The 72,089-nt window shown below is 36.5% G+C and overlaps 3 protein-coding genes across 3 annotated transcripts; 2 read left to right on the plus strand and 1 right to left on the minus strand.

Annotated features, from left to right (window-relative positions):
- Positions 1-9,955: 9,955 nt before the first annotated feature.
- Positions 9,956-12,061, plus strand: LOC110605237 (acyl-CoA-binding protein). The gene is made up of 4 exons (XM_021743655.2): positions 9,956-10,112; positions 11,433-11,550; positions 11,635-11,697; positions 11,806-12,061. The coding sequence occupies exons 1-4, from the start codon at positions 10,101-10,103 to the stop codon at positions 11,886-11,888; spliced, it is 276 nt and encodes a 91-aa protein (XP_021599347.1). The 5' UTR covers positions 9,956-10,100; the 3' UTR covers positions 11,889-12,061.
- Positions 12,062-14,686: 2,625 nt separating this feature from the next.
- On the plus strand, positions 14,687-34,014 carry LOC110605236 (formin-like protein 14). The gene is made up of 17 exons (XM_021743654.2): positions 14,687-15,020; positions 15,101-15,807; positions 15,899-16,120; positions 16,226-17,664; positions 17,831-17,960; positions 26,169-26,240; positions 27,458-27,556; positions 28,299-28,340; positions 28,417-28,497; positions 28,578-28,628; positions 28,708-28,789; positions 28,900-28,994; positions 31,202-31,273; positions 31,374-31,490; positions 32,328-32,396; positions 32,519-32,585; positions 33,504-34,014. Exons 1-17 carry the CDS (start codon positions 14,948-14,950, stop codon positions 33,701-33,703), a joined length of 3,618 nt encoding a protein of 1,205 aa, XP_021599346.1. The 5' UTR covers positions 14,687-14,947; the 3' UTR covers positions 33,704-34,014.
- Positions 34,015-54,313: 20,299 nt separating this feature from the next.
- LOC110605708 (urea-proton symporter DUR3) lies at positions 54,314-58,166 on the minus strand. Its single transcript, XM_021744355.2, has 9 exons — positions 57,787-58,166; positions 57,561-57,668; positions 57,384-57,479; positions 57,058-57,140; positions 56,753-56,973; positions 56,408-56,670; positions 56,055-56,293; positions 55,053-55,702; positions 54,314-54,697 (listed from the first exon to the last, which is right to left on the minus strand). Exons 1-9 carry the CDS (start codon positions 57,973-57,975, stop codon positions 54,417-54,419), a joined length of 2,130 nt encoding a protein of 709 aa, XP_021600047.1. The 5' UTR covers positions 57,976-58,166; the 3' UTR covers positions 54,314-54,416.
- Between the last annotated feature and the right edge of the window lie 13,923 nt (positions 58,167-72,089).

Here is a 72,089-nt window from a genome sequence, read left to right on the forward strand (position 1 = left end):
CTATATTACATCTAATTATATAGTACTCAAATCCTATGCAATGTTTGAATGGGAGAAAAATGGGAGAGGAAAGAAAATTATAAAGAAAATAAAAATAAAAATATTTTCTTTTTTTTATGTTTAAATTAAAAAACTAAGATAAAAAGAAAATAAAAAATAAAAAATAACAAAAAAGTTACTATTTATTTTCTCTCCAATTTAAAAAGAAAGCATATGAAAATAGATAAAATTATAAGTAGATCTCTATAATTACTTACATTAATTATAAAAAGAAAGGTAAAATAGATATTTTATGTTTAAAAAATTAAACCACTTATTTAACTTACTACAAACTATATTTTTTTAGACATTTGCTCTATTTAGATATAGACTGAATAAGAATTATTACAAGCTATATTTTTTTGAGACATTTGAAAATTAAACCACATATTTAATATGAATAATTATCAAGTTATTAGATGATTCATATACATTTCATGATATGAATAAAATAAATGTGAAAGATTTTGAACCGAAAATTTTGATAGAATTTCATTTGTTTTATCAACAGCATAACATATAGTATATATGAAAAATACATTTATAATTATATAATATCATCTGTCATTTGATACCATATAATTTATTAGCTAATCAAACATAACAAAATAATATTATTTCTCATTCTTCTAAAATTACCATTATATGTAATATGTAGGGGTGTAAACGAATCAAGCTGAACCGAGCTTTGAAGAGCTCAAGCTTAGTTTGTTAAAATTTTTTCGAGCTTGAGCTGAATTTGAGTTTTACTCATTTCGAACTCGAACCGAGTATTAAGAAGGTCAAGTTTAGCTCGTTTAGCAAATGAGTTTAGACAAGTCAACTTTTTATCGAGCTTAGTCTCGAATAGTTCACGAGTAGTTCAATTTATTTATATGTATAATGAGTTTTACTTTAAAACTAATAAGTTTAAAACTGAAATAATTTTAGTTAAATAAGTATATCTACAAATTAGCTCGTAAACTTATAAAAATGAGTTTTTAAATCTTAATGATCCAAATATATGCAAGTTTGAGAGCTGAATTTTAGAAAATTTAGGTTTGACTCATGAAAGTATATGCAAAATTTGAGTTTATTTCTCTTATAATAATAATCTCAGCTTACTTAACAAGATTGTTCACGAGCCTATTCGCCAGTCTGCTAATGAACTCAGAAACGAGCCAAGCTCACGAGCTGAATACTATGGAGTTCAAGCTTGGCTCGTTTACCAGACGAGCTTAAAAATTAAGTTTGAGCTTAGTCTGTTTAGAAATCGAGTGGAGCTCGGTCGAACTTTTATCGAACCGAATCTCGAGTAGCTCACGAACGGTTTGGTTCATTTACATCCCTAGTAATATGTTTAGCCCCTCTTTGGATGTATACATAATTACAATTCTTTAACTTATATATTTTTTACGACAATCTCTACTTAATATATACATACTAAAATACAATTGTATGATGACACAGAGACTCAAAATAACTAGCTATGATAAAAACCTTGATGTCTGATTTTTTATCACCTCTATGATAATTACTTTATATATAACTGCATAAGGTAAAAACCAACACGCTGGACTTATGCCCAGTAGGTGATTATAAACAAGTAATAGTATAGAATAAACATATTCATGTATATATAATCTTAAGTAAATACATACATATTCATGTATATATAATCTTAAGTAAAGAGTTATAAGAATATAAAGTGTAATTAACATAGTACATATCATACTTGCCAAGATTCTAATATAAGATGTAAGTACAAGTGTGCACTTTTGTGTATGTTATAAATTTTCTTCAGAATCAATAAATTATCATTTTTTATTATAATTGCATATCTTATGTTCATATAAATTATCATGATTTAAAGTATACAATTAATACAACCATATCAATATTCACGGATAAATTTACAAAATCTAGTATTAAATCTTAATTAAGTTATTAGCTCTTATAAACACATATCAGGATCGACTAGGTAAATAAACAATTACAAGGGTAGGCACATGGTGCCAAATGGTAGGCTCAAAAGCCAAAATTACGGTAGCAGAACTCTGTGGCTATGTTTATGAGGTACATACCTGATATGTAACCTCAAATATAGATCATATAGCGTACTGTGAACTCTGTATATGTATATGGTATGTCATACCTTAAGCCAACTTCAACTCCTACTAAGTTTACCAAGACTAATTATCTTTAATTCAATATATTAAATTGTTTAGAGTAAATACACATGTCATTTGAAGCCATTTCAGATTATTTTACACACACATATATCATATGCTAATATTAACAAGATGATAAATTCAAAACAAATAGTGTACAACTTTTTCGACTTAACATTCTAAAAAATACATTAAATTTATTCGGTTTTTGCAATCATACCACTAATAAATATAGAATAGTAAGTTTTACTCACCTCATAATGCACAATAAGTTTGGTTTGCAAGTAATCACGTGCACAAAGCAAGCACGTCAAGCAAGAACATGCATAATTTATATTGATTAAACAAGCATGTCAATCTTTATACATTCTAGTTCAAGAGAGGTTGCATTTTTTTAAACTTTGTACTAAATTTTTAGACATCTTAAAATGCGTATTTATATTTTATCTTTTCAATAAGGTATAGTTCATATAATTCTGATCAATCTAGTTCATGCTATGAATTTTTATTTGCAAGCTGGTCAAAAGTGTTAATGCTAGTCCATTCCAGGTTATCAATTTTTTAACCCTATAAAAATTGAGTTGTTCACATAATTGCATATATAATTGAACTTTTTATACTTCTACAAAGTTTTAGATCTATGTCTTATAGTTAATTTTTCAGTAGTATCATATTATTTTATTGAATAGAAAATTAGTTATGACTTAGATATTATAAGTTGTTTCGAATGTATTTGCTCTATACTAATTTCAATTTTACTCAAATTTTACACTAATTTAGATTCTGAATCATAATTTGGAATTTTCATGAAAATTTTATCACATTGTCTTATCTTTTATTTGATTTATATTAAACTATATTTGAATAATTACACATAAAGATACAAATTAAATATCACAAGCTGCTCATATAGGACTTTAATTTGCCAAGTTAGGTTTTACATCTCTATACCTATTAAATATATTTTAATCCTTTCAATCATTATTTCAACACTCAAATAACACTTATATACATTGCAATAATATTTTCAGTAGTTACATCTAAACTCTAACTAAGAATAATCATAAGAAATTTAAGAAAATTAGAAAATCAAGCAAATATCAAACCTTATAGCAAAATTCTCCCCCTTTGCACTTCTACTCTTTAATTACCTCTTTTCCTTTTAAAATACCTTCACCTATATCAATATGTGTTTGAGGAAAAGATTGCATAACTTGAAATTTAAAACTCTACAATTTAAATTTATGTATAGATAAATGAAAGGATGATGCTTTCTAGAGTTTTCTTCCATTACCTTTGATTTTCAAGTTTTGGCAAGTTGGAACTCTAACCTCTTCTTTCTCACATCTTTTGATATATGCCTCTTCTTTAGCTTTTGATCTTAGTATGAATTTTTATTTAGTAAAGGAGTTGATTTGGTGAAGAAAACAAAGCACTCCTTTGGTTTTTTCATAAAGAAATTCGGCCATGTTAAGTATAGGTGGAAGATGAGTTATTTTCTTTTTGTTTTTAAATTTAATTTTATTCTTTGACATATGTAAAATTATGATGAAGAGGTGGTGAAAAAATAAAAGGTTTGGATTAAGTTTGCCTTTTAAACTTTTCAAAATCATACTTTAACCTACTAAAGTTTGAAGCTTATTTCAGTTTAGTTTTTAAAATTTTAATATTTATAGATTGACCTACTAAAGTGACATTTTTAGTCTTTAGAAGTCCATTTCATATAGGTAAGAATGTCAATTTCAACAAGCACCTCAAGCGAGCATGTCGAGAAACCCCTAAGCACCTCCTGAGAGTGACTTATCTCGGACTCGCTGATCACACTATCTTCTATATTTTTAGATAAATCTATTTCTTTATTTGAGTTTTCTATAATTCAGTTGTTAGGACCTGAAAATATTAAAATATTATTATAGGTCATTTTACTTTAACTCTGTCTCACATATTTAACTCTATATGCAATACTAGATAGACCTCTAAGCACTGCTTTTGGAACTCTATCTATAAGCAAATTGTATGTCAAGTAGCTCAGAATAAGCTAGCACCTTCCTTAAATAGCTTGAGGTAAGTTCTAATTATGAATAAGCTTAACTCAAATCTAGTGGTGTCACTATTCCTAACTATGGGTTTAAGGATGTGACATATTTTTCTCTCCAGTATCCAAACAAAAGGAGGAAAATAACTTTTCAATAACATTTTCATTTTCCTTCCCTCCTAAAAAGATTCAAAACAAGGCATTAGTGTCAATCCATAAGTTGAAGCCATATCTTGGGTATGAGATAATTTTTTTTATCTCTAGGAAAAGGATATTCATTAAACAGGCCATTGAAAGGTCTAAGCTTGCATAATGAAGAATTTTGGGATGAATTTTAATTATATTTCAATTTTAATTGATCTTTGCAATATTTGAGTATTTATACATAAAGAATCAACCTAAAATATGAATATTTATAATAAAAATTAAATCCCTATAATCAAGCCTAATTAGGATTCTAAAGATTTGAATTCTCCTAATTAGGAATCTTTTATGTTGGTCAATACTCCCCCTCAAGTTGGTGCATAGATATCACACATGCCCAAGTTGTAGATCAAGGTGTGATGGGTCTTGGTTGCTGAGCTCTTTGGTAAATACATCAGCTAACTATTCATCAGAAATTATATGATATAATCTCAAGACACCATTTATTAACTTCTCTTTAATGTAGTGTCAATTAATCTCTATGTGCTTCGTTCAGTCATGTTGAACCGAATTGTGAGCTACACTGATGGCAGCTTTGTTGTCACAGTATAAGAGCAGTTTGTTCCTCTCCAACTATTTCAATTCCTCCAACAATCTCTGCAACTATAGGATTTCACAAACACCTTGTGCCATCTCTTTATATTCTGCCTCAGCACTTTATCGAGCAACAACACTTTGATTCTTGCTTCTCCATGTGACAAGGTTTCCTTCCACAAGTGTGCAGTAACTACTAGTCGATCTTCTATCATCAAGGGATCCAGCTCAATCTATATCTGTGAATGCATGTATGTGGAGATGACTATGTTTAGAGAATAGGAGACCTTTTCCAGGAGCAGACTTTAAGTATCGCAAAATGCAAAAAATAGCTTGTATGTGAGGCTCACGAAGATTATGCATAAACTGACTGACTAAGCTGACTGCAAATGCTATGTCTGGTTGAGTATGCAAAAGATAAATCCATCTACTCATCAACCTCTGATATCTGCTAATATCCACTGATTCACCAATCTCTGCTTGTAGCTTGTAATTACTTTTAATAGGAGTTTCTGCTGGTTTGCATCCTAACATATTAGTTTCTTCTAAAAAATTCAGAATATATTTCCTCTGAGAAATAAAGATTCCTTATTTAATCTGACAACCTCAATTCTTAGAAAAATATTGAAGTTCTTCTGGATTTTTAATTTCGAACTCTTGAGCCAAAAGCTTTTCAACCGAGTCATCTCTTCAGTATCATTCCCTGTCATTACTATATCTTCAACATAGAATATGAGAAGAGTAATTTTACCCTTGTGATGTCTAATAAATAGAGTATGGTCAACATTGCTCTATTGATAACCAAATGAAATCGTAGCTCTGCTGAATTAATCAAACCAAGCTTTGGGTGACTACTTCAACCCATACAAAGCCTTCTTTAGTCTGCACACACTTCCTTATATTTTTTTATCAGCAAATCCAGAAGAAATTTCTATATACACTTCCTCCTCTAAGTCTCCATTGAGAAATGCATTTTTCACATCAAATTGTTGTAGGTCCCAGTCAAGATTGACAATGCAATATAGCAAAACTCTGATTGAATTTATTTTAGCAACAGGGGCAAATGTCTCGTGATAATCCACTCCATAGGTTTGAGTATATCCTTTGGTAACTAGTCTATCATCTGCTTTGTGTTTCATAGTGAACACTCATTTGCAGCCAACAGATTTTTTACCAGGTGGAAAAGACACCAACTCCCAAGTTTCATTTTTAGCTAAGGTTTGTATTTCTTCAGTTATTGCTCCCTTCCAATTAGAATCTTTGAGAGCTTCCTTCTAATTATGTGGGATAGACACAGAGAAAACAAATAAGGCAAATACTTTATATGATGGACATAAAGAATCATAAGAGGGAAAGTTAGAAATAGAGTATTTTATATTACACCTAACTCCTTTTTTTTTCAGCAATTGATTTATTTAGATCATCAATGGACTCCAGATTTGGAGTTGACTCACCAGATGGAGAAGAGGAAGATTCATGACAATGAGTAGGCTGCACAATGGCTTTTTCTGCTTATGTTATGTCTCTTCTTGAGTATCTCCTTAAATCTAATTTATCCAAACGCCCAATTATCTTTTCCTGATCACCAATAATCTCCCCCTATATAGTAGTCTGCTCTTGAGTAAAACACTCTAGAGTCAAGGAATTATCTCTTTTCTCTCATTGTCCTCCCTCTAAAGAGGTGATGGGGTAGTATCGAAGTAAGATTCAGTCTCTCTAAACGTAACATCTAAACGTAACATCCATACTGACAAAGTATTTTATAGATGGAGGATGGTAATACTTGTAACCCTTCTATGTAGGAGAGTAACCAACAAACATACATTCAAGAGCCCTCGGATCGAGCTTCCTACTTGTCCTAGTATAACAAAACACATGCACCCAAACATCTTTAGTAGAACAGCATAAGCATTTTTCTCTTGTAGCATCTCTAACGAGCTTTTAAAGGTAAGAGTTTTGAGAGGTATTCTATTAATGAGATAAGATGCAGCTAAGATTGTGTCTCCCTGATAGGGTTTTAGAAGGTTTATGATGAAAATGAGAGATCGAGCTACTTCCAACAGATGCCTATTTTTTCTTTCAGCAATACCATTTTGGGCATTAGTGTAAGGATAACTAATTTGATGTAGTATTTCATTATACTCCAAATAAGTAAAAAAATGACCATCCATATACTCTTATCATTATCAATTCTCAACACTTTTATCTTAGCATCAAATTGAGTACAAATCATCTTGTAAAAAGACTGAAAGTAAGAAAAACATTACTCTTTGCCTTTACCAAATAAACCAAGTCATGCGAGTGCAGCAATCAATAAAAGTAACAAACCAACGATTACCAAACACTAACACCATTTGAGTAGGTCCTCAAACATTAGAATGGATGGTCACAAAAGGGATCATACTCCTATTGTTACTGGAGAAACAAAAGTTTCTTGTATGCTTAACATACTCACAAGTATCACAAACTAAAGAACCACACTGAGCCTTGAAAACAAAATTAGGATAAAGTTTCTTTAAAACAAAGATGGATGGTGTCCTAATAGTCAATGCACTGTATGATTTTCTGATTTACTTCTTGATTTCTTCCAAAAAGAGGACGAGATGAATTCAAACCCAGATTTCCTTCCAACATATATAAGTCATTGTACGGTCTATCATAACTAACCATCTTCTCAGTTTGAAGATCCTAAATAGCACAATGGTGAGAAAAATAATTCAATTTTACAGTTAAGAGCTTTAGTATGAGTATTGACATATAAAATATTAATAGGAAAGTGAGGAACATGGAGAACAGATGATAGCTTAATATTTAAGGTACAAACAATCGATCAAGTTCTAGAGACAGGAACGAAAAAATCATCGGCTATTCTGGCTCTGTTCTTTGTAGACATGGAAGGCAATTAAGTAAGTATTTAGAAGAGCCTGTCATGTATCTATTTGCACTAAAATTAGTAATCCATGGAGCATTACTAAGAGATGAAGTATTATGAAAAGCACTTACATTATCCTCACTAGTTGTTTTCATGTCTTCTATGCTCAAACTAGGAAATAACAATAAGACAACATATCTAAGCAAAAAAAGGAGGCTTAAAATAACCCAATAGAAATTGCAAACACCAAGAAGACCTAACCCAACACCAAATCGACTAAGAAGCAGCAGGAAGTGACTGGAAATAGGCTAGGAAAAATACTAACGATGCCTAAGGAGATAGATCTGATGGAAATAGAAGCTCATGTGCCATTGTGCTAGCGTTTAAGGATCACACGCTCGGAGATCTAGCTGAAAGTCAAGGACAGGCCGGCAACACTCTAGCGACCTTGTTGGTGGTGGCATTAATGCAAGAGGAGGCCTCTAGATGCAGTAGTACCAATTTAGGGAGTTAGGATTCTAAAATCCTAAAATTGAAATTGTCCCAAATTAAAACCCTAAAATCAGGTCTAAGACTTTGATATCTGAAGAATTTTGGGAGAAATTTTTAATTTTATTCCAATTTGAATTGATTTTTTATAAGGTTTGAGTATTTATATATAAATAATCAACCTAAAATAGAAATATTTATAATAAAAATAAAATTCCTATAATTAATCCTAATTAGGAATCCAAATATCTTAATTCTCCTAATTAGGAATTTTCTATATTGGTAAAGACCCATGGCCAAATTGGAAGGCATAACAATACCAGAGGTACTCTAAGGCCTAAAAAGAGAAAAAGCCCAAAGCTCTATAATTCCTAAGACCCACTTCTAACTCGATAAAACTTATAGAAAATATTGCCCCATTCCTCTGGATTTCTGACCACCACAGCCGATTAGGATAAATAGTGGTTTGCTCTTTCAAAGTAGCCGAAGCCTTCTCAAACAACTGGAACTCAAGGAGAAAAAAGGCATACAAGGGTCAAAACCCAAAGAACAAGAGGCTATGAAAAACAACAACCAGTAAAGAGAAGATTAGTCTTCTGTAATCGAGTCAAGCCACCCTTTCCAGATTCAAGGTTCCACTAGCTAGCGCTAAGAAAGAAAAGTGTCTCGAATATAGACCATAATCCTTTTGTAATTGGGTTTCATCATACAATAACACATATATAAGATTTATACCTTCAAAAATGAGAAAATGAACAGAAAAAACAATAACCACACAGTAAGCCACAACACCTAAATATATTCAATTTTATTATAAAAATTTTAATCTTTTTTTCATCATTTTTCTTTTGCTGTGAGATTTATAAAGAGATGGTAGCATCTTCTTGAGAGCTATAGGGAAAGGTAAGGAGTTACTAGAGTGGTGCATGTTTTGAAGTAGCATCTCACAAATGATTATCCATCCTCCAAGTTGAATATTATTTAAAAAATTTGTTTAACTTTTGTGTTTAAATGCAAAAATATATTTTAATATTTTTTTTACAAGTATTATTATAAAAAATGATTTTAAATAGGGGTGAGCAGTATTCGGTTCAAACTGAAAAAATCGATCAAACCAAATTAATTTAAAAATTCAGTTCGATTTTTTATTCATTTTAGTTCGGTTCGATTTTTAATTTTAAAAATTTTTGTTATTTCAGTTCGATTTAATTTTGATAAAAAAAAATAAAAAAAATTAAATCGAACCGATTAGTAATAATAATATTTTTTTAATAATATAAAAAAATTAAATTATATTAAAATTAAAATATTTTAATTAAATTTTAAAATATTAAAAATATAATATAAAAAATAAAAAATTTATTAAAAATCCAAACATATCAAATCGAATTGAATTAAATCATACTAATTTTATTTAATTTAATTTTTAATTAAAATTAATTCAATTTAATTTTTATAAATACCCAAATTTTAATTTTTAACATATTCAGTTTAATGGGATTCAAAATCAAATCTAAGGAACGTGAGCCTAATTTTAAATGCGCTGCGTTATCTATCACTCCTACAGAATACTTTTAGACCACTAACAAAAGTGACTAACCAATCAACACAAGCCACGTAAAATTATTACAGAAGAATAAACATACGAATATCTGAGTATTTACATACAAGATTTTCCTTCCTCACCCTCTGTGCCGTATAAGGACTACCACTAGCTGTACATGTCCACATCTTCAGCCAATTTCATTGATTCCTTCGTCAAATCTCAGAGGGGGAAATGGGTTTGAAGGTATGGCTACCATTCCACTGATCCTTCCTTGTCTACTAAACTAAATCTGTAATGTATCATCTTTCTTTTTGATTTTTGATTGCTTACTGTTTATTTGTTAGATCTGATTGATTCATTGGATTGTGCATTACAATCAGTTGTAATCTGTTTCTCTCAGATTTATACTGATGGGTTTGTCTTTGTGTGTAGTTTTAATTTTTAATGATCAGTGATGCTGAAGAAAATTTGGGTCTGCGTTGTCTAATTTTCTCAGGATCTGTTTTAGTCCTTATCTGGATCTAATCAATATGAATTCTTGAAGTTTGTGCCCTTTCCCCTTTCAGTATGCTTGGATGTAGTAAATAGAGGTTTTTTGAAATGAGATGAGGTAATGGTCATGGAAGATAAGGTATTAAAAGCTATTCCATCCTCCAATTGGTGAGTAGAAAGTGGAGGATTTTGGAGATTTTAAAACCCTAAGAACCTTAGCTTCTTTCAAAAAAATGCTCTAAAATAAGACCCATATATAGCTGTTACTTTGAAATTCATATCTTACTTTCCCAAATATGGTCTTAGTGTTGTTGAATGAGCTTTATTCAGTAGTCTATAGGCTGCTTAATGGTATTGACTTGAAATACTGCTCGAGAAATTTCAGCTAGCATGAGGGATATGGCTTTTCAAACTTTCTCATGCTGTTTCTTGTTGATAAGTAATGAGTTTCAGAAAATTAATGTGAGGATTTGGGGGAAAAAAAATCATAGTTTTGATAACTAAGAGCAAGAACAGATTATTTTTATTGCTTTTTATTTGATTATGTAGTGTAATGGGGTCTTGCCCTGTTTCTAATCATTGGTTTTACTATGTTTCCATTATCTCATTGCCTGACCTAGATGTAGTTTTACATGATTTACCACATGAACTGCAGTGTTGAAAGACATGCTAACCTGACTTGATTCTGTCGCATATAAAGCTTATGTTTTGTACCAATCGTTCTTTTATTTATTGTCTGCTCATGGGTTTAAGCCATAGGAATCAAAGATCATTAAAGACTAGATCATCGCTCTTTCTGTGCTTGTCCAATTGCAATGTTTTACTAACAATAGATAGGAGCTTCTCTTTTTTTTCGGAATTTGAGGTTATCTATTTGGGAGTGCAGTTATTTTCATCCTCCTGTAATACATTGGTTTCTTCTATGTGAGAACTTCTGTTCCTAAACATTGCCAAAACAATGAAAGTGGGAAAAAACATTAATTTATATTTGTATTTATAAGTTGGTACTAAGAAAAAGCCTTTAGTTAATCATTATGAATTGCTCTGTATAATTGAATTGGTGTTCTGCAGGAGGAATTTGAGGAGTATGCTGAGAAAGCTAAGACCCTTCCAGAAAATACAACAAATGAGAACAAACTTATTTTATATGGGCTGTATAAACAAGCCACTATTGGACCAGTGAACGCTAGTGAGTATTTTGCTCTCATTAGTTCCCATTTGGAATTTCCTCCAAACTTCAATCTTAAAATTGTATTTTGCATGTAATTTGCAGGCCGTCCTGGAATGTTCAACATGAGGGACAGAGCCAAGTGGGATGCATGGAAGGCTGTCGAAGGTATTGATCCAGAATACATAACATAAAATTTTGTTTAATTTCCTAGTTGATTGACCATTACCAATTGGCACAGCAGTTTTAACATCAGAGAATTTTTCATTATGGCAGGCAAATCAAAAGAAGAAGCAATGAATGACTATATCACTAAGGTTAAACAGTTGCAGGAAGAAGCTGCTGCTGCTTCTACTTAGTGTCTTGAACGTGTCTGTGCACCTGTTGGTTCCTTGTGTTGAAAAAGAAATAAGTTCAATAATTACTTGAAGGGTTGTAATCTGTTGTTTCTATATTTTCTGAACTAGTTTCAAACTTGTACTAAAATGGATTAAAACTAATATTTATGATAGTTTCTTGTGTGCGTTTAAAATTTGCATAGTCTTTAACCAAAATTCCAGCCATTAGCGAAGGTTCCAATCAATTATTTATTTATTGTTTCTAATCTATCTTTCGAATTTTCTATTTTGCTTTCCTTTCAAAAATTAGCGAATGAAATTTGTATAAGATAGTCTTGTTGGATGCCATGACCAAGTTTAGGAAAACTTGGTCATTTCTCCCTATTCCTGCATAGGAATGCTTAGATGCTAACATGCTTTTAATACTTAAAATTGAGTCTAAGACATACAAGTGAATACGAGGATTGAAAGAGTTGCTAGAGATTGCGCGAGGACTCGAAAACAGCCATGGATGGCTTAAGATTGGTCTTGGTTGATTTATAAATGCGTAGGAAATCCTTGGCCGATTTGTCTTCTAGAAGATAGAGCTCTTCGATGTTATTTTAGCATTTCAAAGTTTCACAAGGAGCAAAACCCAAGTTTCATGGAGTTTTGACATTCAAAGTTTGGAAGTCACAATGGAGAGATCAGCAAGGCACTTGTGAGGCTCTTTTGCCAATTTCATTGACGACAAGGAGATATTGAAATCATAGACAAATTTAAAGTGACCTGATCAAAGACGATAAAAATGTCTTAGAGCATTCATTCAAGTCTTTTAAGATAACTTAGGCTGATTTCACTATGGGAGGACTAACCTCGGCTAATTTTACCATATCGAAAATTTATTAGCCATTTTATGTTGAGGGTTTAAAATTTAGAGCGGTCAAAAATTTGACTCAATAAAATACTAAAAGTTTATTTTGCTTTTTTATTAAAGCTATTATTAAAAGAAATTTTTTAATGATATTTATTAAATTTGAGACAAATTTAACTCACTTTAAAAGTTAACTTCAAGGAAGTAGGTCTTAAGATTTTTATATAGGCTACTCACGCTCCATAACTATATTGGAACGTGATATATTTACAATAGAATAACATTATAAATAAAATTACAAAGGCTAATCGACCGATATTGAAATAAAACAAATAGAGCAACATACCTTGGAATGAGAATAATATTAGTTCTATTCATTTCATTTAGCAAATAGCCCTAGTATATAAGTTACAAACTATATTATACAAGTCATGTGCAATTAAATTCCAATTACTCTAATAAAACAAACTTGAAGAACTATCGGGATCAGGAACTTTAGTTTATCTACTCAATGTTGCCTTTTTAATCTCATCATCAGATAAAGGTTCTAAAATTGTTACATTTATCTCATTCGTGACTAATTGGAGGAGAAATGTAACGATCCGAAAATCGAACCGCTATCGACGCTAGGATTCAGATCGACATAAGGTCGCCGGGACCCGTAACAAGCCTACAATACATCTTGTATAACTGATAAAATCCCATACATGATCAACATTCATAAAATCTTTAAACTTTTTATACACCAAGCTTGACCTGTGCATGCACATAACTGTAAATATAAAAACCCCACACTAGAGTCCTCATCAAATGCTCTAGCGGAGTAGCATAACATATGTCAAGCCTGGTTCAAAATAAATCGTCATTAAAACATTAACATACGATCATGTACAAAAAGGGGATTAACCATACATTAGGGCCAATCACAATACTAATCCTCTTTACATTACTTTACAACACTTTACATAACATTACATTATTTTACTTGTCCACTACTCATCTATTACATAGACAAAACTTTTACCCATGACAACTTCCCGATCTATCCTGAACCTGCAAACCTGGAGGTTAGGGAAAGGGTGAGCTACAAGAGCCCAGTGAGCAGAACAATAAAACAATTTAAATATCAAATGCTTTTATGAAATGCATCACAACACAAATAAATCACCTTAAGATTGTATTGTCACCAATAGCCCTCTACATATCCAATAAATGTCCGGCCCTCGACGGAGCTCCTCAGAACTTTCTCTTAAACATAACATAACATGTCCAACTGTGCCAGGGGCGTAGAATGAGCAACCTGGTCTTTCCCTTACTCTGTGTCAGGGGTGTAGAGAACCAATGAATTTTCTATCACGTGAATTAAATAATTAATTTTTCTTAAAAAAAATTTAAAATACAATCAATATAAATAGAATAATTGGTAGACAATTTTACTAAACTGAAAAATTAATTAATAAGTTTTTTTATATTATAAAAATTAAATAATAAAATTTAATGATTAAAATTAATAAAAAAAATTAATTAATAGATTTTTAAAAGTTGAAAAATATTTTAATATATTTTTTTAAAATTAAAAAATTAATTAAAAAATTTATTTATATCACAGTAAATTTCTCTCTAAAAGAATTTTGATCAATCAAAATGAAAATTTGAAATAATTAATAATAACATAGTATAAATTGTAAAGAAGAATAATGGTTCGATTAACTGTATAATAAAAAAAATTAATACTTATAGTTTTAAGTTTTTAGATTTTTATTTAAAAATAATTTTTAATAAGTAATAAAAATAAAAATACAACACTAATAAGTAAATAAATTTTTTATTTTTTATCAAATAAAATTGAAAAACAGAAAATCCTAATAAAAACCCTCTTTTTTTTTCATTTTATTAATAAAATCAAAAAAGAAAGATTTTTTTTTGGATCGTCACCGCCGGATAATCGTTGTGGAGAACCGTCATCCCTCATGAGCTCCCGTGTGAAAAAGAAAAAAAGAATTTAAAAAGGAAATTGAAATGAAAAGCCCTCCTCAGTCCTCTCTCCTATGTTTTATGTCATTTTCCTAAAATTGAAATTTCAAAACTGAGGGGAAGTAAGAGTTCTCTCTCTCTCTGTGTTTGGGAGCTGAGAAAGTTGAACTCCCAAGAAATTTCAGTTTCCCTCAACTAATGAAAATCTTCAGCTTCTATTCTTATCCGTGAGTTCCAAATTCCTTCAGCAGAAATGTCCCTCCTCAGTAGATTCTTCTACAAAAGGCCTCCCGATGGATTGCTTGAATTTGTTGAAAGAGTATACGGTAACTGAAATATTCTGCTTTTACTGTTCTTTAATCTTGCTAGTTTTGCATTGTCTGATATCTGTATCTGCTTTGGGCAGTTTTTGATTCTTGCTTTTCAACTGAAGTTTTGCCTGATGGAATGTACCAAATATATCTACATGAAATTGTCGCTGAGTTACATGAGGAATTTCCTGATTCATCTTTTCTCGCTTTCAATTTTCGTGAGGGCGAGAAAAGGAGCCAGTTTGCTGAAATTCTTTGCCAGTATGATGTCACTGTCATGGATTATCCGCGACAGTATGAGGGTTGCCCTCTTCTTCCTTTGTCTTTGATTCAGCATTTTCTTCGTGTTTGTGAGACTTGGCTTTCCCTTGGGAATCATCAGAATATCATCCTTTTCCATTGTGAAAGAGGGGGTTGGCCTCTTCTAGCCTTCCTTTTAGCTAGTTTCTTGATTTTTAACAAGTTGCATACTGGTGAACGAAGAACTCTTGAGATTGTGCATCGAGAGGCTCCTAAAGGCTTCTTGCAGCTTTTATCACCTCTCAATCCTTTCCCATCTCAGCTTCGTTACCTTCAGTATGTAGCCAGAAGAAATATAACACCTGAATGGCCACCTCCGGAACGTGCACTTTCTCTGGATTGTGTTATCATTCGTGCCATTCCAAGCTTCGACTCTGAAAATGGGTGCAGGCCAATTATTCGTATTTTTGGTAGGAATTTCCACACAAAACGTGGGCTTTCAACCCATATGCTCTTCTCCATGTCCAAGAAGAAGAAGACCTCCCTTAGGCATTATCGGCAGGTGAGAGGCTTCTTGTTCTTTTGCTCATGTATCACTTTAAATTCAATTTTTATTCACTGGAAGTATGAATGTTATAGTTCTCAAATTGCAGGAAGAGTGTGATGTGATTAAGATTGACATTCAGTGTATGGTGCAAGGAGATGTTGTGTTGGAATGTGTGCATTTGGACTTGGATCCAGAAAGGGAGGTTATGATGTTTCGTGTAATGTTTAATACTGCGTTTATTCGATCTAATATATTAATGCTCAATTCTGAGAACTTGGACATTCTTTGGGATTCTAAGGAAAGATATCCCAAAGGCTTTCGGGCAGAGGTGAATACATTACTTGTCCATTTATCCTCGGCTCTTTTTCGTATTATTATTATTTTTATTTATAGATTTTTAATTCACCTGTCAAAATTAAATTTCTAAGTTCAGGTTTTGTTTGGGGAGGTGGAGAACATGTCCCCACTGAAGGCTCCAACTACCATTTTAAATGGTGAAGAGAAAGGGGGATTGCCAATAGAAGCTTTTTCTAGGGTTCAAGAACTTTTCAATGCGGTTGAGTGGGTTGATCACAACGATGATGCTGCTTTGTGGTTACTTAAACAACTTTCTGTCTTAACTGATGCAAGAGAATTTTCAAGATTGCAAAATAAAGGCAGTTCTTATGTGTCGCCCATTGACTCTGAAGAAGAATATAATGCATCTAGTGCTGCTGACAGTTCAGATGAAGCATTTGATGTTGTTCCCAAAACTTCTGCTGATTCGGTTCCCTCATCTATTGATGGTGATAGTCTTCATGATTCAAATAATGTTTCACAACCTCCAGCTCAAGTTTTGGTTGAAACTGTTCAATCCTCCCTTCCTCAACAACTATCACATCCAAATGAAGAAATTCCACCTTCTTCATCCCCTCCAACTTTATTTTCACCACCTGTTTCCCAACTGCCCCCTCCCCCTCCCCCTCCACCACCATGTCTTGGTATCTCAAGTAATGATAATACACCTCCTTTTCCACCTTCTCAGCCGCCTCTTCCCAGTGTTTCAAACAGAGATTCTTCCACATTTCCAGCTCTGACAACTACTAGAAATCCTCAGCCACCCCCTTGTCCACCTCCACCTCCACCACCTCCTTATAACTTCTCAACTGAAGATTCTTACATGCCACCTCCTTCTACTAGTAAAGGTCCACCATTCCCACAGCCGCCACCACCACCTCCTTTCAGTTCTTCTAAAGGTCCCCCTCCCCCCCCAGTTCCTCCTCCTCCTCCTCTTCCTTCAATATCTAGGCAATCATCATTGCCATCACCACCGCCACCACCACCACAGCCACCATCTCTGACCAGTTCAACCAGTAGTCTACAACCTTCAACACTAATGCCACCGCCACCACCACCGCCACCGCCATCTGAGACAATGTCTTCATGTTCAAACACCCTTTTGGCTCCTCAACCTCCACCTCCTCCACCTCCTTTGGGTGGAAACCATAACAATACCATGAGGCCACTTTGCCCCCCTCCACCTCCCCCACCTTCAGGACCTAAGCAGCCTAGTTCAGTCCCACCACCTCCTTCACCAGCACCCAATCCTCCTGCTGCTCCCCCTCCACCACCAGGTCGTAACACAGCACCAGGTCCACCACCGCCACCCCCACCTGGAGCCAAGGGCTCTAGTGTGCCACCACCTCCACCTCCATCGATTGGAAGGGGAAAATCTTCTTCAGGGCCTAGTGGTCATGGAAGAGGTAGGATTGCTGGTGGGACTGGTAATGCCCCTAGGAAAACTTCATTAAAACCTTTACATTGGGTGAAAGTTACTCGAGCAATGCAAGGGAGTTTATGGGCAGATTCACAAAAACAGGAAAATCAGTCAAGGTGTGTGCACATATGTAATAATTCATTTTAGTTTACCTTCCTTCCATCAGTTAAACATTTACCCTGCTGATGTCTTTGCCCTTTTTCTCTGTGACTTCCCCTGCTGGTTGGGGAGGGAAAGAGGAGGGTTGTATTTCTGATGTCGCCTAATGAAAGCTTCTGGTAGGGCCCCTGAAATTGATATATCGGAACTTGAAAGCTTGTTCTCAGCTGCTTCTGCTTCAGATGGAATTGGTAGTAATAAAGCTGGAGTTCGACGTGGTTCTAACATTAACAAGCCTGAGAAAGTCCAATTAGTAAGATGTTTTTATTTACTTATTTAGTGGTTTCAATTTTTTTTTTTGCATATATATATATATAATTCCTAATGATTAGTATTTTTATTTAGTATTTGAAGAAAATAGGATTGGTAACTGAATCTTTTGTTTAATTATATTTATGTATTATCTGTATGTGTGTACATTCACATGTATATATATGTGTGTATATATAATGTATATGAATATCTTTGGTAGAAGAGCATAACCAAGTATATAATTTTTACTTCAACTTGAAGAAGAAAAGGAAGGTCAGATGTAAGAACCTTGAAATAATTATGAAGTCAAAACTGAAGGTTAAATACTTAGTAATCGAGGCCTTGCTATGCATTTAGTTATGAAAAATTATAAGGACTTAATCGTGATTAACCATATTTTCTTGTGAAGAAGTTTCAAATTGGCTGCAAAATATGCTAATACTTGTTTACAATGTGGAAGATGTTAATTATATTATAATTTGGAAGTGAGAAGTTGAATTGTAATAGGTTCATCAGGAAAGCCATAATCCTTGGCTGAGCATATATGAATTGTTGTTTATTTTGGGAGCTACTGTGAAGTTTCTTTCTATATGAATTGTGAAACAAACCATAGAAACCTGACATGAATCAGTTGATCAGTCTGCAATTAGCATTGGATCCCGTTGGCATTCTTCTTGTGGTATTTTGATAAAATATTAATATTGTTATTGTTTGAAAGTAAGAACTGAGAATATTGGAAGGAAGGAGGTAATATATGATGACAATGAAGGAATGTAGCTAAATGGCAACTTGAATATTTTTATGAATGTGATTGTTTAGCAACTATTAATGTCATAAGACACCTATGAAGTACTGAAACCTTTTAAAATTAATCCTCCTTTCTGATGCTGAATGGTTGCTGTTGAATCTCACATCGGTAAGGGGTAATATGCACCTTATATGTGCCATGAGCAATCCTTCCTCTTGGGCTATCTATTGGAGTGAGTTAGGTCTGACTCAAATTTAATATGGTTTCAGAGCCTCCCATTGACGTTGAGCCACCCATGAATGTGTCACTCTCCAGTGTGGTCTTGGATCCTCCCCTTGAGCTAGCTATTGGAGTGAGTTAGGTTTGACTCAAATTTAATATGGTTTCAGAGCCTCCCACTGGTTAAGCCGCCCATGAATATGTCACGCTCCAGTGTGGTATCCTAGACGTAAGGGTGTGTATTGAATCACATTGGTTTGGGAAAGGGTAATGTGCCCCTTTATATGGGCCATGAGCATGTTATGTATCAAAGGAAAAGGTATAAGAATAGGGCTGGGTTAGCAGTGTAATTGGAGGGAAAAGTTGTTAGAGATAGTTATAACTGCTGAAGTAGTTAGAGCAGTTATTTTGGGAGAGAAATCTTGTATAAAAAGGGCTGAAACTATGTACAGAAACAATATAGAATTCTTGAAGAGTCATTAATAATTCTCTCCTTCTTTCTCTCTCTCTCTGTCTTTCTCTCTCTCTCTCTCTCTCTCTCTCTCTCTCCCCTTATCTCCCCTCTGTTTCTATTATTCTCTCTTTCTATTTCCTATTCTCACAATATTCCGAGTTAGGTTTCTACCTAACATTGGTATCAAAGCCTGGTTCGAAGTGGGCATCGATTACAAACTGGTTTTTGAATATCGCAAGAATGGCGCGATCAGTAGTGGTGGGGCTGGATGCCGTCAAATTGGCGGAATTGGAAGATCAAGTCAGAATTCTGCAGGACGATTCTCGCGAAACACGGAAGGATGTAGAAAAAGCAAGAGTGGACCTCAAAGAATTGCAGGAGGAAGTTGGTAGAGTAAACAAGAATATTGCAGAATCAAAGCAATCCATCGTGGAAGAATTGACTGCTGTTATGGCAAAAATGTGGGCTACCCAGGGCAACGAAAGTGGTTCTGTTGAGAAAGAATTGATGAAAAGTGGAGAAAATAACAATCTTGGAAGTAAAGATTCCACAGGGATCTTGGGGAAGGGAATATTACCGGTTCCAAAAGAATCGGGGGGTTGGTCGGAATGGAGGTGCCAGCAGCTCCACTTCTATGGAGAATTCGAAACTCGAAAAGATGCTGCCAAAGATTGAGTTGATTACTTTTGAAGGAGGCGACCCAAGGGGCTGGCTTAGGAAATGCAGTAAATACTTTGAAGTTTATGAGGTGCCAAATAAAAAAAAGGTAAGCATAGCAAGCCTTTATTTGATGGGTAAGGCCGATTCTTGGTACCATAACTGGGTTAGAGGAAGAAGTAATCAGTCTTGGGAAGAATTTGAGGCTGATCTATGTAGAAGGTTTGGGGAGAAAGGATTAGAAGATGTTGTGGAAGAATTTATGAAAATGAGGCAAGAAGGGTCCGTGGAGGATTACCAAGATAAGTTTGAGGATATAAGGGTGAGGATGGAAAGATTTGTACCTACCTTGGAGGAAAATTACTTCTTGTCAGGATTCATTGGAGGCCTCAGGGATGAAATCAGGCCTATGGTAAGAATGTTGAGACCTACCAATCTTGCTCATGCATTTGAGATTGCAAGGTTACAAGAGCAGCTGCTGCACAGCAATGGGAAACCTACCTTAGCCTCGAAACCCACATTCACCTTCTATAAAAATACTACCAATTCCAATACTATTAACCCCCACTCGATGACTTATAAAATTGCTCAGCTACACCATAATTTTCCCTATACCACCAAACCCCCAAATGAGAGCACAATCTCCAAAAGTGCCTCAAATGTCCCTACTCAACCTTACTCCACGACCAGTACTAACTCCGTAAATCAAACCTCCACCAAACCAGACAATACAAATCTTGTAAACACTACCAAGCCATCAAGACCTTGCTATAGATGTGGGAATAAATTTTTCCCAGGGCACCAATGCAAGCCTAAAGCAGTCATGGCATTGCAAATAGAAGAGCAAGGTAAGGAAAGTGGTGATGAGTATCTAGAGGAAGGGGTAATAGAAGAAGCATTAGAAATGGGGCAGACAGAAGCTGAAATGACATTGTCTGTCCATGCCATTGAAGGTAGCCAAGGAGAAGACACCATTAAAGTCCTCGGAAGGTATAAGGATAGACAATTAGTGATTTTAGTGGATAGTGGAAGCACTAATACTTTCTTGGATAAAAGGGTTGCCCAAGAATTAAAGATTCCTCTAGTACAAATTCCTCCTACTGTGGTTAGAGTTGCTGATGGGAGACAAATAATGAGTTCCACTATGTGTCCTGAATTTCAATGGCTGGCACAACAACACTTATTCTCTTTCCCTATGAGAATATTGGATTTGGGGGGTTTTGACATGATATTGGGGGTAGATTGGATGAAGAGTGTCAATCCAGTATTATTTGATTTTGAAGGGCTACAAATATCATTTCAAAAAGGAGGGAGAAGAGTTACTTTAAAAGGGGTTAAGGAGGATTCTAATGCTGGTGAAGTTCAAGAATGCAGCAGTCTTAATAAGCTTTTTCACAAGCAAGGGCTGGATTTTCAATCTCCAATTTTTTGGGTGAAGTCACAACAATCAGACCATGCAAATTACCCTACAGTATGCTCTACCTCCAAAGGTAACCTTCATCCACTCTTACAACAGTTGCTGCACAAATATAGTATTGTGTTTGAAGAACCTCAGTCCCTACCACCTTGGAGATCACACAATCATTCAATACCATTGCTGCCCAATACAAAGCCTATCAATGTTAGGCCTTATAGATACCCCCATTACCAGAAGACAGAAATAGAAAAACTGGTGAAGGACATGCTAGCCTCTAAAGTAATCCAACCAAGTTCCAGCCCTTACTCTTCCCCAGTGCTGTTAGTCAAAAAGAAGGATGGCACTTGGAGATTTTGCATTGATTATAGAAGGCTAAATGACAGCACTGTTAAAAATAAATTTCCAATCCCTATGATTGACGACTTACTAGATGAATTACATGGCGCTAAGGTGTTTTCTAAAATTGATTTAAGGGCTGGATATCATCAAATAAGAATGAGGAAGGAGGACATTCCTAAGACTGCTTTCAAAACTCACCATGGGCATTATGAATTCACAGTAATGCCCTTCGGGCTTACAAATGCACCGGCTACCTTTCAAGGCCTGATGAATCACATATTTCAAGGATTTCTGAGGAAGTTTGTATTAGTCTTTTTTGACAATATACTGATTTATAGCCCTGATATGGAATCCCATGTGCAACATTTGGAGGCTGTGTTCCAAGTTCTACAGAAACAGCAGTTGTTTGCAAAGATGTCTAAATGCTCGTTCGGGCAGAATAAAGTGGAATATTTGGGGCACATTATTTCAGGGGAAGGAGTAGCTACTGATCCGGCAAAGATTGAAGCCATGATCTCTTGGCCTCCACCAAAGTCTGTGAAAGAACTTAGAAGCTTCTTGGGGATTACGGGGTACTACAGAAAATTCATAAAGGGTTATGGTGTTATATGCAAACCCTTGACTGATTTACTAAGGAGAGACGCGTTCAAATGGTCCACCTTAGCCCAGGAAGCATTTGAAAACCTGAGAACAGCTATGGCTTCAGCCCCAGTGCTATCACTTCCAGATTTCACACAACCCTTTGTTATAGAGACAGATGCAAGCAACAATGGCATGGGAGCTGTCCTCCAACAAAATGGCCACCCACTTGCATACATTTCCAAGGCTTTTGGCCCTAGAACGCAAGCTCTCTCTGTGTATGAAAGAGAACTATTGGCCATTACATATGCTATCTCTAAATGGAGGCACTATTTGGAGCAAAGACACTTTTTCATCAAGACCGATCATGAAAGTATTAAACATCTCCTTGAGCAAAGACTCCACACTAGTTTACAGCAAAAAGGTATCTCTAAGTTGTTGGGGTTAGATTATAAGATACTCTACAAGAAGGGGGTTGAGAACAAAGCTGCAGATGCCCTATCAAGAAGAGGACATAACCCTGAGGATGGAATATATGCCATGCATTCGGTGATAGTGCCAACGTGGAAATCACAGCTGCTCCTTAGTTATGACAAAGATGCTAAGGCTACAGAGTTAATAACACAGCTCTCCCTAGATCCTAAAGCTCATGATAAGTACCAATTGAAGCAAGGGTTGTTGTACCATGTAGGGAAGCTGTATGTGGGAAGTACAGGCAATCTGAGGCAGATGCTGGTGGATCAATACCATAATAGTGTTTTTGGGGGACATTCAGGCATCAATAACACTTATGTAAGGCTTCAAAGGCACTTCTTTTGGCCTGGCATGCACTCAACAGTATTAAAATGGGTGCAGCAGTGTACAACTTGTGCTCAATGTAAAGGAGAAACAATAGCCAGCCCTGGACTTTTACAGCCCTTACCAATTCCCAATCAAAGTTGGCAGCATCTCACAATGGATTTCATTGAAAAACTTCCTAGATCTAGTGGCAATGATACGTTAATGGTAGTAGTCTGCAGATATACCAAGTATGCCCACTTCCTTGCTCTGTCTCACCCATTCACGGCTGCCACAGTAGCCCAGGTTTTTCTGGATAACATTTACAAATTGCATGGAGCTCCATTGTCCATAGTTTCTGATAGAGATAAAGTTTTTACAAGCCTCTTTTGGAAGGAATTTTTCAAGGGCTTAGGCACCTCATTAACTTACAGCACTGCCTATCACCCTCAAACAGATGGACAAACAGAAAGACTAAACCAGTGCTTAGAAGCATATTTGAGGTGCATGTGTCATCAACAACCTAAGCGTTGGAGTAAGTGGGTACCTATGGCAGAATGGTGGTATAATTCTTCCTATCATAGCGCCATCAGAATGACACCATTTGAGGCTTTATATGGATATTATCCTCCTGCTCTACCAGCTGTCCTACCAGCAGAATCTCCAGTTCAAGCAGTAGCTGAGTTCTTCACTCAAAGGCAACACATACATGATCTGCTTAAGTCCAACTTGGAGCAGGCCAGGAATAGGATGAAACAACAAGCTGATAAGAGAAGAAGTGAGAGGGAATTCCAAGCAGGAGATTGGGTATACCTCAAATTGCAACCGTATAGACAAACCTCCTTGGCACTAAGAAAGAATTTAAAGTTGGCTGCCAAGTACTATGGGCCTTACCAGGTGTTGAAAAGAGTGGGAAAAGTAGCATACCAGCTTCAATTACCAGAAAACCCTTCCATACACCCTGTATTCCATGTATCGTTACTCAAGAAAAAATTGGGAGATACCGTAGTACCTCAAACTCAATTACCTACAATGGTGGAGGAAGAAGTACTGGTGGCTCCCGCTGCTGTACTCAAGACCAGGACCCTTGAAAGAGATGGTCAATCTGTTCATCAGGACCTAATTCAATGGACCAATCTCACTGCCGAGGAAGCCACGTGGGAGGACAGGGCCTTCATCCAAGCTCAATTCCCTGAGTTTCAGCATCCTTGGGGACAAGCATGCCTTAATGGAGGGGGTATTGTTACGTATCAAAGGAAAAGGTATAAGAATAGGGCTGGGTTAGCAGTGTAATTGGAGGGAAAAGTTGTTAGAGATAGTTATAACTGCTGAAGTAGTTAGAGCAGTTATTTTGGGAGAGAAATCTTGTATAAAAAGGGCTGAAACTATGTACAGAAACAATATAGAATTCTTGAAGAGTCATTAATAATTCTCTCCTTCTTTCTCTCTCTCTCTGTCTTTCTCTCTCTCTCTCTCTCTCTCTCTCTCCCCTTATCTCCCCTCTGTTTCTATTATTCTCTCTTTCTATTTCCTATTCTCACAATATTCCGAGTTAGGCTTCTACCTAACAGAGCAATTCTCCCCTCTTGAGCTAGGCCTGGCCCAAATTAACAGTTGGCACGCAGACATTATAATCTGTAGGACATTGATAAAGTTACTAGTTCAAAGAAGTGGTTTCATATTGTGGAGTATTGAATAATAAAGTTAAATCAAAGTTGAATACCAAGGGCCATGAAGAATGCCATCCAAGAAATTATTACAGAGTAATCCAAACAGTTATGGATCTCATGAAATTTATATTCTTGGTTTAAGAGAAAAATTAACCATAAAAGCTTCCATCCTGAAGATTTGTGTCCCATTATCATTCTAGATGCTTTTTCTTACCTATTTCATCATTAACTATTACCAATTATGAAATTTTCTTAAGTATTCTTGTTGATAAAGAAAGCAAGAGTGAATTTGGGAAGCATTTTTAGTTTAGTTTGGCACAAATTCCAAAGAAATTATACAGATATAAAGTTCACAGATTCAAGGTTATAAACCAGGCATCACTTTTTTTTTCTTAGATATCTTGTTATGTGGTTTTATCCTTCGATAATTATCCGCTCAATTAAATCTTAATTCTGATTTGGTTGGATCAACTATGTGCGCTTTTTCCTCTCTTTGACTTGCTTGGCCTAGGACTCAAAAGCACAAATGTAGGTGGGCTAGGGGGATTTTGGTGTGTCAACAATATGTCAATATGGACAAGAGTACCAAAGAAAGGGGCAACATGCTGATAGGTAAAATAAAAATTTAGCCTATCAATGTGCTTAAGAAACACGTTCTGTGAAAACTTGAAAAGAAAAGAGCTGTTCAGTATTCCAACTTTAACTTTGATTGTCACATTTCCATGCAGCAAATTCTTGATGAGTTTCCCTCCAACTTGCCCAAATTCAGGTTCCACGCCTTGATGGTAGGCAATGGAAGCCTTGCCTCCACAACTCTCAACTGTATAATTAATTCGTCCCCATCCTAGCAATTATAAAACCATCCTTGCCATAGCAAGTAGCAACTCTCAGTCGTATCATTAACTCGTCCCCATCCTAGCAATTATAGAACCATCCTTGAATTACCCTATTGACTAAACTTTAATATTATCTGTCTTTTTTAGTGTCATATTATGATGATTTATTAACAAGGACATTTTTTGGGGCCACTTCTGCAGCCAATTGTGTTGGAAAGTATAAAAAAACTTGGGAATTTTTCAATGGTATCATGCTAGAGATTTTTTTTGTTGGATTTACTTGTTTTAATGTTGACTTCTAGTCTCTTGCATTTGTTATCTTATGTTGAGCTTATGTTGTTGACCAGATCTTTTCCGGATTAGAATCGCCATGTATAACACACCTAGTAAAAAGAAACTTTTTTTTTTCCTTTTCCTCTTTTAATTTTGAAATTTCTTATGCTTTTTAATCTTGGAAGTATGAGAATCATCTCTAATTTGACTGAAAGTTCTTGGTTGTGTTTCCTTGTGCAGGTTGACTTGCGTAGAGCATATAATTGTGAAATAATGCTCACAAAAATAAAAATACCTTTGCCCGACATGATTGTAAGTCCATGTTTATCTTGAGTGATATGACTTATTGTAGATTTGTTCATTCTTAAAATCCTGGGTTTGAGACTTAGAAATTTACCTGCATTTGATCCAGGAATACTCTGCTTAGAGATGCAGTGAGGAGTCACTTATGTTAAAATCAGATGCAGCTTGTCTTTGGTTGTGCTCAGAGTGTTGTCAATGGCCACATTTTCCTCTGTTTTGCTCTCTTTAATCATCCTTTGAATTGATCCCTTTAATAGACCAATGTATACCATGAGTTCATTTCTCGTACTTGTTCATGAACTTCAACTCTTAGCCATCCTCAACCTCAGTTAAAGTTGTTGCTAAGAAATTCCTTTAACTTGCTCCTGTTATTCCAGCTCACTGAGGGGTCAACTTTTGCTCTTAAGCATATTCCAATCCCATGTTTGTCTAAAATGCTTTAACCTAAATTTTCTATTCACAACCTGAAGTCCCCATTTTTATACCCTAGTTTGCCATGTGCTGGCATACTTCAAATATGTTTTATAGCACAGTTAAGGAGAGTGCTTTTGAAAAATAAATTAGTATTTTCATTCAATTAAAGGTTAATTTGGTATAATTAAAAATTAACAAGGCATTGCTCTGTCCCTGACAATTGTCACCTTTGTTATATTACCACCTCACTGTTGTATTTATTTATTTATTTGTATTAATCACACAGTTTATTGAAATTCTAATTTTCTTTCATTGTTTACAGTAGTCCAAAGTTAACTCATGATGTGTTTGTACCTGACATGATGGCTGATATCAATTCTTATTTTCCTTGTTAATATTTTGTCAAAATAATCCATCACCTAAGTTATTGCATGTTGAATATGTTGCTATCTATTGGACTGTGCTTTCTGTAGAACTGAGAGAGAAAACATGCATGAGGAAAAGAAATACACTGTTATGTGCTTTTAGATGCAAAGTAAAGCATACTTTATTTTTTATGCTTAAATTTTATGCTCTTGTGCGTGTTTTGTTTGGAATGATTATGGCGTTTTAAAGTTCACCATTAGATTTAAAATTTTTAAATATTGACACAGAACTATTTCAAAGAGCTGAATGGCAAAAATGGATCTGTTTAGCTGAGTCTACCATTTTGGGATTGAGGCTTAGTTGTTATTGTTCTAAGTTAAATCATTTTCTTTAATTTGAATTATTTTAAAGTTGATTTTAAAATTATTTTATACATTTATTTTCAGAATGCAATTCTAGCTTTGGATTCTTCATCTTTAGACATTGATCAGGTCGAGAATCTCATCAAATTCTGTCCCGCTAAGGAAGAAATGGAGACATTGAAGGTAATGTGTCTTGTTTGCTTGTGATAAGAATATGGGGGCTGCAGTCTTTAGATTATGTTCACAATGTAGGGCATTATACAATGTCTTGCTGGTTAGTGTTTTTGTTAAGTATCTTTCCTGAAATTGATTTTTGAAGTGTTATTGAACCCAGTTGCTTTCTTAGAACAAATTATACAATTGCCTCCTTTGTTTTTAAAAAAATTTTGGTTGGTAAGAAATGCAAATAGACTAATTTCTGTGCTGGGGGCTTCTGTGTGAGATAACTAACTGGGATATAAGGTGCTAAAGTATCCAAAAAGTTGTGAATTCATGATTATATTGTATACCACTGAATATTTCTCAATAATGTGATTCTGTTAGTTAACAAAGCTTTGATAGATTGAATAAGTAAGAAAGTATGCTATTATTGAAGAAATATGGATAAGGTATAATTTTTTCTAGTTGTGTTGTATACCAATCGGTTTGGGATAGAGGAAATGTGTCCTTATAGGGTGTTAGCACTCCTCTCCCTTGGGCTAACTTTTGGGCGAGTTAGCCCTGACCCAAATTTAACATGGTAGATGTTGGGCCTCCAGTAAATATGCCTGGATGTATTGAATTCCACATCTGTTGCCCATATAATGGTTATAGGCACTCCTCCTTTTAACTACCTTTTGGGGTGAGTTAGGCTTAGCTCAAATTTAACACTAATCATATTTGTCGTTTATTGTTGTTTCTAACTGATTTTTGTAACTGCTTACAGAATTATGCTGGTGACAAGGAAATGCTGGGGAAGTGTGAACAGGTTAATTGTAATGCTAAAATCCTGAATTCGTGCAACTCATGTACTCTGCTTACTAATGAGCCATTTATTCATTCAGTTTTTCTTGGAGCTGATGAAGGTTCCGCGAGTAGAAGCTAAGCTCCGTGTATTTGCCTTCAAAATCACATTTTCTAGTCAGGTCTATATTTATTTTCATGTATTTGATCCTTGAACTCATTTATTGTGGGATAACTACCACTTATCACCTTGTAATCTCAGGTGGATGATTTAAGACGTCACCTGAATACTATTAATTGTGCTGCTAGAGAGGTACCAAATAAATTAATGGATTTTAAATGTATAAAAGATATATTCTTTTCTGCATCTTGAATGCCAACCATTTTTTCAGGTCAAAGAATCTGTTAAATTGCGTCAGATAATGCAAACAGTTCTGACTTTAGGAAATGCTTTAAATCAGGGCACTGCAAGAGGTACTACTCCCCTACTTCAATTGATAGTTTATTTTCAGAATTTCTTATTCTTGTGCTTCGTGGCTTATCAATATCATGCCTTTTCATTTATATTTTACCTTCTTTTCCAGGATCTGCTGTCGGATTCAAATTGGACAGCCTTCTTAAGTTATCCGACACTCGTGCAAGAAATAACAAAATGACTTTAATGCACTACTTATGCAAGGTAGATGTGCTTAAGATTGAAAGTTTGAATCCTAAATTTGCATTTTAGGTGCATGGCATTGTGTTAGTGACTTGTGTCAGGTTTTGTTGCCTTTTGTAGCTAGAATGTACTGGCAGTTGAATCTGCCCCATTTCCTTCCAAAATTACAACTTTGCAAATTTTGGTGGTCGTCTTGTTCTGTTTGTTGCCTGTCAAGGTTGAGACTAGAATTTTGACTATACCCTTTTTGTAATCCATGATCCCTTTGAAACATGGATGGGATATAGGTTTAGGGGAGAGCTTTTGGTTGGGTTCTGAACTGAAATCATAATTATAAAACTGAATTCTTGAGAAAACAACAATCGAAATTGAACTGAATTATAAAAGAAACCAAATTAAACTGAACCAAAATTCTTTGGTTTGGTTCATTGGTTCTCAATCAATGCACCGTACACAAACTGCAACTCAAATTCCAAATGCTAAATGAATACTGAAGAAGAAAAAAGAATGGATAAATCCATCAAGATTACATAGGTTCAACTCACCATTTATGGATAAAAAAGTCAATAAAAATAAATCAGAAAAAAAAAGACCTAGCTACAAATAGAACCCAACAAATCAGCTCAAGAATCAAAACCCAAATACCCATTGCAATTGAACATCGAGCATGAAACAAACAGAACCTATTTCAATTTTTCATATGTGGCACGCCGTTCATTTGCAAGAGAAGTCTTCATCTGCTCCTGTGGATCTCTGGGTGAGGTAGGAGGATGAAGTCGAGTTTTAAGGTTGAGGTGAGGGGGTGAGGCGGAATTGCAGCGGAGGGACGTGAAATTTTCTGATGAGCAGCTCTTGACGATGGCAAAACCAGATGAATAAACCTTGAGAATAACTTTTCATTGGGGTGGAACAAAAGCCTTGAGCATGGATTGTTTCTCAGTTTTGAGAAACAGAGACAGAGAGGTCAAGTGGACAAATTCAAAGAACAAGAGACTAAGGCAACGAGGCTTGAGAACGAATATGGGAAGGATTCCAAATATGGAAGAAATAGAAATGCTAGAAATTTGGTGGTGGTTCTTAAAACATGAGGCAGAATGGAATAGGTGCTAAAAGGATTCGATCAGTTTGGTTTTTTTCCCATTAACTTCGGTTAATAAACCAAACTGCAAACTGAAAATTTGAAAGATTACTAACCAAACCAACCAAATATACCAAATGACCGAACTGAGAAGTCAAACTGATTCGTATTAGTTTTGTTTTTCTGTTATAACTAAAAATCTATATCCTATATAGATTTTTCATTCCAATCTACACTCGTCTCTGTATTGTTGATTTCTTATGTTTTGTTGTTTTACCCATAATAGGGCCATTGAACATTCCTAATTTATGGAATGGTCTGAACATTATCACAAAGCTTTCTACCTTGTCACTTGCTTTGTTATCCTTTACTGAATTGTAACTTTGAATTTGCCATATCTATCTGCTCTCTCAGCCTCTCAAAACGTTTACTTAATCCTTTGACATTTTCTCTTTGCATTATTTAAACAATGAGTGTGGGCTCCTACTCCATTCTTTTTTTGCATTAACTATGAATGGAGTAGGATACTAGGACAATTTAGAGAAAAAAAAAGACTTTAGGGATTAGGGTTAGTATTTGTAGAACTCAAGAATCACGGCTTTAAAAATAATATGGGATGTCTAATTTTCTTCAGAAAAAAGAATTTAATAAACAAAATAAACTAGCCTCGCACTAGCAAGATCTAGGACTCACTCCTATATAGAAAGTATCACATTTTCTAGTTTAACAATGTATCACACAACTTAACACGGTCCTGGTCTGTTCATGAACTGGAACCATTTGACCGGTTCTGGTCTCAAGTTTGGTCCGGTTCATGGTTTAAACCGGATCATGGCCAAGTCTGTGTGCAGTCTTAAGTTTGTTTTTACTTTATGCATTTTGCCTGTTGGATTTTTGTTGTTAAGCTACATTTTAGAGGAATTGTTGTATGCATTTTGTGCAGTGCGATGGTCTTTTCATATGAGAGCACACTGCCCCAGGTGCATGCAATAATTTGCCTGCATTTTGGGCTTTTCATAAATCATTTTGTACTTTATTAGCGATTCTTTATTGCATTTGATGTGGCCTACATTTGTAATTCAGTGTAATGTTTCTTTGCTGGTATCATGAGATTTTGCTATAATATTTTGATTACACTGTCTTTGTGTAGCTCCTCTCTGAAAAATTGCCAGAGTTGCTAGATTTTGATAAGGACCTTGTACATATAGAAGCGGCCTCAAAGGTATGCTTAACAAGCTTCTAGTATTGGCTTCCTCCTGATGGGGATAGTCAGTCTGAGATTTACTATTTATTCCTTGTTTCTTTCTGCTTCAAACTACTAGATTCAATTGAAAAACTTGGCTGAAGAAATGCAAGCTGTAAGTAAAGGTCTTGAAAAGGTTGAGCAAGAGCTTGCAGCTTCATCAAATGATGGTGCTATCTCCGCAGGCTTTCAAAGGGTGAGGGAATGATGAGATTATTTGTTGCATTGTTAAATTAGCTCTTTTACTTGTATCATTATTCATATATCATTCTTCTATACAGTTTCAAGATGTTGACTATGAGTTTTAACTTTTGGATTCAATTCAGTTTGGTTTGTGAACCATTGTTGGAAAGGATATAGCAACAAACTTGTGGGATCCCTAATACAAAATTGACAAGGGACAGTGGGTGGAGTAAAAGTTCCAAAAATGATATAGTATCTAAAAAGAATGGCCTTTAAACTAGGGTTTCGAGGATATAAGTTCTAGAAGAGATACGGAAGGGGTAAATTGCATCATCATATCAGGCATGTGGTGGGAAACCAAAAGGAGATGAAGTCAGTCAGACCTAGAAATGCATTATAGTTGCACCTATGCAATATACACTTGTATGTTGAATGGTGAACTATTTTTGAGGATATGATATTTGGTACTTGTGTTTGATGCTAATAAAGGTTTGAAGGAATGGTGAAAACTGAATATGTATGTATAGATTTGCCACCGATTTCTAATTATGAGTTATTTATGCTCATTTAATGTTTGCTTTGGTTTCCCAATATTTTCATTTATGTTCCGACTTAATTGCATTTTTTTCTAGACTAAGCATGCAATACCTGAAAACTTAAAATGCACAGAGACAAATTTGAATGGATCCATACTATACATTGTTTAAAATGGCGTTGTGATAATTGGCTTACATTGAGCAAATGATTAGGCATGCCTTTTGTTTATTTATTTTTTAAAAATGTCAAATTATTAAGCTCAGTCTTTCAACTTGAGTTTTGGTCCATTTGAAATATAAACTTCCTTTTGCAGGTATTGAAGAACTTTCTTGATACTGCTGAAGCTGAAGTGCGGTCACTTATCTCCTTATATTCAGAAGTGGTCAGTTCTCTCTTCGCCTTTCAGTTTGTTTTTTTATATTTTTTGTGATATTTTTTTATAGCTATCCTATGCTGAACCTTGCTGATTTTGGTCCTAAAAATTCTTGATCCCCTACCTTCCAGGGAAGAAATGCAGATTCGTTGTCCCAGTACTTTGGAGAGGATCCAGCTCGCTGTCCCTTCGAGCAAGGTCCAATAACAAATGCTCTTTTCCTTTACACAGCTAGAATAATCTGATGTTGGTTTTTGACATTTATTCAATAAAACATGTTTATAGACTGATGTTAAGTTCTGATTAATATGATTATTACTGGCTTTTCCATAAGATCTATGCAAAACAAGGTCCTTAACATATAATAAAAGAATTTGTGGTCGTCATTTTTTGTGGGTTTCAGAATTGCATTAGCTTTGATTTTACAACTTCTAAATCAAAAGCTATGATTATGCGAATTCTGCTCTTCTTGATGTGAGCATTAGAATGATTTTGGAGCTAGATTGAAGTGAGGAACTGTAGGTCATTGGGGTAATTGCAATTCTTCTTGTTGGACTGCTCTCTAATATGCAAAGTTGTATTTCAATGTCTCAAAGAAAAAATTGAAGTTTAATTTATGTACACTGAAATTATTGGTACCTAATTTTGGCCAAATTTTGCTGGTTTGCTAACATCTGTATGTGCGGTGATGTATTTCTGAGTCTTCATGAGTTGGCAAATTTTTATTTTACTCGCTCTAATTTTTTTTTCTCTCTCTTCTCTTCTCTATGTTCGATTTGCTAGCATTTATAAGATTATTTGGGGATTAACTGATATTGGACATAACTTGATGGGTCGGCTAGCTTAAATAAAATTGAGGAGAGTAGAAGAGAGTGGAGGGAGAGAGATTATTAAATTTGAATTCTCTGTGAGACTTAGAAAGTGGACATACTAACCTGATTGCTGAGCATTTTGGTGAGCATTTCACCAGAATTATATCCTAATAACATTATCATTACAAAAAATTAATTCTAATTATTTACCTGATGAAATTCAAGCCTAAAGTTTTCTTTGAACATACTGTGATAGAAGTATTTGAATTCATTTCTGATCTCTTGTTACTGTTGCACATTGCAGTGACGCAAACGTTGGTCCTTTTTGTGAAGATGTTCAATAAGGCACGAGAGGAGAATGAAAGGCAGGCTGAGGCTGAAAAGAAGAAATTGGAGAAGGAAGCTTTGAAAGAAAAGGCAGCTGCTAATGTATCTGCAAAGAAAGAGGGTATTGATAATGACAAGTTGAGGCTTGCTTCTCAAATCCATAAACACCTATCCTAATTTTCCTTCGGCAGCACACCAAAAGGAGATCTGCTCATGTTAGAGCTTTGATTATTTTCTCTTAGCAGTGCGTGCTAATCACAGGTCGTCGAGATAATTGCGCACCATCTTCATTAGATAGGGGTTCAACCCAGAGTGATTTCTGTAATTTTGCTTGTGTCAATCCAAGCAATTTCAGGGCAAGTTGCTTCACCTCTGGTTTTATTCCCATTGTTACAAATGAATGATTAGGCTGTATGTTGCAGAAAATGTATTGAAATGTTGTAAAGGAGGGAAATTTTTTAAAAGAATTTGGTAGTAACCATTTGGCTTTTCTTTTTTTTTTTTTTTCTTTTAAAAAAAATTATAAAAAACAAATTTGATTTCAGCTTTTTTTTTGTTGTTCATTATTTTGTTCCTGATTGGATCGAAGTGACACACATGGGTTTCTTTTCCGATAATTCATTTGCATGAAAAAAATATAAATAATTTCTTACTCTTTTTGTGAATAATTGTTTTTTTAAAGTCACTTAAAATAATATGTTTAAGAAAATAAATAAATTAATTAAATCAAATTCTTATACAATTATTGAATTTAAATATAGAATAAATTTTACAGGTTTTTTGTTACATCATTTAAAATTAATGCCTTTTAACCTATAACCAAGAATTAGTAACTATAGATGTATTATTAATTTCTAGTGGAAAAGAAAAAACTATAATTTAGTTTTTATTGTCTTAAATAATGAATAAGCAATTATATTAATTTGTCTCAAAATCTAAAATAGAGTCTAATTAGACTCTTGTGAAAAAAATACTTTTACACTGATTTATTAATTGACCAAATTCTAGCTAATAGTCATCTCCAAAAGCATATAGTCTTAGCATCAACATCAGTATCCACGTCATGGTCATTCATGCTTTTAAGTTAAAGAAGGGCTTGTCTAAGAGCTAGAACTTTCGTAGATCTAGGAGGAACAAGATCTATTGTAAAGCCAGATAATCACTTTAACTCGACCAGCCAAAGGTTTCTTCCAAAATTGTGTAACACACTAGTAATTGCAGGAATTTTCTTTGCCTTAGCCTCTTACTATGCCTCTAACATCTTAAGACCCAAACTAGCTTCCAGTCATCCTCCGATTATTTGAACTCGTGCAGCAGGTTCCTCCTTTGATTTTGCATTGTACTAGTTCCTATTCCTGTTTCTGTTCTACTATTTCTGGCTTGCTGTCTAGTTTTGGTGTTTTTCCTTGAGTGTTAATATGGCTTTTGATAGTAAATATATGGCTACTGAAATTATTCCGACACCAACTAAAAATACTGAGCATAAGTTGGAAGGGCATAATCATTTAGAATGGAGTCAAAAAATTAAAGTTTACTTGCGAATCCTTGAAAAGGATTTATCATTCAACTGAAGATCCTCCCACTGATAATACTAGACAAGCTTAGCTTAGAGATGATGTTCATTTGCTTTAAATTATGAATTTACTGATAGACTATTTGGAAATTTTTGTATTCTGACAAAAGGAACATATCCTAAATTTATGATTTGTCAATCCTTTTATCATGTTGATAAAGGGAGTAAATCACTCACAGCTCACTTCATGGAATTTAAGAAATTGTATGAGTTAAATATTATGTTGCCCCTCAGTGTCGATATTAAGAAGCAGCAAACTCAGAGAAAACAAAGGGCAATTATGAGTTTTTTTGCTGGTCTCCCTCCAGAATATGAGACTGTCAGATTCTTTCCAGTTTTGAGCTCCATTCTCTTTAGTAAGTCTTTAGCAGATTACTTCGAGTAGAAAATCTCCATGCTCAACAACCTAATGCTTTAGTTTTCAAAGGAGCGGGAGGGAGTAATGCAGGTAAGAAAAATGCCCATAAGAGTAGAGATGCTGTCAAGAGCAGTGATCCAAGTGATTTTTTTTAACAAACCTAGCCACATGAAGAAAAATTGCAAGAAACTGCAAAACAAGAATCGAAGGGATGCTAATGTTGCTGCGTCCGGCTCTTCCTCTAAGACTATTGCTTCCATCTCAATTGAAGAATACGCGTAGTATCAGGATCTGTTGAGAGGGTCCACTCCAATGTCTTCTAATTCTGAGTTAGGTAAAACTTGTCTTATCTCCTCATCACACAAATGGATCATCGATTTTGGGCCATAGATCACATGATAGGTGATGATCGCTGGGCCTCATCCACCCTGGACAAGGTCAGGCCCAAGTGAACTAGCTGGCCCAAAACCCTCAAAACCCCTTAGACTGACCAACTCAGCATCTCAGACCTCGACCCAGACACACCGGGCCGGATAGGTTACCCGCGAGCCCAGATCCAGCAGGAAGAAGCCCAGCCCGGTGATGTGACGTGAGGGAGAGGAGCTGGTCCAGTCACTTTGCAGCCCTGCTCGCATGCGCACCGGGGGAATTAAATGGCTGCCTGGCATGGAGAGGGGGTCTGACATGTCCGTACGTATGAGCCTGAGTGACATAGACAGGTAGCACAGTAGCAGGGAGGGGAAGACGTCACGGCAAGTAAAAAGGAGGGGGATCTTCTTTTGAGGGGGTCTTCTTCTTCCTTCTTGGAGGCGAAGCTCCAGATTTTTTATTTTTTCTCTCTAACCGTTGCCTATCCATACTACATCAGTTCATGAACCCGACTTGAACGTCGGAAGGTCTCCACTGGGGGCATCCCCGGTAGACCTCTAACCATCTTTCCTTATTTTACAGGTCCTTTCATCAAATCGAACATTGAGAGACTCATATGATGGACCCATATGAGGAAGCAAGAATAAAACCAGATCTATCATGGAGTAAGAGGAAAATTAGATTTATCAATTGGCGCTGTCTATGGGAACGAAAGAGATTTTTATTATCTCTAAAGTTCCTAAATTCACCCATTGAGATCCACATGAAGGTATGAAAGTTTATACAAAAAGGAAGTTGGAGGTTTACAATAACCCAGCTGAAAAGAAAGATTCATTATGTTCAGGAATATTTTGATAGTCTTTCAGATAGTTTATTTTAATATCTATTGAATTTTATTACTACTAACTTTTTCTTTGAAACCTGGTGAAGTGAAATTTCATATCGAAATATTTATCTATGAGTATAAAATTTTAATATTTTCTATAGAAAAAAAAAGTGACGTATATATTTGTTGAAATTGTGAGGTCGGTCGTATATATATTGTAAAGGTTACATGGGCAGGTCGGCTATAGGATTCCAAGTTAGTAAATTAGAGAGAAAATTAATAAAGAAAAAAAAGAAGGATCTGCGAGAAAAAATGAAGCAGGTTGGGTAGATTGGACAGCTCTCTGACTGGACAACAAATAGGCGAGGTCAGACTGCACAACAAATGATGAAAAATAGATCGGCGGAAGAGCTCAGGTGAAAAGTCTCCTACTGTTCAAAATTGCCTCTTATTGTGTATGTTTATTATTTTGCTTTAGAATTTCAAGACTGCCTTTAGTTACTGGCAATTGTTTTTAATTAATTATTATTAAATACAAAGGATTTCATAGATTATTAAAAGATATGCTTTGCATGTAAATAATAATGTTAAATTTAATTAAAGTATACTTCTCTGAGTTTAGATATCTTGATAATTGCTTACATAATATTAAAATTCAAGTATTGTCATGAAAATTTTATTATTAATGTTAGCACAGACATTCCTAAGAAAAAGATAATATATTTTATAGATTGAAAAATCTTGAAGAAATTTACAAATTCAAAATATTATTTATTGAATCTCTAAATTGCATGAGTTAATATTGTTAGTTAGAGCTAATATTTACATTCATCTTAAATATGAAGCTAAGTGTCATGTGCGGCATATTATTTATTGATGAACATTATTGAATTAACAACGAGCATTCTCGTTATATACGCTCTATGCAAACTCTTATTTTGCAGAAAAAATTCAGAAGAAAGAGCAAGACCAAAGAGTCTGAATCTTGCGCAAGACCTCAGTGAGGTAGGTGGCCGGCATCAAAAAATGACCCTAGCAACACAAAATCGGCTGAGACGATGAAGCGACAGTAAGGCCAAAGAGCCTGAATCTTGCACAAGACCTCAGCGAAGTAGGTGATCGGCCTCGAAAAATGACCTCCGACACCACAAAATCGGCTGAGATGATGAAGCGACAGTAAGGTCAAAGAGCCTGAATCTTGCGCAAGACCTCAGTGAGGTAGCTGACCAGGCTCGGAAAATGACCCCGGCACCACAAAACCGGCTGAGACAATAAAGCGACAGTAAGGCCAATGTAACGACCCGAAAATCGGACCGCTACCGGCGCTAGGATCCAGGTCGGCTTAAGGCCGCCGGGACCCGTAGCAAGCCTGACATAACCTGTAAAACTGTATAATCCCATACATGATCGACAACATGCATAAAAATTTTAAACTTTTCTTTCAACATCCAACTCAACCTGAACATACATGCATAACCAATATCATGACCCCTCAGTGGGATCTCAACAATGCCTCAAAGAGCACTATAACGTGAGATGAGTTGGCTTACATCTGTATCATCAATTGTCTAAGATCATGCATCAACAAGGGATTACAATACTCATAGGGTCAAGCACATCTATAACTTCAATTCATCTCATTACATAACATACTGAATCTCTTACATTACATTAATACAATTGTCATGTCCACAATCTAACTATTACATCAACATACTTCAAAAACCCTGGCTAACCTTCTGGTCTACCCTGTACCTGCACATCTGGGGTTAGGGGAGAGGGGTGAGCTACAAAGCCCAGTGAGCAGAATAGTAAAACATTTAAAACGTATGATAACATGAAATGCATCACATCACAGCTAATCACATCAAGGATGAACTTGTCACCAATAGTCCCCTACATGGACCAACTGTGCCAGGGGCGTAGAATGGGCCTCACTGGTCTTTCTCTTACATAACATAGCATAACATGGTCCAACTGTGCCAGGGGCGTAGAATGGGCCTCACTGGTCTTTCTCTCACATAGTGCCAGGGGCGTAGAATGGGCCTCACTGGTCTTCCATATCGTATCATCATCATCATAGCATAGGGGGACTAATGGATCATTCAACATCCATCCACATCATCAAACATAATATGCAATGCACATATTCGTGGATACTAATGCAAACAACCTACTATATCTCATGGCATTCATGATGCATGGATCATGCTCAAAATTCATATTTCATTTATTTTAAAAACTTAAAGTTTATTCCACTCACCTCTGGCTAGCTCTGACAAACTCGGTAGCAGCTGGCTCACTGCTGGGGTCCTCGGTTCCTCGGGTCCGAACCTACACAGGTGGACTCCAATGAGGGACCAAACATACATAAACATAACTCTAACATACTCCCCAAAAACCCCTTAAAACACCATGAAACAATCACATAAAAACATGTAAGAAATGGCTGAACAGGGCACTTTCGGCGGCAGGTTCGGCGGCCGAAAGTCCCTCCAGAGCCGAAAGTCAGGCAGGTTCGGCGGCACCTTCGGCGGCCGAAACTCCCAGACAAAGGCGAAACTCATGCATGTTCGGCGGCACCTTCGGCGGCCGAAAGTCCCAGACAGAGACGAAAGTCTCTTTTCGGGGGCAACTTCGGCAACCGAAAGGCCTGCCTCACCAGCCATGTTCGGCGGCCGAAAGTGCCTTCGGCTGCCGAACCTGGTTTCTGCCAAAGGGCAGAAACTTGGCTCCTTTGTGCATTTTCGCCTCCAAACTCACCAATCATGCATATACCTCAGTTAAATCATGCATACAAGTTCCTAGGGGCCTCAAAACATCAAATACCCCAACTACAACACTTCAAGCATACTCAAACATGCCACATTGTTCAAGAATCACATAAAACCTAACATTTGCTTAAAAACTCATACAACCCTATACATGCCATTCTACCCCATAAAATCACTTAAAACTTACTTAAAACACATGAGGAGCTTAAGATCGGCTCTTACCTCTTGAAGATCGAGAGGGAGACGACCTAAACTTGGAGATCCACGAAAATGAGCTCCTGAGTTCCCAAAGCTCCAAAACTTGTTTCAACAGTTCAAAACCTTCAGTACAAGCTTAAAACTCAAGAAAAATGGTGGGGATTTGGAGGAAAAACACTAGATTTGCAAAGGGAAGGTCGGAAGCTTGCTGTGGCCGAAAATGGGAGAAAGCTCGCCCATTTCGGCTAAGTGCCCCTTTTATAGGCGGCTGGCCAGGCCACGTTCGGGGGCCGAATGTGCCTCCGTATCCATGAAATGTTCGGCGGCCGAACCTGGACTGCCCTCACTCATGCTTTCGGGGGCCTAACGTGCCTCCAAAACGCATGCACGTTCGGCGGCTGAACTTGACTTTCGGCGACCGAACCTGGGTTTTCCTCCAAAGACTTTTCAGGCAAAAACTCATTTAATTTCATACTTAATACTATTAAAACATGAAAACATTTTTATAAAACATGATTCTACCCTTCTAGAGATCTCCGACATCCAAGATTCCACTGGACGGTAGGAATTCCGATACCGGAGTCTAGCCGGGTATTACATTCTCCCCCCTTAAGAACATTCGTCCCCGAATGTACCTCAACTAGCACACATAGCATGGCATAAAACATAACATACATAAATACATAGGGATCTAACCTTAAAAGAGATGAGGGTACTGCTGGAGCATAGACTCCCGTGTCTCCCAAGTGCATTCTTCCAAGTTGTGGTGGTTCCACAGGACTTTCACCATCGGGATTTCCTTGTTTCTTAACTTTCTGATCTGGGTGTCTATGATCCGTACTGGCTGTTCAACATAGGTGAGATCCTCTTGGACCTCCACATCAGGCTCACTAAGAACCTTGCTCGGATCTGACACAAACTTCCTCAACATTGAAACATGGAAAACCGGATGGATTCTTTCCATTGAAGTAGGTAAATCCAGCTTGTACGACACATTTCCAATCTTTTGCAAGATTTCAAAGGGTCCGATGTATCGTGGGGCTAGTTTACCTTTCTTCCCGAAGCGAACCACTCCTTTCATTGGAGACACCTTGAGCAATACCAGATCCCCCTCCTGAAACTCTAACTGTCTTCTGCGGACGTCTGCATAACTCTTTTGTCTGCTGGCAGCAGTCTTGATTCTCTCTCTGATTAAGGGCACCACCCTGCTGGTGATCTCTACTAGCTCAGGCCCTGCCAAGGCCTTTTCTCCAACTTCCTCCCAGCAAACAGGTGATCTGCACTTCCTTCCGTACAAAGCTTCATATGGAGCCATCCCGATGCTAGCATGATGGCTGTTGTTGTAGGCAAACTCCACCAAAGGTAGATGCTGCCTCCAAGAACCGCCAAAGTCCAGCACACACATTCTGAGCATATCTTCGATGGTCTGGATGGCCCTTTCTGACTGTCCATCAGTCTGGAGGTGGAAGGCAGTACTGAAATCCAACCTAGTACCCATGGCATTCTGCAGACTCCGCCAAAACCTGGAGGTGAACTGGGGCCCTCTATCTGACACTATCGAAACAGGAACCCCATGCAGCCTGACGATCTCATCCACATATACCTGCGCCAACTTGTCCACAGAGTAGCCACTCCTGACAGGAATGAAGTGAGCAGATTTGGTGAGTCTGTCCACAATCACCCATATGGAGTCCACTCTGTTGGACGCCGCCGGTAACCCCACTACGAAGTCCATAGCTATATTCTCCCATTTCCACTCTGGAATAGGTAGCGGGTTAAGCATTCCAGCCGGCTTCTGATGTTCCAGCTTCACCCTCTGACATACTTCGCAGGCGGACACAAACTGTGCCACTTCTTTCTTCATCGCTGGCCACCAATAAACCTTCTTCAAATCTTGATACATCTTGGTGGCTCCGGGGTGAATGCTGTATCTTGCATTATGAGCCTCTCTCATAATGTCTCCCTTTAGCCCAATGTCATCTGGTACACATAGTCTGCTCCCATAGCGGAGGATCCCCTTACTGTCGAATCTGTACTTGCTATCATTGCCTGACTGAACAGTCCTGGCAACCTTCACTAACTCCGGGTCCTCATGCTGTTTCTGAGCCACCTGCTCCAGAAACACGGGTGCTACTCTCATCTGGGCCACTAAGGCACCTGTACCAGACAATTCCAACTGTAGACCTTCCTCAATAAGCTTGTAGAACTCCTTTACCACTGGTCTCCTCTCTGCCGTGATGTGGGATAGACTACCTAGTGACTTCCGGCTTAGGGCGTCTGCCACGACATTCGCCTTACCCGGATGGTACTGAATCTTGCAATCATAGTCACTCAGCAGCTCTACCCACCTCCTCTGCCTCAGATTCAGATCCCTCTGACTCAAGATGTACTGCAGGCTCTTATGATCTGTAAAGATCTCACATTTTACCCCATAGAGGTAGTGCCTCCACATCTTGAGTGCAAAGATTACTGCTGCCATCTCAAGGTCATGTGTGGGGTAATTCAACTCATGCTTCTTCAGCTGCCTAGAAGCATAAGCGATCACCCTCTCATTCTGCATCAGTACACAACCCAGTCCCACACGGGACGCATCACAAAAGACTGTAAAGTCCTCATCACTAGATGGCAGAGCTAACACTGGTGCTGAAGTCAACCTCTTCTTAAGCTCTTTAAAACTCTCTTCGCACTGGTCGGTCCACAGAAACTTCTGATTCTTCCTGGTCAGTCTGGTTAGAGGAGCTGCTATTTTCGAGAAGTCCTGAACGAACCTCCTGTAGTAACCTGCCAAACCCAAGAAACTTCTAATCTCTGTCACTGAAGTGGGTCTAGGCCAGTTAGCTACAGTTTCTGTCTTCTTGGGATCTACCTCAATACCATTCTCTGACACTACATGCCCCAAGAACGAGATGCTCCTCAGCCAGAACTCACATTTAGAGAACTTGGCATACAAGCCATGTTCCCTCAAAGTCTGCAAGACCAACCGCAGATGATGGGCATGCTCCTCTGCATTCCTGGAATACACTAAGATATCATCTATGAAGACAATAACAAAGTGATCCAGGTACTAGCTAAACACTCTGTTCATGAGATCCATGAATGCTGCAGGGGCGTTGGTTAACCTGAACGGCATTACAAGGAACTCAAAATGCCCATATCTGGTCCTGAAGGCTGTCTTCGACACATCCTCATCCCTTATCCTTAGCTGATGGTACCCCGATCTTAGATCTATTTTGGAGAAACAACCCGCTCCGGCTAGCTGGTCGAATAGATCATCGATCCTAGGCAATGGGTACCTATTCTTGGTAGTGACTTTGTTCAACTGCCTGTAGTCGATACAAAGTCTAAGGGATCCATCCTTCTTCCTCACAAACAAGACCGGAGCACCCCAAGGTGAGATACTCTGTCGGATGAAACCCTTTTCTACCAGCTCTTGCAATTGCTCTTTCAACTCCTTTAATTCGGCTGGGGCCATCCTGTAGGGAGGGATAGAGATCGGTCTAGTTCCAGACACCAACTCTATCTCGAACTCTATCTCCCTAGCAGGTGGTAAACCTGGAAGCTCATCTGGAAAGACATCCTGAAACTCTCTGACAACTGGCACCGAGGCCGGCTCCCTGACCTGACTATCTAGCTCTCTCACATGAGCCAAGTACCCCTGACATCCCTTCCTAAGCAACCTACGAGCCTGAAGAGCTGATATCAGACCTCTAGGTGTGCCCCTCTTGTCTCCTCTGAAGATGACCTCTGACCCGTTCTGATCTCTGAACCTGACTACCTTGTCCCTGCAGTCCAAGGTAGCACCATGGGTAGATAGCCAATCCATCCCTAGAATGACATCAAAGTCTGTCAAATCTAGAACCACAAGGTCGGCGGAGAGGCATTTTCCCTCAATAAAAACTGGACTGTACTGGCAGACTGACACTGCCACTGACGGGTCACACTTGGGTCCACTGACCCATAGGGGACACTCTAACCCAGAGACTATCAGACCCAACCTCTCAACGGCTCTCGGAGCAATAAATGAATGAGATGCACTCGGGTCCATTAATGCATACACATCAGAACACCCAATGACGAGATTACCTGACACCACGGTGTTGGATGTGTTAGCCTCCTGCTGAGTCATGGTGAAGATCCCGGCTGGAGCTGATGGACCTTCACCTCGGGAACCAGAAGAAGAGGCTGCCCCTCTCCCTCTACCTTTGCCACTGCCCTGAGTTGTGGCTGGAACTGCTGGCTGTGCTACACTACCAGAAGCTGTCTGCTGGGGCTGGCCCATAAAAGGCGCTCTAGGACAATCCCGAGCTATGTGTCCCTCCTGTCCACATCTGAAACATGCATTAGTCCCAGCTCGACACACTCCCCTGTGTGGTCTTCCACATCTCTGGCATTCTGTACCATCTGAGCCTGAGCTCGAGCCACCGCCAAATCCCAGACCGGATTTCAACTTGTTCCAAAACTTATTCTTCTTCGGCTTCTTGGTGGTACTGCTCCACCTCTTGCTGCCTGTAGCTGCTGCACTAAAAGAAGAAGAGCCTGGGGCCTTAACCCCTGAAGACTGGGTCACTGATTGTTTCACTGACCCCTCAACTATAGCACTTGCCTCCATTCTGCGAGCCATATCCACCACAGTGTGGAAACTTTCTCTCTCAGCTGACTGAACCAACGAGGAGTACCTGGAATGCAGCTTCATAACATATTTCTTGGCTTTCTTCGTATCTGAATCTAGAGCTTGCCCTGAAAAAGGCAATAGCTCCAAGAATTTATCCGTGAACTCCTCTACACTCATGTGCTCTGACTGCCTCAGTTGCTCAAACTCAATCATTTTCAGTTCTCTAGAACTGTCTGGAAAAGCCCATCCAGCGAACTCATTCGCAAATTCTTCCCATGTCATACCGTCTAGTCTCGGGTCCACATAACACTTGAACCATTCCCGTGCCTTCTTGCACTTTAAAGTGAACCCTGCCATCTGAATGGCCCTGCTGTCACTTGCCCCTAGCTCATCAGTTATTGTCTTCACCACTCTCAGATACTCAAAGGGGTCATCCCCTGACTTGTATTTGGGAGCATCTAGCTTAAGGTAGTCTGTCATCTTTACCTTGCTCCCATCGACTGAGCTAGGTCTAGGAGGTTGAGTAACTGGGGCTGCTGGTTCTATAGGTGGTGGAGGTGGAGGTGCAGCATTCCCCGAGGTGGGGTTTGCCTAGTTAGGATAGAAGGGTGAGGGTGGATAAGCTGGGTACTGTGGGTAAGGTGGATAGAAAGGTGGATAAGGCATGTAGGTAGGGTAGGGGTTAAAGCTGGAGTAATCCGATGTACCTCCCATTGGATACCCTGAACCCTGTGGGAAGGGTGGATAATGGGGTGGAAAACCATACCCCGAGGCCTGAACGCCTCCCTGTGACTCCCCTGTCCCTTCTTCCTGCATGCTCACATCCAGGTTCCCATCCCTCCTCTGATCCTCTTCCAAAACCTCCCTCACATCTGAAGAACTTCCTCCTCTATCAGTCCCCCTTCTGCTAGCATCAAAAGACCTTCTAGGGTCCCTTGACACTCTATCTCTGTTGGCTCTACAAGACATTGCCCTAGGCAATGTAGGAGGACGGGCGCTCGTGCCCTCATCCTCAGGTGGCACTCCAGTCAATCGCGCAGATCGACGAGTTCCTCTCATCCTATTCTCTGAAAAACAGCTCATAACAAGCAAACATTAGCATCATATGGTTCATGTGGGCACACATGAACCCTCATCACATACATCACATAGCATAGCATATCATCAATGCACATGTACAAAATCATGGCATTTCACATCATCATACAAGACAGGACTCCACATCCTATCCTAGTGGACATGACCTTCCTATTGTGCTTGACCTTCTAGAACATCTATGAGCCCGACACTCTAGGTCCGACCATATGAACCTAGGGCTCTGATACCATTCTGTAACGACCCGAAAATCGGACCGCTACCGGCGCTAGGATCTAGGTCGGCTTAAGGCCGCCGGGACCCATAGCAAGCCTGACACAACCTGTAAAACTGTATAATCCCATACATGATCGACAACATGCATAAAAATTTTAAACTTTTCTTTCAACATCCAACTCAACCTGAACATACATGCATAACCAATATCATGACCCCTCAGTGGGATCTCAACAATGCCTCAAAGAGCACTATAACGTGAGATGAGTTGGCTTACATCTGTATCATCAATTGTCTAAGATCATGCATCAACAAGGGATTACAATACTCATAGGGTCAAGCACATCTATAACTTCAATTCATCTCATTACATAACATACTGAATCTCTTACATTACATTAATACAATTGTCATGTCCACAATCTAACTATTACATCAACATACTTCAAAAACCCTGGCTAACCTTCTGGTCTACCCTGTACCTGCACATCTGGGGTTAGGGGAGAGGGGTGAGCTACAAAGCCCAGTGAGCAGAATAGTAAAACATTTAAAACGTATGCTAACATGAAATGCATCACATCACAGCTAATCACATCAAGGATGAACTTGTCACCAATAGTCCCCTACATGGACCAACTGTGCCAGGGGCGTAGAATGGGCCTCACTGGTCTTTCTCTTACATAACATAGCATAACATGGTCCAACTGTGCCAGGGGCGTAGAATGGGCCTCACTGGTCTTTCTCTCACATAGTGCCAGGGGCGTAGAATGGGCCTCACTGGTCTTCCATATCGTATCATCATCATCATAGCATAGGGGGACTAATGGATCATTCAACATCCATCCACATCATCAAACATAATATGCAATGCACATATTCGTGGATACTAATGCAAACAACCTACTATATCTCATGGCATTCATGATGCATGGATCATGCTCAAAATTCATATTTCATTTATTTTAAAAACTTAAAGTTTATTCCACTCACCTCTGGCTAGCTCTGGCGAAACTCATGCATGTTCGGCGGCACCTTCGGCGGCCGAAAGTCCCAGACAGAGACGAAAGTCTCTTTTCGGGGGCAACTTCGGCAACCGAAAGGCCTGCCTCACCAGCCATGTTCGGCGGCCGAAAGTGCCTTCGGCTGCCGAACCTGGTTTCTGCCAAAGGGCAGAAACTTGGCTCCTTTGTGCATTTTCGCCTCCAAACTCACCAATCATGCATATACCTCAGTTACATCATGCATACAAGTTCCTAGGGGCCTCAAAACATCAAATACCCCAACTACAACACTTCAAGCATACTCAAACATGCCACATTGTTCAAGAATCACATAAAACCTAACATTTGCTTAAAAACTCATACAACCCTATACATGCCATTCTACCCCATAAAATCACTTAAAACTTACTTAAAACACATGAGGAGCTTAAGATCGGCTCTTACCTCTTGAAGATCGAGAGGGAGACGACCTAAACTTGGAGATCCACGAAAATGAGCTCCTGAGTTCCCAAAGCTCCAAAACTTGTTTCAACAGTTCAAAACCTTCAGTACAAGCTTAAAACTCAAGAAAAATGGTGGGGATTTGGAGGAAAAACACTAGATTTGCAAAGGGAAGGTCGGAAGATTGCTGTGGCCGAAAATGGGAGAAAGCTCGCCCATTTCGGCTAAGTGCCCCTTTTATAGGCGGCTGGCCAGGCCACGTTCGGGGGCCGAATGTGCCTCCGTATCCATGAAATGTTCGGCGGCCGAACCTGGACTGCCCTCACTCATGCTTTCGGGGGCCTAACGTGCCTCCAAAACGCATGCACGTTCGGCGGCCGAACTTGACTTTCGGCGGCCGAACCTGGGTTTTCCTCCAAAGACTTTTCAGGCAAAAACTCATTTAATTTCATACTTAATACTATTAAAACATGAAAACATTTTTATAAAACATGATTCTACCCTTCTAGAGATCTCCGACATCCAAGATTCCACCGGACGGTAGGAATTCCGATACCGGAGTCTAGCCGGGTATTACAGCCAAAGAGTCTGAATCTTGCACAAGATCTCAGTGAGGTAGGTGACCAGGCTTAGAATATGACCCCGGCACCACAAAACCGACTGAGACGATGAAGCGACAGTAAGGCGCTCAGAAAATGACCCCGGCACCACAAAACCGGCTGAGACGATGAAGCGACAGTAAGGCCAATGAGCCTGAATCCCATGCAAGGCTAGAGAGCCTAGAAGCGACAGTAAGGCCAAAGAGCCTGAATCTTGCGTAAGACCTCAGTGAGGTAGGTGACCGGTCTCAGAAAATGACCCCCGGCACCACAAAACCAGCTGAGATGATGAAGCGACAGTAAGGCCAATGAGCCTGAATCCCATGCAAGGCTAGAGAGTTTGGAAGCGACAGTAAGGTCAAAGAGCCTGAATCTTGAGCAAGCCCTCAGTGAGGTAGGTGGATGGCCTCAGAAAAAGACCGCCCACACCATAAAACTGAGCTGAGAGGATGAAGAGAACTATTCTTTCGCTTTTTATTTAAAAATACCGTATGCTCACGGCAAATAGCAGCATACGATAACAACGCATAAAAACAACACATAAGAACACAGTTCCAACCTCACATATAAGATTGGGGCACTTGACCACAAGTGAAAAGTTAAAATCTGACCTCCCAAAGGAGCTCGGGTCATAAGGTAAAGAGACTTTGATCTCACACAATAGCCAAAAGCGCCATCCTAACCTCAAGAGGGTGCTGGAACAAAAAATCTGAATTCGACCTCTCAAAAGAGCACGGATTACAGGCTAATAAGACTTCGATCTTGCAAAATAGCCAGCGTATAAAGAAATTAAACTAAGGCGCTCCAACGCCCGTATCATGTAGCAATGCGGCCTATTAAAGGCCAAAGTAAGGGTCATGGAACCAAAATGCCAAAGCGCCATGCCGATCTCAAGAAAATGAGCTCGATACTGGTAAAGCTAATAGGTAGACCAAAGTAAGGCCAAGCGAATCCAAAGCAAAATGCCGAGATAGAGAACCAAACAAAAGACAAGGGGCAATCATACGAGGCACCGACCTCGAGAATTGACCGTTGGCACTAAACCAGCTCGCCTAGCCTAGAGAAAGGTCTAAGCAGCAAAGAGCCTGCAAAACGCTTGAGGGTAGACAGCCCAAAAAACACTCGGGGGCAAAAAATCCAAACAACCGAGACATACCCGAGAACCAAATGCTCAAACAAAGAATAAAGGGGACAGGAGCAATGTAAAAGGCCAAGTGAACCATTCTGAATGATCGGACAGGGCAGTATAAAGTCTTGACTCATTGGATACAAAAAAATCGAACCCTAGTATGATCAAACCCAAAACAGATAGTCCAAGCTCTTCGACCCAGGGTCAATCTCTTCGAAAGCCTAGAGAGGCCAGACATACCTCCCTGCTAGCCTTATGTCCGTACTGACGAGGCTATAAGCCTATATATATAAATTAAAATTAAAAAATTAAAAAAAGCTGAACAAACAAGCAGTCAGGCTAAAATATAGCATGTATAAGGTTAGACAAGAAATCAAGAAATTAAGTCCGATTTCATAAAAGAGCTCGGGGCACCAAAGTGAAGAAAGCGAAATCCCGAACTCCCGAGCTTGTAGCACAAGCAGCATCACAGGTTATAGGCATAAAAGCCTAAGTAAAGAATAAAAATCCAAGATCCCGAACTCGCAGTACGGACGGACTCACAACAAGTAAATGACCAAATAGAATAAAGCTAAGTATGGGAGAAATAGCGAAGAGCCGAGCTCCCTATATGAAAAAGTCCACAAATGCGGAACGCACAAAAGAATAAACGAAAGCAAAGGGTAGTGCTCCCAGCTCGGATCAGCTCGCAGTGAATAAAAAACTTAAAACAAAATAATCTAAGTATAAATGAGGCACAGGCCAAGGCGAAATATCATTTATCATCGAATACACATCTCCAGATCACCATACATTCAAACATCAAAGAAAAGAGACAAAGAAATAAAAAGGCAAGGAAATGACGTTTTGACAAGAGCCATTCTAGGGCAGCGCGGTCATAATGGAGATTTACCCCCTCATCACTTATGGAATAACTGCTGAGGAGGTAAAGGGGCAATTGATGACCTCTGGGCCTCATCCACCCTAGGCAAGGTCAGGCCTAAGTGAACTAGCTGGCCCAAAACCCACAAAACCCCTTAGGCTGACCAACTCAGCATCTCAGGCTTTGACCCAGACACACTGGGATGGATAGGTTACCCGCGAGCCCAGATCCAGCAGGAAAAAGCCCAGCCCGGTGATGTGACGTGAGGGAGAGGAACTAGTCCAGTCACTTTGCAGCCCTGCTTGCACGTGTGCCGGGAGAATTAAATGGCTGCCTGGCATGGAGAGGGGGTCTGACACGTCCGTACGTACGAGCCTGAGTGACATAGACAGGTAGCATAATAGCAGGGAGGGGGAGACGTCATGGTAGGTAAAAAGAAGGGGGATCTTCTTTTGAAGGGGTCTTCTTCTTCCTTCTTGGAGGCAGAGCTTCAGATTTTTTATTTTTTCTCTCTAACCCTTGCCTATCCATACTACACCAGTTCATGAACCTGACTTGAACGTCGGAGGGTCTCCACCGGGGGCATCCCTGGTAGACCCCTGACCATCTTTCCTTATTTTGCAGGTCCTTTTATCAAATCGAACATTGAAAGACTCATATGATGGACCCATATGAGGGAGCAAGAAGAAAACCAGATCTATCATGGAGTAAGAGGAAAATCATATTTATCATTAGGTAATTCATATACCTTTACTAACTTTCGATCACATACAATACCTTCTATTACCATAATTGATGGGTCAACATATAATGTTCAGAGTTCTAGAACTGATACTCCTATTTTTCAATCATTTGTGCTAAGTTTACCTAGCCTTGCCTTTAACTTAATCTTTGTGAGTAAACTTACCAAAGATTTCAATTGGTGCGTCTCATTTTTTTCTAATCACTTTCTTTTTTAGGATCTTATAACAAAGTATGTTATTGGTAAAGGACATGTATATGGTGGTCTCTACATAGTCACACTTGCCTTTTTGAGATCCCATATTATATAGAAATTTAGAGAAATGGTCCCACACAGTTGATCTTGGCTTCATACTCTTCCTCTTTATTTTGGAAGTTGCCTTGCTAGCTTCAATATTACTCAAAGCAACTGAAAGTTGTGATGTAGAATTTGATTGTTCTTGTTGATCCATCTGTAAATAAACAAATTATAAATCTCAGTCAATTATAAATATCATAATAATTTAATATAATAAATTAATATAAATTCATACAAATAACTCATGATAAGATTTCAATTTAAACAAATAACAATAAATGAAATCCAAAGCTCAATAATTTATGATAAAATTTTAGTGTAAAATGATAACTCATGATAAAATTTCAATGAATACAAATAACATAAATGAAATCTAATGTACCCATAGATTATAGTGTCAATTATTGAGAATGCATGGATATTTGCTACTATAATGAATTGAAATCTATTGTACTATTTATTTTGTGATAGTAAATAAATTGAAAAGTCCTACACAATCAAAATTGTTAATCATCACCGTCCTACAATAAAGTTCTCTCATAATGATCCATCCATAATACCAGATAACATGGATAAATAGCATCATTTGATCTCTCTCAATTAATGTCTCTTAACTTCTAATGATGCTTTCAAGCTTACAAGTTCTAACAAAACATCTATAATAACCAACGACAATAATCCAACAATAGAACTCATAATAAATTTATGATTGCAATTACAAAATTACACAAACACATCTATAATCTTCATTCTTAAAATTAAAAGACAATTATACAAAATTGAAATACAATTACACAAATATACAATATTCCTAATAAATTTCAATAGGAAAATTAAAAAAGAAAAGAAAAAAATTAGTTAGTCAACACCACACAACATAGCACAATAGCTGTGGATTTGTATTATCGGAGCTGGCCAACTGATTTATGGTCTGTAAGAGAGGAGCAAATGACGACAAGCGAGAGAAGGCAACATCGATATGAGCTAAACCAGTGAAGAGATGGGAAATCATATCTTCTTCAATAGCAATCGACAGAGCCAGAGGGCTGGAGGCGTGACAGCCGACAACGAAATCAAAGCAATAGGGTCCTCTTAGTCTCGGAGACTAGTCGACAAAGTGGAAGCATGACGGGAGATGTTAAGAGGCTAATTAAGAGGACGGAGAGGACAGAGGAGTCATGCAGCATATCTGAAGAGCGATGATGCGTGGAGACTAGAAAGCGGGGATTGATTAGTGTTTTAGATTAGGTATCAGTTAAACAAAGTAGTATTGCTATTTATTCAATTCGATTCGGTCCGACTGAAATTTTTTGGCGCAAAACTAAACCAAACTGAAATCATTGATTTTTTACAAATTAAAATTAAACTGAACCGAATAAGAAATAGAACCAAACTAAATTTTTGAAATTACTCGATTCGGTCGATTATTTCGATTTAAATCAAATAAATCTAAACTAAAATTTTGAAATTACTCGATTCGGTCGATTATTTCGATTTAAATCAAATACTGCTCATTCCTAGCGCTATGGGTTCAATACTTTGAATTTAGTGGGGTGCTTTTGACATTATGTGGGCTTGTAATATTTGCCTAATTTTGAACTTTTAATGCAATTAAATTTGCATAATAAAAAAAAAAGAGTTTACTCTATTTTTTTATTTATTGTTTAAAATAGAGATAAAACTATATTACCCTTCAATTAGAATATGTATACAAGTATGATAAATTTAATTAAAAATTCTAGAATACTCCACTTATTAAAAAGTAAATCAAAAAAAGAAAATATTTGATAAAGTATTTGGAATCATGAAAACAGGTTTATTTTTTTAAAAAAAAATCTTAAAATGACAAATAAAAAAAATAAAGGGAGTAATATGTTTTATAGACATGCACACTTGCTCTCTTTATATAACTTTTTGAGCGATATTTTGAAGGTAAGAAATTGCAAAAAAAATTAAATAAATTCAATATTAAATAAAATATTTTTAATTACTTAAATGATTTTCTTAAATCATAACTGAAATTATTTTAGCAGAAACAATAAATATAAATAATTAAAAATAAAATATAAGATATCATCTCTATAATTTTGTATAACAATAATTAAAAATATAAAAGTTTGCACAACAAATAAATGGCTAAGAGTAATTTATATTACATAATTCACATATAATAAATTATCATTAACACAAACAGATGATCGGAAATCCCCTCTTCTTCTTCCTCTTATTATTATTATAATTATTATTAAGAAAATTACTATTTAATCTCAATGGTAAAAAAAAATTTACTGGTTGATCTTTCAGTTTTAAAAAATATAGTAAAACGTTCTTAACATTTCAAAAAATTTTCTAACTAGTCTATCTATTAATTTTAGCTATTAAGTATTATAAAAAGATTTAAAATGTTTCTGATATACGAATGGATTAATTAATAAATTTTTTAAAAATTTGAGAAACCAATTAATATAATTTTTTAAAGTTTGAGAGACCAACTAATATAGTATTTAAAACTATAAGAACTAAGCACCTGGTGATAAGTGCATTTCAGTAAATTTGGTGGTTTTTTAATTTTTTAAAATGTTAGAAATGTTTTAATATATTTTTTAAAATTGAAAAATTTACTAGTGAATTTTATTATATTATAAAAATTAAGTAATAATTTTTCTTTATTATTAAAACTCAGAATTTAAACCTTAAAAGTCTGATACTCTAATACTGTTAAGTTAAACGCTCATTAGTTATAAGATTAGCTGAGTATATAATTTTATTTTTCTATTAATTGTTAATTGCATTATAAATTTTTATAAAATTAACAAAATTAAATAAAAATAATTTTATCATTTTATAAAAAATTAAAGCGTAATTAATAAAATTTAAAATATAATTAATAATAAACGAGATTTTTTTAAATTTTTTTATAAATTATCAATTGCATAAATAATTTTATATTTAATTATGACAATTTTTGTAAGTTTAGGGATTATGCATGCTATAATTAAAAAATTTAACGAGTTAAAAATGATATAGGGATTTAAATATAAGGTTTCTTCTTTAAAATTGACTACCAAATGTTATGTATTTGCTGAAGAACTATGGATAAAAATATTGAAAATATATTATTTAGTTTCTATAGTTTTAAAAAACTCTTGATCTCTTAATTTTAAAAAATATATTAAAATATTTTTTTAATGTTTTAAAAAAATTTACTAATCAACTCTTTAATTATTTTTAACTATTAAATATTTTACTATTTAGTTCATATGATATAGAAAAACTCATTAATTGATAAATTAATTTTATAAAATTATCTACTAATTAGTTTTTTTCATATTAAAAGTGTTGTAGATTTTTTTTTTTATAGTACTTAATAGTTTAAAATAACAGATAGACTAATTACTAAATTTTTTAAAAATTTCATAAAAATTTTAATATATTTTTCATAATTGAAATACTAACTAATAAATTTTCCTATACTGCAACTGCCAAATAATAATACTCCCAGGAATAACCTAAATAATCGAACTGAAATAAATAAATAAATCGAGCTGGGTTTTCAAATTAATTCAATTCGATCCATTTTTTTATTTAAAATAAATACTGCTCGCACCTACTTATATATATATATCTATGAAGATTTGTTTTCAAGAACAAGAATACACATATATGACAAAGAGCTTATTTACATTTAAAGGAAGGAAAAAAAGAAAAACACTTGAACTTTATTTTCCAACTTCAGTAAAAATTTTGTACTTCAATGAACTTGGATCATAGCTGAACCATTAGATAACAAAGATCATATTAAGCTAAGTGCTCTGCAGTTTCGTGTTTTTTCAATTTCTCTTTTTCAAGCAAGTAAATTTTCTGAGCTTCAGGCATAGCCAGAATGATTGTACTTAATTTGAGATTGATCTCCTCCATCTTTTGCAGAAGCTTTTCATTTGTAAACATTCCCAGAAAGACACACTGGATGGTTTCCCAGCTTTCAAGCACTGGTAGAGCAATTATTACTGCTGATCCAATGGTTCCCCATGCTATGGCAATTACTGCCCAGAATGTAAAGTATCCCAAGCTGAATTCCCCTGCAGTTGTGAACAAAGTTAATTATTTGGGTGAATTACAAAAATGTCCCTTGATTAATGCTATTATTAACAAGTCATCCTTGAATTTCAAAAAATCAATTTTGTTAACCACTCCATTCCTCCATCTGTTTGGCCCTTGATAATTAAGGAAAACACCAAATATATGCTTGCAGAAGTGAGATGTTTCAATCTACTTTTAAAAAGTAGATGGATGATAGTGTTAATAATGCAATACTTCAGGGACTAAATAGCTATTTATATGAAATTTGATTAATGAAATATGCTGGAATACGAAAATGAATGAAAGGACTAGGGTGCCTAACGGTATCAAACCTTGGACCTTTTATCAAGTTACCTGCAGGAAGACTGAGAAGAGGCCATAATATAACAATCACAATGGTAAAACCAACACCCCATTTGATTATCCAGGCTTTTGCTTTGGTAAGTTTCTCCTCCTTGAACTCATCTTCTGGAAGCTCATCCTTTTCCTTTTCAACTACTGTGATCTGCCTGGTGGTATCCCAGTTATAGTTTTGGGGCCACAAAAGACTACAAACAGCATGAACAGCTCCACCTGTCAGTATAGAGACAAGGTTTCCGGCCAGCATTGGTGCATTACGGCCAGTTGTGTCGAGATTTACATGGCCATATTCAATGAATGTAACTAGCAACCAAGTTATAATCCCAAGAACACAGCCACTAATTGTCCCAAGAATGCCACCAATTGAATTTGCTTTGCTCCAAAGAAGCATAAAGGCAATAGGAAGAACAGCAGAACCAACAAGCACTCCCATGGCAAGATACATCCAACCTAATGAAACTCCAGCCTTATTCAGTATCACCGCTAACAATCCCATGAAACATCCGAAACCTAGGACAACTGCCCTTGATACTTTGAGGATTTTATTACCACTCGCATTTGGATTTATGTAGGTACGATAGATATCATATGTGCATAATGAAGAAACAGCAATTAGCTCAGAGGACCCAGCAGATGTCACAGCCCTGATCATCAAACAATCATTAAAGAAGAATATCATGATATAACTAACAATTGAAGATAGCTTTTTGAACCTAGATTCACAGAAAGAGATATAGACTCTGTTTCACAGAAAACATTTCTTAGGAAAACATTTTCCGTATTTTCTGACATTTGAGACACTCAAAAAATTTAGTCCGTGTAAAATATTTTCCTAGTCAAAGGAAAAAGTAAGTCATTTTGATCAATGGATTTAACTGTTCGGTTGCATCTATGACCAGCAAGATGACTGAACGGTCTAGATTAGAGATTGAATATGTATCAAGCAGTGATTCTCAGCCAACATAATTTTATAAAGAAAAACAAATTGCAACTTACATAAAAAGCATTGTAAGAAGTAGTATCGATCCTCCTTTTCCCATCAAAGCTATAGCAGTAGCTGGAGGAACAAGTCCATGACTTGCCTCACTTTCTGATATTGGCAGATCAAGGGCAAGTGCACCCAGACCCAGAGATGTTGCCAAAGAGAATGGTACAGCAAACCACACAAGGCCACCCAACAAATACCCCTTGTGAGTTGATGAAGGTCTGGCAGCTATGGCACTCACCCAATATCCCTAAAATTTTCAAAAGCTAAAGCATCAGTACCATAATTCACATATCTAATATATACAAGAGATTGAAATTATAAAACACTTAAAAGGCTCATACTGCCAAATCATTAAGCTTACATTGTCAACAAAAACCGTACCGAAGTTTCCGACAATGTTTATAATCCCAAAAACCAGCCCACCTGAACTCAACATTGTTAAGTAAGAACCCTTGTAATTTCCACTGACAGGACCACAGGATTGCCCATCATGTGAAATTGGTTCTTGACACACTCTCCGCTTACTGCCCACCTCCACCAGACGGTTATATACAACACTAGGACTTCCCAGTTCACTGCTTGCTGTGTAAACTAGGTAGACAAAAATCACTAGAACCACATGCACTGAAAAACACAAAATGGCACACTCCATAAAAGCACAGCTAGATTAATGAAACTCAAATAATGAAGGGTAACTCAGATATACCTATTGCAGAATGTATATAGCTCGCCAAGAAAGTTGCTTTTAGCCCTCCAGCTAGAGTATAGACAATTACTCCAAGTGGAATTAGGAAGCTAGCAGCGTAAATGTTCACTCCAGTAAGCGCATTTACTACAGCCGAACCACCAAGAAGCAGCATAGCCGTTACAATGATGTTTGTTAATAAGCAAAAAGTGAGGAACACAACATGTGCAGCAGTCCCCCAACTGAAGAAAAGATGATGTATTAGTTCTTTAGATCTAAATAAGGTTGTAATCAAGCTCACTTCACTTCAATCATTAAACATATACCGAGCTTTTACAATTTCACAGATAGTATGAGCATGGGGAGCTTTTCTTTTGATCTCTATAGCCATTACACCAAACAAGAGTACCTGTTCATTGAGCTTGTCAAGAATTATACATGTGAGGGAACAAATGAAAGAAGAAATTATCTGTTTTCAAGAAATATGAATATGGTTTGAGTTCCTCCATTCACTAAGAGGCAAAATACCTTAATCCAATTGCTCTTACTAATACCATAGAAGTTTTCATAAATTATGAGGCTGTATTATGGCTCATATGGAATTATTTTTGAAATAAAAATAAAAAATTAAAAAAGAGAAGTAAGAGCATGCCTGAATAGTAGCCCCACTAGCATACCAAAAAGGTCCACTGACTCCATACTGCCAAGCAACATTGGAGCTTTGCAAAATTGTAGCAGCCCAAGTCCACTATAAGATAGATGATTAAAATAGTGAATAAAGCTTCAAAGGTTCTATATATATTCTTAATCTAAAAGCTGAGGACCTCACCTGTGATACAATGGCACTAGCAATTAGTCCTGTTTTGACATTCCTGCCTGCAGTATTGAACCATTCTGATGTATGGCGAGATCCAACATATCGTTTCTCTAACCATACCTGAACCCAAAAGCAATAGATTCATATAAACAATAACAGTAGAACACTGATCGATGAATAATAAAAAGAATTTTAAAAAAAAGGGGGAAAAGAAGTGGAAGAGGCAGTGGAGGGTTACCAAGAAAGAAGTGAAGACAGCAAAAAAGACTCCAAACCCAAGAATAACAGAGTATCCAACACCTTGATTCAGTACAGATTTGCCTTGAAAGAAACTGGGCTGCCTGAAGCACCCATCTCCATTCTCAGACACTTGATAATGATAATACTTTGCAGAGAACTGAAATGGTGGACACCCAGAAGAACCCATAAAAAATAATGGACACCTCTCGTGGATTTGCTCTTCAAATCATCATTTCTTTGGTTCTTTAAGAGTAATACAAGTGTTGAAAGACTACGGATGTACAGAGAAGAAAGCTTGGTTTCTTGTCTGGACAAGCCTCTGTGATGGTAACAAAGAATCTTCTCTTGCCTGTATTTGTGGAATCTATTGGAATCGGATAACACATTCTAATAATTGCAACTTTCTTTTTTTTTTTTTTTTTTCCTTTTTCACGAACTAAATTACAAGTCAACTTTGGTGGCAAATTTTAAGGTTTTGTTTGGTGGTAATTAATCAAATATATTATGGAATTGTTATTGTATTATATTGTAAATCATTCCTTTTCTTTTTCTTTTTTTTTTTTTTTCTCTTTTCTTTTGTTTCTCTCTATATTACTCGACTGCTCATTACTATCATTCCCGAGTATGATCGTCTCCAACTCCATCCGAGCAGGCGAAGGACAGATTTAAAAATTTAAGCGGAAGCTCGATTTCATTATTTCCATAAATTCTCTAATTTCACTCATTTTATAAAAAAATTTATCATAAAGTTTAAATTCAAAATAATTAGAGAAAACTTACATAATTAAATTTTATAAATAAAATTAATTTATCTATTTTAGTTTTTCTTTTTAAAAAAATTTGAATAGCTTAACATATCACCCATATAAATACTATTTAATTTTATCTATATTTATATTTTAAAAAAATTTAATTCAGTCAAACTCTTTTTTTTAAATTTTTTTTTAAATCTAAATGATTTATGAAAACTATTAAATAATTTAATTATTACTCATAAAATTTTTTCTTAAATTTTAAAATTTATTTTCATGTTAAATAATTTATATATATAATTTCAATCTTATAAATAGAAGTACAAAAATAATTATTATTTCTTAATAATAAAAAATGATTGTATAAGATAAATTAAATAATTAGTAAATTAATTTACCATATAAATATTTTATAACTGATATATTATTCTCAATTATTTTATATATATTACTATTTTAGATTAAATAATATATTTATTATAAAATATTTATAATTATTACAATAAAAAAATTTACTATAATTAAAGATGGAATTGCATATTTAATAATTTAATTATTTATTTTAATTTTAATTTTAAAAATTTATCAAAATTACACTCAAATATAAATATAAATCAATTCATTCAAAATTTAAATACAAAATAAGGCATTAGCTAATAATTATTAAGAAGTTTTGTAGCATGTGCTTTGATTTAAAGAAAAAAAAAAGTTATTTTCAATCATTAATAAAACAGTTAAAAGTGTATTGCAATGACTATTTATTTTTGTTTTCAATTATGAGTTAAATTTATAAATTTTATCTTAAAATTATTTTTATTTCAAAATGTGTGAAATTTAATATTTTAAAATATAATTTTATAAATTTTGATGTTCGAATATAATCCCTAAATTAACTATGTATTATTAACATATAAATATATAAAATAATTAATAGACCTTTTAAATAGCAATGTGACTTGACTGAATCAAATTTTTTTTTACTGTTATTATTATAGGATTATACATAATGCTGCTATATAAATATGATATTTTTCTATTGTGGTAGAAGAGGCACGTGCTGTGTCGACAGCGATCAAAATAATATATATTACGGGTTTTTAATCTATTGTATATGATATTTGATTTTATCATTATCTATAATACTTTTTGTAGTTATTCATATGCTATTCCGTGGAATATTAGAGTTTGATTGTGCATTTTCAATATTTTTTTTTATTACTATAAGATTGGTAGCAGTATCGAATATTATATTTATTTTTTATTGTAATGAAACTTTACTGTAAGTTATAGTCATGTAATGCAAATATTTTTTAGAAAAAAAAGTTAGATATTTTCAAAATTTGTAAGGATGTTTTCTATTCCTTTTGATTTTTTTTTTTAAAAATATTTTATTTATATTGTATGTGGAGGAGAATGGGCTTGACTCCATCCAAGTCCTTGTTTTGGCCATAACTTGAAAGCAAGCCTTTGCCAAGTGAGCTAGTTTTATGTGCTGTTTATTTCTTAACCTTTATACACTCATTGAAATTTACTAATTTAAATTTAAATATAAAAATACTTAATTTCAATTAAAATATTATTTATTAATTAATTGAATGTATATATCCGTTTGAATGTCAAAATTGCTCTATTATTTTCTAATAATTTTTTTTTTTTGTATAGTAACTTAATAATAAAGAGATGTTATTAAAATATTGAAGTTGATTGATAAATCAAATATTGAAGTTAATCTAATATTTATTGATAAATCAGAAAATTACATATATATATATAATAAAAGTAAAGAGATGAGAAAAAGATCATGCAATCATTTTTTTAGATTAATTAAGAAAGAAATTTATTTATTTAGCGTCGGTTTGTTTTGAAAATGAGAAAATATCTTTAAAATGTTAAAATTTTGTATAGAAAGTTCAGTAATTTTATCAAAATTTTCAAAATTCATGAAAGATTTCACCATTTATTTAATTATTTTAAAAAAAATTTTAAGTTTTTTCTTTAATTAAAAAAATATTTTTTATTAATAAATTTGTTAAATGTGCTGAATATTAAAAAATATTTTTCATTGTTGAAAATTAAAATAATACATGATTTTACGAAGAAGGGATAGGTCCTTATATAGAAGATCACATTTTTTTAATGTAATTATTGAATTCTATATAAACGTTTTAAAGGCTGAAATTCAATAATATAAAACTCTTAATATAATGTATAAAGTAAGTGAGGAAGGATTTTACTGTTGAAAACTCTCATCAAATAAATGGCAGAGCATTTTAGTTTTACAAATAAAAATTATAGTTTGATGACTGTCAGGCTTCCTGCACCTAGGGCAAGATCAGGCCTTAGAAGAAGGATGCAAGCCTAAGGCCCACCAGGCCTTTTTCAAAGTCAACCAGCCCTATGCGGCGCGTCCAATCCGGCAACAAGAAGCAGGCCGGACATGTCACATGCGCGGACCCATTTGAAGGGAGTCTAGCCCGGTGACATGACAAAAAGTAGGGGAGCAGGCTCAGTCACCTCGCAGCCTTACTCGCATGCACGCCGGAAAGAATTAAATGGCTGTCTGGCGTAGAGAGAAGTTCTGATACATCTGTACGTACAGAACTGAGTGATAGGGACAGATGACACTGTAACAGAGATGTAATTATACATTATTAGCAGAGGAGGAAAAGGGGGTTTTCTTCTTCCGGCTTTTTTCTTCTTTTTCCTTAGTTTCATTTTTTATATTTTTTCTCTACAACTCTTGTATATCCATACTACACTAGTTCATGAACCTGATTTGAACGTCGGAAGGTCTTCACCGGAGCATCCTCGGTAAATCCCTGCCATCTTTCCTTATTTTGCAGATTTTTTTCTCAAATCGAGTATTGAGAGACCATATGATAGAGTAAGAAGAAAACCAAATTAATCATATCTAAACTATGAAATTCTTAATATAGTTCATAATAAAAATATATGATTATATTACAAATTAGTGGTAAAAATGATGATTCTAAAATATTATGTTTGAACATAAATTGCGATTTATAAATTCATGTGTTGAATAAATTATATTTTTTTATTTATAATACAAATAAATCTTTATTTAGTAAACATTTAAGATGCATTACTACCAAGTCTTGTATTTTATTAAAATAATTAAAATAATTACTTAGTTTCTATTTCTTAATCACTTAATTAAAATATTTATATATTTTATAAAATCAATCTTTTTAGTTTTTTTATTAAAATACTAATTAATAATATATTTGAGTGTAATATATTATATTATTTAATTCTTATAATTTTAATTATTCATATTATTTATTCCTTATAGTTTTAACTATATATATACTTTTTAGTTTTTCTTATTAAAAATTGAACAAGTTTATCAATATTTTATCAAATAAAATGATTAAAAAAGTTTGATTTTATAAAATATATAAATATTTTAATTGGTACTCACATATTTAATCTGATGGTAAGTGCATCTGAGTAAATCGAGAGGTTTTAGATTCTACTCTCCAATCTACAATTCTCATCTAAGAAAAAAAAAATTTTAATTGCATGATTAAGAAAAAAAATTAGGAAGTTAATTTTCAATAAATACAAGAAAATTATTATTTAGTTCTTATACAGCTCGATTTTGAAAAATACATTAAAAAGTCTCTTAAATTTTAAAAATATTTACTAATTAATCTCTCCCCTAATTTTGCTATAAGTGTTGCATAAAAATCTAAATTATCTTTAATATCAAGAAAATAATTAATAGATATTTTTATAAAACTAAAAAATCAACTAATTAATTTTTTCATATCATATGAACTAAATATTAAAATATTTAATAATTAAAATTAATAAAAAAAATTAATTGATATTTTTTTTTTAAATCTCATGAAATTTTAATATATTCTTTAAAATTAAAATATAAATTAATGAATTTTCCTATATCACAAATTCACCTTTAAGGCGATGTATTATGATTAGGGCTTTGCACCATCCATAAATCTTTTTCGAGCTTTTCTAAATTGACCAATTAGCCAATGGGTTTCTAAGTTTCAGTGGTAGGTTAAAATTATCGATATTCACCAGACACAAGGATCTGATTAAGCATTGGCTGAGAGCTTTGCTATTGTAGGTTTAAAAGTGGGTTTCAATTAGGGATTGAGATGGCTTGGATCCCTATACACAAAATTTAATACCTTTCCCATTCCCACATGATGGAAGCAGTAATACTTTATCCTTCTAGAATGATCGGTGTAGGAACCAGCCAGTCTGTTCCAACTGGGTCTTCTAAGACAACAATCGATCTATCCCTATCGAACTTTTTAATACCTCTACTAACCCTCCCAAAGCTCCTATCATCTAGGTGGTTCCGTGGATGAGACTTTGGAAGGTTTAAGAAGGAAGAACTCGAGACAAGCTTTTGAACAGGATGTTGATCCTTCCCGTGCTTTAGAAAAGAGAAGAAGGTTGGTGAAAGAAGCTCACTTAGTCGAAACCAAAAAAAGTTGTGCTCTTTTCATTACTTATAGGAAAATCACTTCGGACCAAGCGAGAAAGGACAAAGAAGGCTTGCTTGATAGTATCGGCAATTAACTTCCCAATGCCTTGATTCCCCATGAATCGGGGTTTAACTTCCAGCTCTACCTAGAGTCCACGGTAACTTCCATTGTAGAGTTCCTCAACAACCATGGGTTCGAGACCTCCCCAGACCTCTTTGATCCCTATTTATTAGGCACTCTTTGCAACTTTGAAAGTCTAGTGCCCAGTCCAGCACTTATAGTCCTAGCCTATTGAAGGCTTATTGGCTAACTCTAACAGACAAGTTCTCCTGGTACTCCTATTTTTTATTTCTTCAATGTTATTTTATCATAATCTTTGTAACAACTTTGTCTCTGTTTTCAGCATCTTAGTGCTTTGATAAAACTAGAGGGGAAAATGATGAGCACTCAAGAGGCTGCCTGCCATGAAATAAAGAAAACTAAGTGAGAAGCAACTACTCATATAATAGTCGTCAGGGCACTTTAGCTATGAGGTCTTGGATGGGCTATTTAACTCTTCTCGTCCATCAGGACACATTAGCCTTGAGGTTTAGTCCTAATTGTACACAGCACACTTTAGCCCTAAGGTCTTGGACATGCTTTTTAGTCCTGTTTGTTTGTCAGGGCATTTTAGCTCTGATTCTTAGTGCTAACTAAATAATGTAGATTTGTAACCTTAAGCCATCTTGTATTGTAATTTTTTATGCATGAGGCCTTATCCTTAATTTCGAGCAATAACTAGATAATATAGATTTATGCCCTTAAACTATCTTATATTGTAGCTTTTTATGCATAAGGCCTTAGCTCTAATTCTAAGCGCTAACTAGACAACGTAGATTTATTCCCTTAGGTTATCTTGCTTTATAGTTTTTTATGTGCAGAGTTTTAGCCTTAATTCCGAGTGCTAGCTAGACAATGTAGATTTATGCCTTTGACCTATCTTGCATTATAGTTTTTTATGCGAGAGGCCTTTGCTCTTATTTGTCTTCTACTTTCTTTTCCTTTTTCTCTCTTTCTCTCTCTTTATTATTATTTTTTTTTGAAAAAGTAGGAGGATAAACATATATATTGAATTAAATAGCCTTGCATTTTATTGAAACTTTTAATAGTAAAAGTCTATTGATAATACCTCCTAAGGTGTTCTAGGTATGTAGTTCCTTATTCCCATTAAAATCTTATAAGTGATACACTTTTGATTTATTACTTTAATAATCTTGAAAGGTCCTTCTTAGGTTGGAGCAAGTTTTCTCATGCATGCTCACTTTTCCATTGCGTTTAACTTTCTTAGGACAAGGTCACCCATCCTCAAATCTCTCTCTGGCTTTATCATCATGATATCTAGCTGCTCATTGTTGATAAGTTTTTGTTCGGAAACTGGCCTTATCTCTTCACTCTTTCAATGCATCAAGGTTGGTTCTCAATTTCTCTTTATTATTCAGCTCATCATAGAACTGCACTTGGTGAGTAGGAATCTTGAGTTCCAATAGGACCATCACCTCTATACCCTACACCAGAGAGAAAGGAGTCCTGTAGCAGCTCATGGCAAAGTTTTGCAGGCCTATAGGATGCTTGGTAATTCATTTGCCCAACTAGCTTTTTCCCCATTCAGCCTTTTATATTAGACCATTCAAAATCGTTCTGTTAGTGACTTCTGTCTGCCCATTGGTCCAAGGATGAGTCACTAATACAAACTTGTGGTGTATGCCTAAGTTTTCGGTGAATTTGTTGAAGTCTTTGCAGTCGAACTGAATCTCATTGTCAAAGATTAGTACCCAAGGAACCCTAAATCTACATATGACATTGCCCCACACAAAATCTATCATTTGACGTGTTGTGATGTTCTTTATCACTTTTGCCTCACCACTTTAAAATGTATTCTACTGTGATGGCTACATATTTTCTTTAACCCAATTTTTTTGGGAAGGTTCTAAGGATGTCAATGTCCCAATATGAGAAGAGTAAGGGGTAGAGATGCTAGTCTACGAAACTACAAGCATTGTTTGCTCGACTGAACCTCTGACATACATTGCACTTCTTTACGTATTCTTCCACATCTATCTTCAAAGGCGATAGTAGTATCCTTGCTTAAATATCTTATTGCCAGCGTAGTTGCTCCTTCATGTGTACCATGGATGCCTTAGTGTATTTCTATTATTATGTAGGCAACATCTTTAGGTTCCACATCTAAGCCAAGGAGTTGATTTTCCTCCCTTGAAGAGTATCTCGTCTTCATACTAATAATTTTCTGCTTTAATAGCTATCTTCTTATGCTCATTATTGTCCTTCTAGAGCTCTCCCTAGTCTAAGTATTTGATGAATGTATCCATCCAATACAACTCAGTGTAAAATTGCATGATTAGGTAGGTTTCTTAAAATTGGGCTGCGAAATTGTCTTCACAACACTTTCGTGGGCAACTATTCTCGTTCCTCATTCATGAGTCTGCTTATTAGGTGTACTTCATTCTGAGCTCAAGGAATGAGGTCTATTTGAAATCTTCTTGAATTGCTTTGACTTGGGATAAGTACTATTTTATGGTTTAATCTTAGGCTTCATATAGTCCCTCGATCTAATTAATGACTAATTGAGAATCACATAGCCCCCGGAGGTCATCTACCCTAGTTTCTAGTGCTAACCACATCCTGTTGATAAGAGCTTCATACTTTTTCATATTTTTTGACACTAGGAAATTGAATGTTAGGGCTTAGGAGATCACCAAGTCACCCAGTCCATCGAGGATTGTCCCTGTCCCGCTTCTAGTCATCCCTGCTGCTCTTGCAAACTACACTTATATTCTCGGTCTGATAATTCAGCTCCACTTGACTGCTTTTCTCTCCCTGGTTCCCTTGGAGTCTGGTACTTGATTTCCCTTCCTCATTGAATGAGCACTCAGCTATAAAGTCTATAAAGGCTTGAGCCTTAATTGTCGTGTGTATCTTGCATTGCAAGCAGTAGGGCCCTATCTCTACTGACCATGTCAGCATCTACCCTGATATTTCTGGTCGATGTAGTATGCACCTCAAAGGTTGGTCGCTCATGACAATTCCTTAATGATTTTTCAAGTACACCTTGAACTTTTGAACGGCTAGGAGGAGTGTTAGGGCTACCTTCTCGATATTTAGGTACCTTAACTCTGCCTCTTTCAGCTTTTTACTTACGTAGAATGTTGGATTTTGAATGCTCTCTTCTTCCCTTACCAATATTGCACTGACCGCTTAATCTGAAGTTGTTGCATATATGTACACGTCCTCTCCAGGCACTAGTCTGCTTAAGATTTTTGGAGAAGCAAGGTAGTCTTTTAGCTATTCAAAGGCCTTAGCACTCTTCCATCCATTCAAAGTTTTGTGCTTTCTTAGCTTTTTTGAAAAATGGCAAGCATTTCTCTACCAAATTGGATATGAATCGGTTTAGAGTTATCGCTCTTCATGTCAACCTTTGGACATCCCATGTATAGGCTAGTTGTGGCATATCGAGGATGGCTTGCACTTCCTTAAGGTTCATTTCAATTCCCTAGCTATTTACCATGTATCCGAGGAATTTCTCTCCTTTGATGAAAAATGCACACTTAGCCGAATTGAGCTTCATTTAATATTGGTCAAGCATAAAGAAGATCTCCTACTGGTCAACTATATGTTTTTCAAAGGACTTACTCTTCACTATCATGCTGTCTATATACACTTCTACATTTTTGCCTATCTGGTCTTTAAATATTTCATTCATTAGCCATTGGTAGGCTGCCCCAACGTTCTTAACACTGAACGAAAAAGCCCTATAGCAATACGTCCCATCTTCAGTAATAAAAGAGGTCTTCTCTTCATTGTCTCTTTCCATTAGAATTGATGGTAACCAGACATTGTATCTAGAGACAATAAGTATTCAAATCTAATCATGGCATCGATCAATTTATTAATATTAGAGAGGGGATAATAGTCTATTGAACAAATCCTGGTTTAAGTCTGTAACATCATGTACTTGCCATTGGACTTTTTTATAAGGATTGGGTTAGCTAACCATTCAGGGTATGCCACCTCCCTAATAAATCTAACCTTTACTAATGTATCTACTTCAGCTCTCATGGCTTCTTATTTCTCTAACCCAAACACCCTCTTCTTTTGCTTGATCAACGTAGGAGTTGGCAGTACATTCAGTTTGTGCGTTATAACTCCAAGGCTAATTCCTGGCATATCTATGGACTTCCATGCAAAGCTGCTTGAATGATTGCATATCAAAGCTATGATTGTATTCTTCTGATCTGGTGTCAGGTCAACATTCATGTTGAACATCTTTTTAGTTTGGTCTTCTGCTAATGGAAAGCTCTCTAATGTATCAATAGGCTTCGTCCTCTGTTTTTTGCTATTGTCTCTCACTTCCATGACCACTCGATGTACCTCCTCCTCCTATTTAGTTTTAGTTATCATTGCTAAGTACACTACCCAGGACTCGTCTTGCCTTCCCCTTACCGCTACCACTCCTTCCTTGGTGTGAAACTTCATGGATAGGTAGTGAATACTAGTGTCTACTTTAAAGTCATTGTAATACCCGGCTAGACTCCGGTATCGGAATTCCTACCGTCCGGAGGAATCTCGGATATCAAAAACCTCTAGAAGGGTAAAATCATGTTTTTATAAAATGTTTTAAGGTATTTTATGATTTTAAGTAAGAAAGAAATTGAATTTTAAAAGAAAAAGACCATGGAGGCATTTCCAGGTTCGGCCGCCGAACCTCAAGTTCGGCCACCGAACATTGGATAGTTTAGGGGGGCAAGTTAGGCTTCCGAAAGTGGTTTAGATTCGGCCGCCGAACTTGCATGAGTTTTGGAGGCACTTTAGGCTGCCGAAGGGTGGTCTGGCTAGCCCCTATAAAAGGGCTCCATGGCCGAAACGGGCGAGCTTTCTCTCCATTTTCGGCCAACGATGAGTCCATGCTCTCCCATGGTTGATTTTTGATGTTTTCCTCCAATCTTTCGAGTTTTAACAAGTTTTATCTTGATTTGAAGATATTTGAGCAAGTTTTGAAGCTTGGAGACCAAAGAGTTGATTTCTCCCCATCTCCAAGTTAGGGTCGTTTCTCCTCTAGATCTGCAAGAGGTAAGCTTCGATCCTACCATTCTTGTATGTTTTAGACAAGTTTTATGAGACTTGTGGGGGTAGAAATGCATGTTTAGGTTATTTTTGAGTTTATGAGTTAATGTTGAGTTTTTGAGCAATGTGGGTTGTTTATGTATGTTTAATGTGTTGTAGTTGGGGTTTAGGATAGTTTGAGACCCCTATATGCTTGTTGGCTTGAGTTTGCTTGTTATAGAATAGGTAAATGCATGATTGAATGGTTTGGGAGGTAAATGTGCATGTTGATGGCTGAGTTCTGCCATTTGGAAGAACTCAGGTTCGGCAGCCGAAGGGACTTTCGGCCACCGAACCTGCCTGTGGAGGCAAGCCTTTTGGCTGCCGAACCCTGCCCCTGAAAGTGGACTTTCGGCTCTGGAAGGGACTTTCGGCCGCCGAAGGTGCCGCCGAACATGCATGAGTTTCATTTCTGGAAGGAACCTTCGGCCGCCGAAAGTGCCGCCGAAGGTGCATGACTTTCGTCTCTGGAGGGACTTTCGGCCGTCGAACCTGCCGCCGAAAGTGCCCTGTCCAGCCTTCCTTTGCATGATTTTTATGATTGTTTTAAGGTGTTTTAGGGGGTTTTTGGGGAGTATTTTAGAGTCATGTTCCTGTATGTTTGGTCCCTCATTTGAGTCCACCTGTGTAGGTTCGGACCCGAGGAACCGAGGACCCCAGCAGTGAGACAGCTGCTTCAGTGTCTTGTCAGAGCTAGCCAGAGGTGAGTGGAATAACTCTTTATATTCAAAGCAAATAATGAAAGTTTTAGCATGATTCACGCATCATGAATGCCATGAGATATATTAGGGTGCTTGCATTAGAATTCACAAATATGTTGCATTGCATATTATGTTGTTGATGTGGATGAATGTTGAATGATCCATTATCCCTCATATGTTATGACATGATGATATGATATGGAAGTCCAGGCGTGCCTGCTCTACGCCCCTGGCACTATGTAAGAGAAAGTCCGGGCGTGCCTGTACTACGCCCCCGGCACGATTGGATATGTATGTTATGATATGGAAGTCCAGGCGTGCCTGCACTACGCCCCTGGCATGATTAGACTGTATGGAGCGCTAAATGGTGACAAGTTCATCCTTGATGTGATTTGGTTGTGATGTGATGCATTCCATGAAAGCACGAATTTTAAATATAATGTTTTATTATTCTGCTCACTGAGCTCTAGTAGCTCACCCCATTTCCCTAAACCCCAAGAAGAGTAAAGTTATGTTTATGTAATAGTTAGATGTGGACATGAGAATGATGTAATGTATAGTACAGCTACGTAATGTAATGATGAGTATGGAAGGTTTAGAATTGTGCTTGACTCTAGTATGTTGTTAATCCCTTTTTGGTTACATGATCTTTTAATGAAATGTTTTATGATGTTATGGGAACCAAACTTATTATATGTCATGTTACCCCATTGGAGTATTGATGAGAACTCCAGTGTGGGGTTGATGGTTATGTTTATGGATTGTGCATACACAGGTTTAGTTTGGTTAATGAATGAGAAGGTTCAAAATTTTTATGTATGTGTTGATCATGTATGGGATTAAACAGGTATACAGGTTGTATGTGAGGCTTGCTACGGGTCCCGGCGGCCTTAAGCCGATCTGAATCATAGCTCCGGTAGCGGTCCGGTTTACGGGTCGTTACAGTCATATAGGACTGGTCATGCTAAGATAGTACTATATAAGAAGGGGAAATTTGACCACTAGAAACTAGACATAATGAGTCTAAGCAGTTGGAGGAGTTTCCAATGTTAATAGCAATTTGATCTTCCCCTCTGTAATACCCGGCTAGACTCCGGTATCGGAACTCTTACCGTCCGGTGGAATCTCGAATGTCGGAAGCCTCTAGTAGGGTAGAATCATGTTTTCATAAAATGTTTTAAGGTATTTCATGGTTTTAAGTAAAATGGAAATGAGCTTTTGCATGAAAACAACCTTGAAGGAAAACTCAGGTTCGGCCGCCGAACCTCAGGTTCGGCCGCCGAACCTCAAGTTCGGCCGCCGAACATGCATGCCTTCGGGAGCGCCTTTAGGCCCCCGAAAGCATAAGTGAGGAAAGTCCAGGTTCGGCCGCCGAACCTCAGGTTCGGCCGCCGAACATGGCATGCATGCGGAGGCACATTCGGCCCCCGAACGTGGCCTGGCCAGCCACTATAAAAGGGTCCCTTAGCCGAAAACGGGCGAGCTTTTTCCCCATTTCCGGCCAAGGTGAGCTCTCCGCCGCCCCTCACCGATCTTGAGTCTTTTCCTTCAGATCTTTCGAGTTTTTCACTAGTTTTCATCTTATTTTGAAGATTTCTGAGTTTTGAGCAAGTTTTGGAGCTTTGAGGTTCAAGAACTCAAATCTCTTCCAACTCCAAGTTAGATCGCCTCTACCCTCGATCTTCAAGAGGTAAGAGTCGATCTCTAGCTTACTTTATGTTTTAAGCAAATTTTATGCAAGTTCATGGGGTAGAAAATGCATGTGTAGCTTATGTTGAGCTTATGGGTTTTTGATGTGATTTTGAACAATGTGGCTTGCCAATGTATGTTTGATGTGTTTTAGATGGGGTTTTAGTTAGTTGATACCCCTAGGAACTTGTATGCTTGTGTATGAGTGTTGTAGAATAGGTTTATGCATGTTTGGATGAGAGTGGAGGCATAAATGCATAAGGGAGCTGAGTTTCTGCCATTTTGGAAGAAACCAGGTTCGGCAGCCGAAGGAACTTTCGGCTGCCGAACGTGCTTGTGGAGGCAGCCTTCGGCTGCCGAAGCTTGCCCCCGAAAGGAGACTTTCGTCTCTGTCTGGGAGTTTCGGCCGCCGAAAGTGCCGCCGAACATGCATGAGTTTCGCCTCTGTCTGGGAGTTTCGGCCGCCGAAGGTGCCACCGAACCTGCCTGACTTTCGGCTTTGGAGGGACTTTCGGCCACCGAACCTGCCGCCGAAAGTGCCCTGTCCAGCCCTTTCTTACATGTTTTTCTATGATTATTCCATGATGTTTTAGGGGGTTTTTGGGGAATAGTTTAGAGTTATGTTCATGTATGTTTGGTCCCTCATTTGAGTCCACCTGTGTAGGTTCGGACCCGAGGAACCGAGGACCCCAGCAGTGAGTCTGTTGCCCCAGTGTCTGGTCAGAGCTATCCAGAGGTGAGTGGAATAACCCTTTATGTTTTTAAGAAAATCAATTGCAAGGATTGAGCATGATCATGCATCATGAATGCCATGTGATGAATTAGGTTGCTTGCATTAGAATTCACGAATATGTTGCATTGCATATTTTAAATGATGATGTGGATGAATGTTGGATGATCCATAGCCCTCGATCTATGATATGACGATGTGATATGTACGGTACGGAATGTAAGACCAGTGGGACCCATTCTACGTTCGCTGGCACTATGTAAGGGAAAGACCAGGACCCATTCTACGTTCTGGCACAGTTGGACACTGTTATGATATGATATGTAAGGGAAAGACTAGGACCCATTCTACGTTCTGGCACAGTTGGACCATGTAGAGGGCTATTAGTGACAGGTTCATCCTTGATGTGATTAGCTGTGATGTGATGCATTCCATATTATCATATGTTTTTAAATGTTTTATTATTCTGCTCACTGGGCTCTAGTAGCTCACCCCTCTCCCAATTTTCCCAGGATTGCAGGTTCAGGGTAGACCAGGAGGTTTACAAGAGTAATGAAGTTTGGTGTATGTAATAGATAGTGTGGACATGATAAATATATTAATGTTATGTAAAAGTACAGTTTCAGTCATGTAATGATATTGAGGATTAGAGATTGTGCTTGACTTTATGTAAGAGGTATTCCTTTTAATACATGATCTTAGATCTTTTTATGATGTTCATGTAAGCCAACTCATCTTATGATATATCGCTCATTGGGGCATTGATGAGATCCCACAGAGGGGTCATGATT

This window comes from Manihot esculenta, chromosome 17 (assembly GCF_001659605.2).
Source record: "Manihot esculenta cultivar AM560-2 chromosome 17, M.esculenta_v8, whole genome shotgun sequence".
Classification (NCBI taxonomy): domain Eukaryota; kingdom Viridiplantae; phylum Streptophyta; class Magnoliopsida; order Malpighiales; family Euphorbiaceae; genus Manihot; species Manihot esculenta.

Bases quoted from the DNA above. Each gene is read 5' to 3' on its own strand.
- LOC110605237 (XM_021743655.2), top strand. The intron at 11,551-11,634 runs GTGAGTATTTTG...TGTAATTTGCAG, and splicing joins TATTGGACCAGTGAACGCTA to GCCGTCCTGGAATGTTCAAC. The intron at 11,698-11,805 runs GTATTGATCCAG...TCATTATGGCAG, and splicing joins TGCATGGAAGGCTGTCGAAG to GCAAATCAAAAGAAGAAGCA.
- LOC110605236 (XM_021743654.2), top strand. From the start codon at position 14,948: ATGTCCCTCCTCAGTAGATTCTTCTACAAAAGGCCTCCCGATGGATTG. The intron at 15,021-15,100 runs GTAACTGAAATA...TGCTTTGGGCAG, and splicing joins ATTTGTTGAAAGAGTATACG to TTTTTGATTCTTGCTTTTCA. The intron at 26,241-27,457 runs GTAAGTCCATGT...ATTTATTTTCAG, and splicing joins TACCTTTGCCCGACATGATT to AATGCAATTCTAGCTTTGGA.
- LOC110605708 (XM_021744355.2), bottom strand. From the start codon at position 57,975: ATGGGTTCTTCTGGGTGTCCACCATTTCAGTTCTCTGCAAAGTATTAT. The intron at 57,141-57,383 runs GCATGCTCTTAC...CTCAATGAACAG, and splicing joins CTAGTGGGGCTACTATTCAG to GTACTCTTGTTTGGTGTAAT. The intron at 56,294-56,407 runs GTAAGCTTAATG...TGAAAATTTTAG, and splicing joins GTACGGTTTTTGTTGACAAT to GGATATTGGGTGAGTGCCAT.